Source organism: Eleutherodactylus coqui, chromosome 1 (assembly GCF_035609145.1).
Source record: "Eleutherodactylus coqui strain aEleCoq1 chromosome 1, aEleCoq1.hap1, whole genome shotgun sequence".
Taxonomy (NCBI): Eukaryota; Metazoa; Chordata; class Amphibia; order Anura; family Eleutherodactylidae; genus Eleutherodactylus; species Eleutherodactylus coqui.
In genome coordinates this window covers 387,327,556-387,399,644 of record NC_089837.1, presented here as the reverse complement: position 1 = coordinate 387,399,644, position 72,089 = coordinate 387,327,556, and the positions used below count along the sequence as shown (strand labels likewise).

The following is a 72,089-nucleotide window of genomic DNA, read 5'->3' as shown; positions in this document are numbered from 1 at the left end:
TGTCATAAAAAGGAAAAGCTAATGGGTCCCAACTCCATTATTCAATTCTATGCGCAAAAGAATTAGCGTCCAAATTTTACATACGGAATGTAATTTTCTCACTTTCCGGTGTCATAGAAAGGTGAAATTTGGCACGAGCATTGATTATGTCATAAATAGGAAAAGCTAATGGGTCCCAACTCGATTATTCAATTCTATGCACAAAAGAATTAGCGTCCAAATTTTACATAGGGAATGCATTTTTCTCACTTTCCGGTGTCATTGAAACGTGAAATTTGGCACGAGCATTGATTATGTCATAAATAGGAAAAACTAATGGATCCCAACTCCATTATTCAATTCTATGCGCAAAAGAATTAGCGTCCAAATTTTACATACGGAATGTAATTTTCTCACTTTCCGGTGTCATAGAAACGTGAAATTTGGCACGAGCATTGATTACGTCTTAAATGGGAAAAGCTAATGGTCCCAACTCGATTATTTAATTCTATGCGCAAAAGAATTAGTGTATAAATTTTAAGCACATAATCTAAATCTCTTACTTCCCAATGTCCTAGAAACATGAAATTTGCCATAAGCATTGAATATGTCATAAATAGGAAAAGTTAATGGGTCCCAACTCGATTATTCAATTCTAGCGCAAAAGAACCAGCGTCCAAATTTTACGTATGATATCTAATTCTGTCACTTCCTGATGTCATTTTATATAAAGGAAACGTCGCATGGTTACCTCCCCATGGTGTTTCCTGGGTAACGCAGAGAACTATTTAAAATGGTGAACATATGTTTTTCCGGTATCTCTAAAGTAACCACGACTTCATAAGATTTTCCGTGTGAGCACCAGATAAACACCAGTGCCAAATTAGCTCGGGCGAAGCCGGGTATATCAGCTAGTATATATATAAAGACGAAAGCGCTCACTGACTCACTGACTGACTGACTGATTCACTGACTGACTCGCCACTAATTCTCTCACTTCCCGATATCATTTTATATAAAGGAAATGTCGCATGGTTACCTCAACGTGGGGTTTCCTGGGTAACACAAAGAACAATGCAAAATGGTGAACATATTTTTTTCCTCGGTATCTCTAAAGTAACCACGACTTCATAAGATTTTCCGTGTGAACACCAGATAAACACCAGTACCAAATTAACCAGGGTATATCAGCTAGTACCGTATATACTCGAGTATTAGCCGACCCGAGAATAAGCCGAGTCAATAAGTTTTACCACAAAAAACTGGTAAATCTTATTGACTCAAGTATAAGCCTAGCTAAACTCGAGTATATACTAGGTAAAGAAAAAATGCAATACTCACCTCCCAGCCGGCGTCTGTGTCCCCGGCGCGATGGTCTCCCCGGCGGTGCGGCAAGCTGCTGGCGCTTGATCCAATCACAGCGGTTACCTACACAGCGCTGACGGCAGGGAAATTCAAAGCTGAGCAGGGAGATGACAGTGAGGAGAATTCTCAAGCAGCCTGCCGTACCGCCGTGGAGACCATTGCGCCGGGGACACATACGCAGGCTGGGAGGTGAGTATTGCGGGTTTTTTTTTTTTACCTCACTCGAGTATAAGCCGAGGGGGGCTTTTTCAGCATAAAAAAATGCGCTGAAAAACTAGGCTTATATTCGAGTATATATGATATATCATGTCTACAAACCCCTTTGTCATGTTAACAAATACAACAATGGTTTTTATTTCCACCTTCAATGTGACCCATTTGTACAGTTCATTGAAAAACAAAAACAAATCTTTTAGGGTGCAAAAATTAAAAATAAAGTAATATGGTTACATAAATCTGCACACCCTATAACTAATACTCTGCTGATGTTCCATTTGATTTTATGGCAGCATTTAATGTTTTTGGGTAGGTGTCTATCAGCATGGCGCATCTTGACTTTGCAATCTTTGCTAATTCTTCTTTACAAAACACTCCAAATATGTCAGATTGTGAGGGCATCTTGTGTGCAGCGTCCTCTACAGGTCAATCCACAGATCTTCACTGGAATTCAGGTCTAGGCTCTAGATGGGCCATTCCAAAAAGGTACATACAGAATGTATATAGAAAATTTATGCAAACATGTATACAATCATTACGGGGTGTTAGTAACAGTTAAACATATTTAAAGAACTGGTTTCTTTATAGAGTTTTGGTAAAGTCCATATCCAAATCTTGAGTGAAAGCATAACTAGCTATGCAACCTTGCATGGATTAGTCTTGGTTAGAACAAGAAATATATTTGCTTTAAAATTTTTAACTTCTTACATTTTAAGTCAATAGTAAACAGCAAGATAACTTTAAAGGAAAGAATACAGGGATAGGGAAGGAAGAGGAGGGTAAGGGAATGTCGGGGGTCAGCAATTGGGAATCAGTTCGAATATATTTGTATCCAAGGGTTCCATTTGCTTCGATATTTCTCGTAGCCTCCGTTTCTTAGGGCATACAATTTCTCATAAGTGTTGTGGTCAGATATTGTCTGTATTAGTTCTAGAATGGAAGGGGTATTGATAGACCTCCATTTCCTTGCGATCAATAATTTGGCAGAAAGGAGGATGTGGCCTATCAGATTTTTCATAGTGTGAGGGATGTATTTATTATTGTCTATTAATAAAATAGCTAGGTCTGGAGACTTGGGGACAGACTTTTTTGTAATTTTACTCAAGATAGAGAAGACCTCGTCCCAGAAAGGCAGAAGTTCTGGACAGCTCCAGAATATGTGGCAAATACTGCCTGTATGGCCACACTGTCTCTAGCATCCGTTGTCTGAGTCAGCGAAAGCTCTGGCCAGAGCTACTGGAGTGAAGTACCACCTGGTCAGGACCTTAATGTGTACCTCAAGAATGTTGGAAGTGATGGTTGCTTTATTGGCCCAAGTAAGGGCCGCAAGCCATTTATCAGGGGTGAATTTCCTCCCTAAGTCTTTCTCCCAGTTGAGAACGTGTGCACATTTTGTCTCCTTCATGTCACCCGAGAGCATGTCATAGCAGGTTCTCACGAGGGATCTAGACGTCGGGGAAGGATTGTTTAATACACTCAGAAGGTTGACCGGCATCTTCACCCTTTCGATTTTAGCGGAAAGGAGAAAAGAGCGAATTTGAAGATATCTAAAAACCTTCTCAGAGGGTAAGTCAAATTTCTCCTTTAGCGTTTGAAACGGGAGAATATTATCGTTCAGTAGCAGGCTATTTAAGGTAGTAATACCCTTTCTTATCCATCCATCTAAGTGGATGTTGGGGATAAAAAATTCCAGGGTGGAAATTGGTATGTGGTCAATTGTTTTAGTCATATGATGGTTGGTACTCTGGGCCAACTAGGACCATGAATCCAGAGCTGTTTGCATGAGGGGGGGAAATAGAATGGGGTTTGTGTATAGGAGGTGTTGTTGGGGAGAGGGAGGACAGTAGGGAAGCCAGAAGAAGAGAGCGGGTGGGTCTACCATCATTAAGCTGGGCCTCAATCTGGAGCCAACTTGGTCCAGGCCCAGACTTCAACCAGTGTCTAGATTGGTTGATGTTAGACGCCTGTAGATATGACCATACATTTGGTACTCCCAGGCCTCCCTGTTTTCTATTGAGGAAGAGTATAGAAGCTGCGACCTTTGGCCTCTTACCTCCCCATAGGAAGTTCGAGAGTTGCTTTTGAAATTTGGAGACTTCCAGTCTGGGGATTGGGAGGGAGATTGTGCGAAAAAAGTAGAGGATTTTGGGGAGGATCAACATTTTATAAAGGTTGACTCTGCCCAGCCACGATGGTTCTCTCTTTGTGAGGACCTCCAGCTCAGTCTGTAGGGTAGATAGTAAAGGGGACAGGTTTGACGATAGAGTGTTGGACAATGGAGAGCAAATTTTTACTCCTAAGTAGGGAATGTTGTTTTCCCCCCATTAGAATGGGAATTCCTTTTGAATGCTAAATTTTAGGGAGTTATCTATGTTTATGGTGAGGATTTGGGATTTGGCAATGTTTAATTTGTAGTAGGAGATTTTGCTGAATTCTTGAATTATGTTGTATACTTCTCTTAAGGATGAAGTGGGGTCCGTGAGGAGGAGCAGGACATCGTCCGCAAAGAGACTTATCTTATGTTGCCTGGATCCGGCTGGGATTCCCCTGACATTTGTATTGTCTGATCGCCTCCGCCAGAGGCTCCATGACGAGCGTAAATAGTAACGGGGATAGGGGACACCCCTGACCGGTGCCATTGGTGATTTGGAAGGCTCTAGAAAAGACTCCTTCGAATAGCACTCTGGCTGATGGGAAACCATATAGCGCCCGGATGGCCTCGAGGATGTTTCCCCAGAAGCCAAATCTCTCCAGGGTGGCGAAGGCGAACCCCCAGTGAAGCCTATCAAAGGCTTTTTCAGCATCTAAAGCCAGTAGAATGGCTGGGGTGTGGCTCGCCTCCGCCATAGCTACGAGATTCAATACTCTCCTGGTGTCATCCGATGCCTGCCTTTCTCTAGTAAATCCTGCCTGATCACTATGAACTATTTGTGGAAGGATTTTTAGCAGGCGCAGGCGAGTTCGGGGCCTTTCCCTGCTTGGGGATCGTGACTATAGTGGCACACAGCATTTCCCTCGGGAGAGCTCCCGTGGATGCCGCTTTATTAAATGTTTCAGCCAAACAAGGTGCCAGGTCTGGGGCGAAGTCTTTGTAGTATTCATTTGAAAAGCCATCCGGACCTGGGGCCTTGTGTGCCTTCAGTGTTTTAATTGTCTCCAGAACCTCCAGACAAGAGACAGGGGAATTTAGTGATTTCAACTGCTCCTCCGTAATCTTAGGGAGGCTAACCCTTTCCAGAAAATTGTTGATTTGTTGGGGATCTGGTTGAGGGGTGGAGTCGTCTCTGTTTAAATTATATAGGTTGGAGTAGAAGAGACTGAATTCGTCTGCTATGGCTTGGGGGTGAATTATTTTCTCTTTCGATCCGTCCTGTTTGATCAAGAATGGGATCTTAGAGGGCGCTTGGCGTTGTTTTATTATTCTAGCCATTAGTCTGGAGGGTTTGTTGTAAGCTGTGTAGTAGTTCATTTTTGAGAAGTTTAGAGTTTTGACATAGTCCTCAATTAATACCTGGCGAAGTTTATGACGAAGGGACATAAGTTCCCTGTGAAGCTCAATTGAAGAGGCGGCCTGCATATCCTGCTCCACTTTCGTGATTTGCGCAAGAATATTGCTAGTTTGAAGCAATTTCTTTTTCTTGTGGAGGGAGCTGATCTTGATCAGTATCCCTCTTATGTATGCCTTGTGCGTACACCATATGGAGAAGATATCCACGTCTGGATTCATATTGAGCAAAAAAAATTCAGCTAGGAATTCCTTAATCATTTTCTTATATTCTGGGATTCTCAAGAGAGAAATATTATTTCTCCAATTGCCCTGGTTTTGGGGAGATTTAGATGTGTCTAACGTGAGAAAGATAGGCGAGTGGTCCGACCACGTTGTTTTACCTATGTCTGCTTGCCTGACTCCCGGTAGGGTCCACTTATCAACCAAGAAGAGGTCGATCCTAGAAAAGCATCTGTGGAGAGGGGAGTAGTGGGTGTACTCTCTGGATGATGAGTTAAGGCACCTATATACATCAAATAAGGACTGCCCATGGAGCCATGGTGTGAGCATGGGGGATAGTCTGTTAACTGAGCTGGAGGAGTCAAGATTTCTGTTGGGGACAATGTTAAAGTGGCCACAAACTATAAGTTTGCCTTTTTGAATTCTACGTATCTTCTTTAAGATTCTATTTAGGAATTAAAGAAATTTGTAAAGAATTTGGAGCATAAAGGTTGACTAGTGTTAGTAAAGTGTTATTAAAGCTTCCCACCAAAATTATGAACCTGCCAGCAGGATCAATAATTTGGTCAATAATTGTTAAGTCAATGGTGTCTTTCATAGCAATTATAACCCCCGCTCTCTTCTTCTCGGCACAGGACAAGAAAATTTTGGGGAATTTTTTGTGAGAGAACAGCGGATGCGCTGCGCGAGCAAAGTGTGACTCCTGAAGGCATAGGATGTCAACCCTCTCATGGAGCGCATCTTTCCAAGTTGCTGACCTTTTGAAGGGGGAGTTTAGCCCTTTGGCATTAAGGGAACATATTCTCAACGACATTTTGCAGGAGGATAATATAGCATAAACTTATGAAACCCTAGGATTCTGCTGACTTTTAGTGAGGTGGAGGGGGAGAACGTTAACGTGAACATTCGAAACAGGATTGTCTGGCCTTGAACGCCAGACAAAAAAGCCAAAAATTGGGTTTTTCCTGGTATAAATGGTGTTGTGCCAGAAAGTCCTTGGGAACAGCTGTTCATGTAGAGCTGTTCTCGCAGGCATAGTATCCTGCGGAGGATTGGGGGGTACAAAGAGTTCACCTGACAGGTAAGAAAATTCAACCTCCAAATTTATGGAGAGTACTGTGGATCAGCGGGGTGTATTAGCTTGCCGATTTTCCCCGGACAACTCCCGGGAGCGAGGGGGAGGTGATTTGCTCTGAGGGTCGTCAGAGATCTGGAGGCCCCAGGCTAGAAGAGACTTCTCTCCCTCTTCTGGCTTGTTAAAAATATGCGTGGTGCCTTCCTTGTGCAGAATAAGCTTGGTGGGGAAGCCCCACCTATAGAGGATCTTCTCTCTTCTGAGGGTTGTGGTTATGCGGGAGAATGTTTTCCTCGCTTGTATAGTTGCGGCGGACAAGTCCACAAATAATTTGATGTTTGAAAATTGAGGAGGCAAGTCGATCATTTTTCGCGATGCGAACATAAGAGCCTCTTTGACATGAAAAAAGTGGATCCGTGCTGTAACATCGCGTGGGATATTTTCATGTAAAAATTTCAGTTTCTACAGACGATGGGCTCTATCAATAATAAGCTCTTGAGCTGGAGTGGAGGGGAGGAGCTTTTTCATTAATTGTGTTAGGAAGTCCTTTAAGTCTGCTGTACTGATCTTCTCTGAAATGCCTCTGAACTTCACATTGTTACGCCTATTGCGGTCCTCCAGATCCGCCATCTTGACTTTGATCTGATCCACCTCCTCCTCTAGGGCGTAATGTGCGTCAATAAGCGTATTGTGCGATTTGGTCAGTTCGCCCATTTTATTCTCTACATGTGAGGTTCTTTCCTCTATTTCAGATATGTTAGTGTTGAATGTGGATGAGAAAGCATGTAGGTCCTCTCTCATGGTACTTCTTAGGGCCATCATCATTTCTTTTATGAAAGCCTCTGACGCGGGCTGGTCTGAGGTTGGGACCATGTCTAACAGTTCTGCAGTGTTGGCAGGGGGTAAAGCGGTGTTTGTTGCCTCCTCCAGCCTAGGATGCCTCTTTTCAGGGCTTGCAGAAGGAGAACGATAGTCTCCAGGGACCAACACGTGGCTGGGCGCCATCTTAGCTAGGGGAGAGGTGCTGTGTGTGATGGCTGCTGAAGATTCACTCACCTCTCCTAGATCAAGAGGGCGGCATGCGTCTCTCCGGGCTGTGACAGGTCTCTCCGATGCTGTTTTCTGTCCCAGAGCAGGATCATCAGCGGCGCTGTCAGAGCCGTCTGTGGAGGAGAGGCAAGCTGCTGCTGGAGTTCTCCTGCCGCTCCGAGCCGAGAAGAAGTCAGCTACCGGCAACGGTGAGGCTTTTGCGGTCCTGCGCCTTGTCATATCGGGACGCCGGGATGTTAGAGAGTTCGGGTGAGTCACCGATGAGCAGAGGGGACTCGCCGATGCTTTGATCGTTGCTATGGAGGCTGAATATAGAGCGGAGCTCAGGGAATGGCGACCGTCTCTGTCTTCAGTCAGGCCACACCCCCTCGTGAAGCCATGCTTTTGATGATTTGGAGGTATGCTTTGGGTCATTGTCATGCTGAAAGGTGAAATTCCTCTTCATCTTCAGCTTTGTAGCAGAGGCCTGAAGGTTTTGTGCCAAAATGGACTGATATTTGGAGCTGTTCATTTTTCCCTCCACCTTGACTAAAGCCCAAGTTCCAACAGCAGAAAAACAGCCCCAAAGTATAATGCCGCCTCCACCATGCTTGACTGTGGGTATGGTGTTCTTTTATTGATGCGCAGTGTTGGCTTTGCAACAAACATATATTTTGGAATTACGGCCAAAAAGTTCTCCCTTGGTCTCATCAGACCATAACACATTCTCACACATACTTTTGGCAGACTTGATGTAGGTTTTGGCAAAACCTAACCGGTCTTGGATATTTTTCTTTGTTAGAAATGGCTTCCGTCTTGCCCCGCTACCCCACAGTCCAGACATATGAAAAATACGGAAGATGGTTGTCACATGCACTATACAACCAGTACTTGCCAGAAACTCCTGCAGCTCCTTTAATGTTGCTGTAGACCTCTTGGCTGCCTCCTGGACCAATTTTCTTCTGTTTTTTTTTATCAACGTCCAGTTCTTGGTAATGTCACTTTTGTGCCAAATTGATACCTTTTAACAATAAGGTCAAGGTGCAGGCAATCAGCTGCCAGGGTGCCTTAACAATGTCACTAAATGTGTCCTCATCTGGCATATGAGCAGCAGTTCACTGGACGCCTGCATCAGATGACTTAGCCATATATAACATTGATAGAGTGTAACCAGCAACCATTTTGCAAATGAGCACAGAATAAAGAAGCTGCATCATGTTTATATGTCTATGTAAAATGTGGTCTCTTTTTATGGAGAGATATTCTGCTGAGGAAATATTCCTACTACTGTCAATGTATATAGCAGCAAAGCAGACAAACAAACTGACTTTGGCAAGGAGAACATTGCAGTCCTCTGTTTGTGGCCTCTGATATTCAAAGTCATGAGTACAGCCACTATAAATTATTTGCAGGCCTTACACAGTTACCAGTGGGGTGAGGGGAATTAAAGTACGCTGTGCAAAACAGGGACAATTCACAAAAATGCAGGCTATAATCTAGCCTTCTGTAGCCCAGTTAGTAGTTGGTTGTTTTTGGTGAATATAAACCAAACAAATTCCAAACAGGGCAACAGCAAATACATATAGTGTATGTCAGTGGCCTCAGACATCATTCAAGGTCGCAAGTCCGGCCTCTACAAATTATTTGCAGGCTTCACGCAGCTACCTGTGGTTTTCTGAAAAGCTAAATAAACCTACACTATAAAGTAAACAAAAAAAGTCAATTAAAAAAAATAAAATAAGGAAACATGAAGAAAGCAGGGGGTAGGGAACGTGTAGGTCAGTGCGTGCAGTCAGACCTCCACAGGCAATGTGTTCTCATGGGGATTTAGAAACGTAGGTGCTAGCTCCCAGTGCTCACTGTAAAATAGTGTCCACTCAGGAGGGAGAGGAGGTGGAAGAGGATGAGGTACTAACATGGAAAGCCAGGGAAGAGTCATCATAGGTGCTTGCAGGGGAAAGAGGAAGAGGCAGACGTTATGGGCAGCACCCTGGCAAGACAGCGAGTGGGGTGTCGCAGAAAAACCAAAGGGCCATACTGCCACCATCAGGCCCACAGCTAGTTCTGTTCGCAAGACTTGTGCAGCCTGGGCACTCTTTGACCTCAAGTGTTGACAGAAGAGTGTTCATCTGTAAGATCGGCAGTAAGCATTTAAATGCAGTAGCCTCTGAGTACACATTGCTCAATGAGCGCTATGTACTAAAAAGTGAAAGCGGAAGTATAACTTCCACTATGCGAGCCGTCAGTCACGTGACCGCCGGGATCCCCTGGCACAGCAGTGCTACAGGGTTGCAGCAGACCCTTATACGCTCTGCCAGTGACTATTGTCACTACAGGAGGATGTTTTCCCCTGTAACTGGGGCTCCTATGGATACCATAGCTACAGTGGAAATGTGCCAAATAAGAAAAAAACATGTGACTGTCCCTCAGAGGTCTTATATGACATCATGGGGGGCATAGATAGTAAAAAAATAATTACATACATAAGAAAAAAATAAATAAAATAAAACAAGAATAAAACAACTATATATACATAGGAAAGAAAATAACCTAAAGCCACCGCCAACCAAAACTGTCACTGTATGCACCCTGTAATTCAAAACTATACATATTATATATCAAACGTCCGAAACAAAATGAAGAACCCATTCTCATACTTTATTTTAGCATAAATATACTTATTTAAAAAAAAAAAAAACAACTATAAATGTTAAAAAAATCATTTTTTTTAGCTTTTTACCCCCAATTAAACAAAAAAAAAACTGAAAAAAAAAAAGTCAGTGAAAAAGATATTAAAAAAATAGCCCTATATGTCACTGAAAAAATAAACGCAGCAAAAATAATTGTGGCAGCTGAAGGAAAAAAATAGGGCAGTAAAACTAGCACATGGGTAAAATCCCTAAAAAGCCAAAATGACAAATCTCTAGCAGTGAAGAAGGACCTCAAAATGCAGCAGTATCAGTACAGACTGTTAAGAAGCTTTAGCAGAGCAATTTGCCATGGCTGTGGGGATGCATCCGCAATTGATCTGAGCTCTGGGGCTCATGGCGAACGAGCAGGAAGCCACCACAGCAGCACCACTACTGGTTTCATGGGCAGTCTAATAGAAGTGTGGCATAGTTTTTTCAGCCCATCACAGTCTGCAACAACAGCACGGGGTAGGACTCACAGGCAGCACTTATCTATGATGGTCCAAGAGTATGTCAGCTCCAGTGTGTGGATGTACTCAGACATGGTGTTGGCCCCTTTGACTTCTAGGTGTCTAAGCTGGAAGAGTGGCCAGAGCTTGCTCAGCATGCTTTAGAGGTGCTTCCCTGTCCCACTGCTAGTGTGCTATCAGAAAGGGAGTTCAGCACAGTTGGGGGTGTGATAACTGACAGACACATCTGCCGGTCCACAGTCAATGTGGGGTTAAGAGAAGTAGGGGGGCCCCCAAGATAAATTTTTGTACCCAGGCCCATGAGCCTTTAGCTACACCCCTGATGTGGATCATATCTAACAGTTATAACCTGTGTTGGAGATGCCTCCACAGTAACAGTCTTAGGACCTTTCTACATGGGTGAAATGTTTCACATTTTGCGCCACAAGTCACAGTAAATGCAGCTTCAAAATCTACATGGCTTTGTGCGGATTTTAATGCAGTATTAAAATGGCTTAATTCGGCATTAAAATCCACCGTTAGCCCTGTGCATCTTGATGTGGAATTCTGCAGCGGCAAATTCATCTGCTTTCCCAGTGGAAATAATCCACCCATGTGGAAGGGCCCTTACAGGGGTATTTGCATACACCAAACTTCTAAGCTTTATGATATAATAGAAAGGACTGTTAAATGGTTCAGCACAATGACTGACCCATTGCTAAATTACGTAGGAGGCAAAAGTGAGTTCCCAAACGATGGTTACCTATTTTGAATATGTAAGCATCTTTTCACCTATATAGTAGTTACCAGTGAATTGGTTGTGGGGTGCTTAACATGGTTAAAGATTCTCTTTCAGATTTATTCTTTGTATAATCAGAAATGACATACATATTGACAATGTGCCCAGTCCGTGATGTATAGGGATTTGAGGGGGGTGGTCCGGTTTCAGCAAATAAATATTATTCTTTGCATAATGGAAAGTTATACAATTTCCAGGTATACTTTCTGTACCATGTTCTCGTGGTTTTCAGGATCTCTGTTTGCTGTAATTCAGTTGGAGTCTTAATTTTTTTTCTTACCAGACTATAAATTATTGCCTGCTCCTGTGATGGACACACATATGCTTGGATTGTCAGAAGACATAACTTTGATACACATACAATTACTGTAATCAGTCCCGCTCCTGTGTGATCATTACATTGTAAGGCCGAATGCACATGGCCGGGCTAGATTCCGCTTCGCCGGCCGGTGACCCCCCGTGTACCTATCTGGATTGGTCTTTTGTGTGCGGCGGATGTGCCGGCACATGTGCAGTGCAGAGAATGCCATGCTGCTGCGCCGGCGATGATGCGGATTTGCTGTGATTTCGAAATTGACATTTCGGAATAGCCGCGGATTGGAAAGCTTCCATTGACTGCAATGGAAGCCATCCGTGCGAGTACCGCTTGAAAATAGAACATACTGCGATTCTACCTCTGCAAGCAAAAATCGTAAGTGATTTCCACTCGTGTGCGTGGAAGAATCATTTTACATTGCATGCTATAGATGGACATTGCTGCGAAATCTATAACCAGACGCCCGCCATGGATTTAGCAGCAAAAATTCGCACAAGTGCATTGGGCCTAAGTAAAGGTGAAGGTTCCGATTAGGAAACTGTGAGAAATTAATAATGTCTCATACAAATTTCTTTGTGTTAGCAATTTCTCATCCTTCTTAAATATAATTAAGATTCAGAGTGTGAGAATAAAAATCTGAATTCACACACCTTGATTTTTAGAAAGACAAATTAAGGTCGGTTTCACATTGGCATTGGAACCTCAGTCAAGAAGCCCCATTACAGATCTGGCTCAAAAGCTGGGCAGCTGGGCGGAAAGTCGACGGACCCCATTATAGTCAATGTGGGCCATCCGGCATTATTTGGTTCTGTCCACAGACGGAGCATCTTGGCTGCGGGGATTCCCCTTTCCTGCTTTCCAAACAGAGCAGGAAAGGGGATTCCCCAGCATAGATGTGAATTCACCCTAAAATGGAAACTTTGACCACACATCTATTTTGATTCTATACTTAGTTTTCAAAATGTTGACCTAGTTTATGCACTGTGTCAGGAAACGGCGGTGGTCGCAGGAAACCAATGCAGAAACTCCACACAGAGCTCATTTGCGGGTCAGAACTCAGGACCCTAGTGCTGTGAAACAAGAGCGCTAGTGCTAGCCACTTTAATCTCTTCAGGGCTATTGTAGATGGGCACATGCACAAATACTCTCACTGCTATGGAGCGTATTTGGCTCAAAAGTCTTCTTTTTTAACATTCAAACTTCGCGCTACTGTGCACGGAAATAAAGAACATCTGAAAGATAGGTTTTACCCTATATTTTCTCGCATGTACAAAAAGTAGGCCTATTTTTTCTCACGCGTAGTAATATTACGCGAGAATCAAACTGCTGAAAATGAAACCATTGAAACCAATGGTTTAGCTTCATCACAATCCGAAAACACAGCCGTCTGTTTAAGCCCTCGGGATGGCACACAATATTTGGATTTTTAATGTCCCCTTTTTGCAACCAATAATTTTTTGTTATTTCAGCATCAATTCAGCAATATGGGGATTAATTTCTATTTGACATGTCGTAGTTTCAACATGTACCATTTTGGGTACATATTAGAGATGAGCAAGTATACTCGCTAAGGCACATTACTCGAGCGAGTAGTGCCTTAGCCAATTACCTCCCCACTCATCTCTAAAGATTCCGGGGCCGGCGGGGGGCGGGGAGTGGCGGGGGAGAGCCGGGAGGAACGGAGGGGAGATCTCTCTCTGCCTCTCTCCCCCCGCTCCCCGCTGCAACTCACCTGTCACCCGCGCCAGCCCCCAAATCTTTAGAGATGAGTGGGGAGATACTTGGCTAAGGCACTACTCGCTCGAGTAATGTGCCTTAGCGAGTATACTCGCTCATCTCTAGTACATATTTAACTTGTATATATTTAATTTTGGGGACAAGCAAAAAAAAATTCCATTCTTTTATAATTTCACTGACTTTCAATAGGTGTATCTTTTAATAGTACATTTATTGTGATGGCTATATAAGGATACTAAATTTTACAATACTTAAAGTGATCCTTCAGTCTCTAGACCAACAATGATGGTCGCACCGGCTCTCTGACTACCTGATGCCACTGTGCATTAGTATACATCAGTGGTCTAAAACACTACATGCTGCTCTGACTAGTCAGTGCTGGTCACATGGGCAACACTGGTCGATCAACGAAGTCTGCAGTGATTCAGACTAATGATACATACTAATGCAGAGTGTGCAGCAGGTAGTCAGAGATGTGGTGCGGCGAACTTTATTTGTTCAGGACTGAAGGGTCGCTTTCATTTTTTTAAAACTTAAAACTTTTTTTTATGACCTAAAATTTTCATTACACATATTTTTAAAATGACAATCGCCTGCTATAAGTATGTATGCAAGTAAATTGTTCCTGTGCCCATAAATAGGTAAAGGCACCTGTTAGGACTGATATGCCCAAGGACACTTTTACATTTCCCTGGTCCTAGGTTGTCTCCATAGTGACTCCAGCCCTGACAATGTCACTGGAGCAGGCAATCATGGCTACAAGTCTTGATCACAAAATTAACTGTCAAGATCTTAGATTTGTCTCATCCGCAGTTACAGTGGGAGTGCGGCTGTGTGATATAGCTGTCCTAGGGCACAGAGGCAGTGCCTGTGCAAGTGCTTCATCTAGTAGTATATCAAGGTGATTCAACCATCTGAGGCCCTCAACATATTATTATGTGGGGGTACAGGAGAGGATTTTTGTTGTTGTTGTTGGCCATTTAGTCGTTCACGACCCTCAGCCACCCTAAAGGCTCCCTCCCTCCATGTTTTTCGGTTTTGCACTGCTTCTTTCAGTTGTGTGATAACCATGCCAGCATCAGCTTTGACAGAATCAGCCATCGTGTCATTTGGCGGTTGGGTCTTCTTTTGCCACTGATCTGTCCAAGCATTATAGATTTTTTGTAGCAACTCTGCTTACATTACATGGCCAAAATCTGTGAGTCTGAGTCTGGTCATCTTGCTCTCCAGGGATATATCGGGTCTTATACGATTCAGGACTTCTCTGTTTCTTACTCTCACTGTAAAGGATTTTTATATTTCCCAATCACTAATACAATGATTAGTGTTTGGTAATAATCAACACCAAGTCCAGTGAATGCAGATTAAAGATGCTTCAATGCTTTTTTTTTAAATCTTGATCTCTTCACTGTTACAAATCTGAAACTTGTCATCTTTGTATAAAGCTGTTTTACAGTTCTTTCCTGTTGTCACTTCCTCAGACTCTTTCCTCATCATTAAAGGTTATTTTCCCAGTGATATTATGAGAGCTGTAGAATCTCCTCCGCCCCAGTTGAGACACTAACATTTTCATTTGCAGAGGATGATGTTGTTCGTTCTCTTGTGCCTTGCTCTGACTGAACTTGTACAGACTCAGCCAAAAAGATTTAAAAGTAGGTAAAGTATTATTGATTTTTGGGGGGAAATTTAGAATTTTTTAAATCTATGCTCTAGATATAATAGAAATTACTGAACATAATTAAAATTTAGTTGTAATTTTAAAAATGCTGTAATTGACCACTTGGGTTATTTGTATACCAGCTGTATTCTTTATGTTATTTAACTCTCTAGCTCATACACTGCTCTTGTAGGAAAGTGGTAGAATGTAATTGAAGGGGCACAGCAATCAGCCAAAGGATTTTGCTTCTTTTTTCTAGCAATCAGTAAAAGTCTCAGCAGCTGAACACCAATCAAAACTTCAGACATATCTCTAAAACAACTGGTGCACTTAAAATAGTTAGTTTTAAAGTCGCCTCCAAATACTCAAACATGTATTTTTCTCTAGAGCTAGTGATGGTACAGCTGTGACAACAATATATCTTGTTACAAGCAAGGGTACAGAGAGCTGAGGAAATGGGAAGTTTTCCAATAAGGTTTTAGCAACACAGGGGTTGTGGACAATGATGTTTTGCTTGAATAAAAAAATATTTTTAAAAAGTCACAACCAACTTCCAGTGTGAGGATCCTGCCAAGCAACTCCCTATCTCCATTTTCTGGACCACAATCTGTACTGAAAGACAGATGGGAGCTGTATAATATTTGCGCAAAAGGGGCGTCTCATCAAGACAACCTCCTCTTAAACAGTAGCACTCCCAATGTTCAAATGACCATTAGGGTCTTATACCCCTGAAAATCAATTGCTAGCACCAGGGGCAGTCATATCTGACCATTAATTTTCCTGCAGTGGTCAACCATGTAATGCATGAACCACATCTGCATCTTACAGAATGCTTTCCATTCTCTCTGACTTAATCATGTCCCCCACATGATGTCCATATCGCTATTAGAGCTTTATCACAGGTGTTTTCCTTGTGAGACATCATAGTGAAACCTCAGATCTCGGGACTTTGATAGCGATTACTTTATTATTTCCTTTGAAATTTTTTCACCAATTCATACAATGTAAAATTGGGTTTGAGGGCAGTTGGTCCAAGATTTTTTGTTCTTTTTATAATTTTGTCCAAGAAAAAAAAATCGTCCAGGTGGACATTTAGTTCAAGATTTTCTTGTCCTTTGATAAGTTTGTCCAAGGAAAAACCCGTCTGAGCAGACAATTAGTCCAATCTCAATTTGTCCTACATATCACTAGGTCAAACTTAGATTTGATCTACTTAGTATTGGAAATGCAAAAGTGATTCTGAGCCATCAGCGGTGGGGACATTGGGGAGGGATCTACTTATGTGTTTCAACTCCCCTCACTGTTCCGATTGGAGAGGGAAGATGAAACTTTTTTTACACTTTCCACAAGATCGCTATTATCAGTGATAATAGCGATCTTGTGCCTGGGGATTGCAAACCGCAGCCCCAGGTGTCTTCTCCCTGCTACTGTGCAGCAAAAAGCAGTTGGACGAAATCTGCATTGGATGACAAAATTTGGATGCAATGTCTTGCTGGACGAGGAAAGCAATTGGACGAAATGTGGATCAGGCGAAAGGAATTGGACGAAATGTCCTGAAACCTAAAACTGTAATTGTATGCTCATTTATGCAACAGATATTTTCATATGGTGATATTAAAATGATTCTATATATTTACCTAAGTAAAGTTTGACTAACAGAGCAAAGAGAGTTTTATTTAATCAATTGCTTGAAAACTAATTTGATCCAGAGTGTAGGTTTATTTACTTATTTCCTCGTACTTCTGTTATACTCTCACAGTTTGGAAGGATAAGTTAAGCTGTTTTCATATCTGTGCTGGAATCTCCATTTGGAGGTGCTGTCGTAGATCCGGCACAAAATACCGAAAGAAAAATTCCTGCATGCAGGACTTCTTCATCCAGTAAAATGCCAGACAGCTGAGTGGAAACTGAAAAGATCCTGTTATAGTCAATAGTGTGCGTTGGGTGCTGTTCGGTTTCATCATAAGACAGCTTCGTTCGCCCAGGGGATTCCCCTTTTCTGTTCCCATAACATAGCAGGAAAGCGGAACCCCAGATGCAGGAATGAAAGCAATCTTATGTGCATAGACAGCAATGTATTTTCCTCTCCTTACATGTTGTCTATAAGAAGCAAAATAAACCTACAAATCTTTTCTGGGTGCTGCAGTTCTGTTCTTTTGGGATTAGACTGGTGATGCAATATTTATAAGATTTCATTGGTTTGTTAGATAGGAGTATAAAGCTTAGGATTACTTTAATTGTACAGCATATACAGTAGCTTTTGACGGTAGTTACAACAGATTAACCCTTCCCGCAGCCGGTGAACGCACTACCTGTCTGGGTCATCTTTTTTTTGTACTGCGGATGTGTGAACCATGAAGTGTGGTGAAGGAATTTATCAGCTCTGGTGAAACTACGCAGTACTGGCATAGTTGAAGCCTTTTATATAGAGACTAGCAGATGCAGAGGAACGTTTCTGTCTCAGACTCGATTTGTCTATCACTTTGGATCTACTACTGCAGGGACAAATATGAAGCTGTACAAAATAGTGAGTTGATATCGGTCTGAGACATTAGTGACCTGGGGCAATAGTTCTTATTTAAAAAGTGGTATAAAGTGCAAGGAATTCTGTAATTTTTTTCTTGCCATGGTGAACTGGCCAGGTCCAGGTCTTGTTTGTCCCTAGGATATGCAATCAATTTTCTTTATTGCTCCCTGAAGTTGAGTGGTAATTTCATGTTTTTGTGTGTAAGAATAACACTTAGAAGAATAGAAGAGTACAATGGATTGTGAAGCTGGTACTTTCCTTCCTACTCACATACAACATAGGCTGAGCCAGAGGGCGAGGAAAGTAACCATCTGCTGCTATTATATGGTTAATATTCTCCCACTTAAGGTCCATTTACACTGAGGGATAATCGCTCAAAAATCGCTAAAAAGCGATCGTTTGAGCAACAATCGTTGCATCTAAACCCGCTGCCATCGTGCACTTTTCGTGCGCTGCTAGCTGATTCAGGCCAACCTTAAAATCGTCCTGTGGTCTTATCAGGAGTTCTCCAAGGGTAGTGCTGATAGCATTGTTACCCGTTCGGAGAACAAAAGAGTTGAGTGGAGATAATAGCCCTCTGGCTATTAACTGCATTCAGCTAAATTCTGCACTTGCATGCTAATAAGCTATTAAGTAGCTGAGTAACTTTGAGCATTCAGCGCTCTGTGAAAATGGGCCTTTATTTAGTTTTACAGATGGTACAAATTTTACCTTGATTGTGATAGCAATTAGATAGAAAGTTATCTTATCTTAACCCATTAAAAAGCTATTGTTCTCTTATTTTAACACAGCAAAACCCATTGTAAAGTAATCCAAAGTGTAAATAAACCACCCTGATAGCATGGCACACTGATGTCACAATGCTAAACAAAAAAATAAAAAGTTTGGTACCGTGTTAAGGTCCTTTTTGACCCAACGATTCTCGCTCAAAAATCGCTCAAAGTCATCTATTGAGCGAGAATCGTTGGGTCTAAATGCATAGACCTCGTGCAGTTTTCGTTAGCAAGTCATTCATCGTTCTCTTTCAGCAAGCTGAGGGCTCAGTCACACGTGCACATCGGCGCCCGTGTTACTGCATGTAGCAGACGGCCGTACCTGAAGACGGACGTCTCTCTGCAGCGCCGAAGGAAAGAACATGTGACCGGCTTCATTGCCGGTCATGTGTTCTTTCATCAGCGCTGCAGAGAGAAGCCGTTTTCAGGTACGGCTGTCTTCTAACTGTCAGTCACACCGGCGCATCGGCGCCGATGTACGGGTGCCGATGCGCCCGTGTGACTGAGCCCTGAAAGAAAACGATGAGACTTATCAGTGCCGCAGGCTGAGTTCTCAGCGGGATACCGCTGATACTGTTGTTTCAGCTGGTATCCCACTCGGAGAACACAGCCGGAGTATGAAAGAGACAGCGGTCCAGCTGTGTTCTGCATACCTCGCTCGAAGCGTTCAGCTGTATACCAGCTGTGCACTCCGTGAACACAGCAGGAGTATGCAAAAGACAGTTCTCCAGATGTCTTCTGTATACCCCGCTCAGAGCGCTCAGCTGATTCCAGCTGAGCGTTCCGAGAAGAAAGCAGCTGTACAGTGATACCTTTGCTTGCAACCCTGAGTAGGTTCAAAAGCTCACTATAACATCATGTCTTTTTGTTAGCCATTAAAAGGGGTCATATCTACAAGATTACTTGGTTTCTCTTCCTGAGAACAATCATATAATGCTAAAGAAAAACACATCTGTATCTATAGAAGAAAAGTATCTATAAAAAGCACAAAAAGGTTATCTTTTTACATGTGCCTCCTAGTGTATTTTCAGTAGGAGAGAGGAGACTGTAGCAATATTTTAAATGGATTGAACATGGTTAGAGAAACAAGGCTGCTTTTCCCCCCAAACATTGCCGCCACACCTGTTGCCAGGTTGTGTCCGGTGTAACAGCTCAGCCCCATTTACTTAAACAAAGCTGAACCACCCTACAGTCTGTGAAGTATTCATATATAAAGTGGAAAAGAATATAAATATACTAGCACTCATGGATAAGGTTAGACAGATCAAGGGTGAAGTGCAATAGTTCACCTACTTCACGGGGGTGGTGGTTAGAAATTACTACTTTCCCCCTTTTCCATGTTTGCTTATCACTCAAAGTTACCAGACCTCCAGTGACTTTGTAAATACACCCTGCTTTCCACGGAGAGCCTAGATATTTACACTATGTGCGACATGGTTTAGAGGGCAATAACCACATTTGCCTCCTTTGTCATTATTTCTTATATCTCACAGTATGATTATTCTGAAATACAAAAATTAATGTGAAATATCAGATCATCTGAATTTGTACAATCTGTGTGAATTTGTGATTCTGTATAGTGGCTCACCTGTACTCACTCCATACACAGCTATATTAAACTACTAACGATGACCTGTCCGTCTGTGCGTGAGTGGGTTTGTGAGAGACTTATATGCCCTGCCCCTGATAACATGACAATGATGTCATCAAAGGCCCTTCATCCCCAGTGAGGGAGTTACATCCGCTGCCCCTGATCACATGACAGTCACATCATCACAGGTCCTGGATGCACACGGCTGCTGTCCAGCTTGATCTTTGTTAGTATTCCATAGCAGCTGAGGGCACAGGGGTTTTTAGTCTGCCTGTAATCTGCACAAGGATGCAAGACCGTTGATGATGTCATCATTATGTGATCAGGTGCGGAGCATGTAAGCTATTCACTTGGGATGAGCATCACCATCATGTGATCATGGGCGGAGCATGACAGTGACATCATCACAGATCTTTCTGATCCCTGTTGAATGGGATGAACAATGTATGTAGTAGTGCTGTCTTTGTGATGTGCATGTTGCACAGCTGTGTGGTGCACACTGGTATACGGTATAATTTCCTAATAATTACTAGTATTGCCTTTATAAGACACTGGATTCTCCCACAGAAGCATAACATATCATATGACATATGATGGAGCATGCCATAATTAGGCCAAGCCTAACAGTGAGTTTCAATAACATATGTCATATGTGGAAGTCGGATTCCTTAGCTAAATTTGTACATTTTATTCTATAATCAGAAGCTGACATGTTAAAGGGAATTTCTCATTAAGACAACACTTCTATCAACACATATGAATAGCTCAACCCCACTCCCCCATTAGCCTGAGAGTTGAGCGTATTGTCACCAGCAAATCAGCCATAGTAACATCACTCACATGGCTTCTGCATTCAAATAACCTTTGGTGACATGTCATAATGTTGGAATAAGTTCGTATACTATAATTTATTTCAACATTTTTAGTCACTCAAACGTCATTTTATTGGGGTGAAAAACCCCTTTGACGTTTGCTTTATGTGATTTAAATACATGCTTGTATACCTGAAAATTGTTATTTTGCTTGAACTATTTTATTTTTTTCATAATTTTATTTATTTTTTTTTGTCTATATTTATATAATTCATACTTACAATACTTTGATATAGTGTTCCCATATTTTTTAAGGAGGTCCAGAAAACGCAACTTTGACATGGCAGAATGATACATTGATAATAATTCAAACTTTAGATATTCAGCATGAAATGAATTGGCAAAAAGACTGCTTTCTACTAGTTTTGCAATGGAAAAGCCAAGAAGAAATGGAATGGCAGGTCAGTAGTAATTTTCATATTCTTTATTGCAAAAAAAATGCTAAAAAGAAAGTATTGCACACACTTCTACAGTTATAAACTTGTTTTCTACGTTCAGCTTTGCAGTAGAGGCTACTTACTTGATAAAACAGCCTAGGCAATTGGACTGCTCACTATCCCAGTGGTAGAATAGATTTTTTTATGCATTGCCATTATTAAGAAGAAAAAATCACATTAATAAAAAGTTAACTTCTTTGTACCCCAAGATGGTGTCTAACAAATCTACAACTCTACAAAAGAAGGGCTTCATATAGCTACATAGATAAAATAAAAAATAATGACTGATGGAATGCAGTGAGGAAAAAACAAAATAATTTACGTAGTCTTTAAAGGAGCAACCTGATTAAATAACGTTATCGACTATCCACAGTATAGGGGATAACTATTTGATTGAGGGAGGTCCAACCACTGGGACCCTCATAGATCACAAAAATGGGGATCCAGAAGGTCCCTGAATGACTGGAGTGGCAGTCAAGCAAATGTACTGCCACATCATTCATTTCAATTGGCCTGGCAAAGAGAGCAAGTGCTTGAATTTAGCTATCTCCAGGAGTCTCACTGAAATAAATGGAGCAGTGGTGCACATTTGTGGACACTGCCCAATTTATTGTCGATCATTGGAACCCACGTTCTTGTGATTATTCTGAGTCCCAGCAGTCAGACCCCACTGATTAGATGGTTATTCCCTAACTTATGGATAGCGGATACCTTTATTTTGTGGGACAACTCCTTTAAAGTCAAAATTGGTTCCACCCTTAGGCTAATTTCATATGGGAGAGCGTGATATTGGGCCGTGAAACTCGGCCCGATATCTCACTCAGGAATGTACGATTTCCCCATGGATGCAAAGTGTTTTTGTATCAAAAACGCCTTGCATTACTTCAGGGAAGTAGCGATCGGCAACTGTTTCCCATCTTACTTGCGTGCATCTTGCAGACTGTGCAATGTTTTTCCTGGCCTCATTGGAAACAATGGGCAAGGCGTTCCGAGGGAACACCCAAAGATGGGACATGCCACAATTTTTTTCCCATCACCATGATGTGATTTGGGTAAAAATCACTCATAAATATGATCCCATTCAAAAGAATGGGGTATACGAGTGCGTCTCGCAACACACAAGTACCGCGTGATTTTCTTGGCCATGTGAAAGTGGCCTTAAGGGGTTAACACACATTCCTATTTATTTGTTAAATATTTCCTGTAGTAAATTTGCTTGTATTACTCCGCTGCACAGCCTGCGCTCCCTATTGAACTGAATATTGTATAATACTTCCTTAATAGAGATGAGCGAGCACCAAAATGCTCGGGTGCTCTTTACTCGGGACGAACTTTTCGCGATGCTCGAGGGTTCGTTTCGAATAACGAACCCCATTGAAGTCAATGGGCGACCCGAGCATTTTTGTATTTCGCCGATGCTCGCTAAGGTTTTCATGTGTGAAAATCTGGGCAATTCAAGAAAGTGATGGGAACGACACAGCAACGGATAGGGCAGGCGAGGGGCTACATGTTGGGCTGCATCTCAAGTTCACAGGTCCCACTATTAAGCCACAATACCGGCAAGAGTGGGGCCCCCCCCCTCCCAACAACTTTTACTTCTGAAAAGCCCTCATTAGCATGGCATACCTTAGCTAAGCACCACACTACCTCCAACAAAGCACAATCACTGCCTGCATGACACTCCGCTGCCACTTCTCCTGGGTTACATGCTGCCCAACTCCCCCCCCCGCACGACAGTGTCCACAGCGTACACCAAATTGTCCCTGCCCAGCCTTCAGCTGCCCTCATGCCACGCCACCCTCATGTCTATTTATAAGTGCGTCTGCCACAGGAAAAGCAGGCACACACTGCAGAGGGTTGGCATGGCTAGGCAGCGACCCCCCCCATAAAAGGGGCGGGCCGATAGTCCACAATGCTGTACAGAAGCAATCAGAAATCCAATCCTGTGCCACCTCCATCTGGAGCTGCACACGTGCGCATAGCAATGGGGAACCTATGTGCCACACACTATTCATTCTGTCAAGGTGTCTGCACGCCCCAGTCAGACCGCGTTTTTTTATAAATAGTCACAGGCAAGTACAACTCCGCAATGGGAATTCCGTGTGCACCCACAGCATGGGTGGCTCCCTGGAACCCACCGGCGGTACATAAAAATATCCCATTGCATTGCCCAACACAGCTGAGGTAGTAATGTCGTGCTTAATGCAGGTGGGCTTCGGCCCACACTGCATGCCCCAGTCAGACTGGGGTTCTTTAGAAGTGGACACAGATGCATTTACAACTCCCTGTGGACCGACAGCATGGGTGGGTGCCAGGAAGCCACCGGCGGTACATAAAAATATCCCATTGCAGTGCCCATCACAGTTGAGGTAGTAATGTCATGTTTAATGCAGGTGGGCTTCGGCCCACACTGCATGCCCCAGTCAGACTGGGGTTCTTTAGAAGTGGACTGGACACAGATGCATTTACAACTCCCTGTGGACCCACAGCATGGGTGGGTGCCAGGAAGCCACCGGCGGTACATAAATATATCCCATTGCATTGCCCAACACAGCTGAGGTAGTAATGTCGTGCTTAATGCAGGTGGGCTTCGGCCCACACTGCATGCCCCAGTCAGACTGGGGTTCTTTAGAAGTGGACAGATGTAGGTTAAACTCCGTGTACACCTACAGCATGGGTGGCTCCCTGGAACCCACCGGTGGTACATAAATATATCCCATTGCAGTGCCCTACTCAGCAGAGCTAACGTCAGATACAATACAGGTGGGCTTTGGCCCACACTGCATGCCCCAGTCAGACTGGTAATATGTACCTTAACAGTAACCTCGTTGGTGGTAATGTGGTGGTGACTGCGGACCTAGTAGCGCGGTTTTATGTAGTTGGTTTTCGGAATGTGGCCATGATTAAGTGGGCCGTGGCGGGGGTATGGTGGTGGTGCTCTCTTGTAGTGTCGTTAAAGGTGAAATTCTTGGACTGCCACCAGACGGACCAATGCAAAGGTATTTGCCAAGAATGTTTTCATTGTTGGAGGAGGAGGGGGATGTTTTGGAGGCACTATGTGTCCTCTCCACGTGCCCGTGGTTATATGCACCTTAACAGTAACAGCGTTGGTGGGAAATGGCCTCGCCGCCATCATGTCTTTGTAAAGCCTCTGTTTCCACACCCCAGTGACATACCATTAGCTGCGGTATAGGTAGAGCCCCGAATTATTAACATTTCAGCGGTAGTATTAGGGACAGGCCCCACTAACATATCACTAGCAGCAGTATAGGGGGAGCGCAGTCTTAGTTCCATTTCAGTAATAGTAGCACTCAAGACAGGCCCCAGTAACAATTCCGAAGCAGCAGTATAGGAGGAGCGCAGTCTTAGTTCCATTTCAGTAATAGTAGCACTCAAGACAAGCCCCAGTAACAATTCCCATTGCAGCAGTTTAGGGAGACAACAGTCTCTTTCACATTTCAGTAGCTGCAGTATAGACAATGCCCCAGTTACATTTATGTAGCAAAAGTGTAGGCCAACCCCACACACCTTTCTGTACCATGAGTGCAGGCGAAGAACATAGAAATTACAATGATTACACTGTAGGTGAGGGCCCAAAAAAATTGGTGTAGCAACAGTACTAATGTACCTCATAAAAAATTGGCCATGCCCAACCAAGATGGCAGGTGAAACCCATTAATCGCTTTGGTTAATGTGGCTTAAGTGGTAACTAGGCCTGGAGGCAGCCCAGTTTAACGAAAAATTGGTTCAAGTTAAAGTTTCATAGCTTGTAAGAGCATTGAAACGTATAAAAATTGTTTGGAAAAATTATATGAGTGAGCCTTGTGGCCCAAAGAAAAATTGCCCGTTCAGCGTGATTACGTGAGGTTTCAGGAGGAGGAGCAGGAGGAGGAGGAGGAATATTATACACAGATTGATGAAGCAGAAATGTCACCGTTTTGGATGGTGATACAGAACGATGCTTCCATCCGCGGGTGCAGCCTACGTATTGCTTAAGTATCGCTGCTGTCCGCTGGTGGAGAAGAGAAGTCTGGGGAAATCCAGGCTTTGTTCATCTTGATGAGGGTAAGCCTGTCGGCACTGTCGGTTGACAGGCGGGTACGCTTATCTGTGATGATTCCCCCAGCCGCACTAAACACCCTCTCTGACAAGACGCTAGCCGCAGGACAAGCAAGCACCTCCAGGGCATACAGCGCGAGTTCAGGCCACGTGTCCAGCTTCGACACCCAGTAGTTGTAGGGGGCAGAGGCGTCACGGAGGACGGTCGTGCGATCGGCTACGTACTCCCTCACCATCCTTTTACAGTGCTCCCGCCGACTCAGCCTTGACTGGGGAGCGGTGACACAGTCTTGGTGGGGTGCCATAAAGCTGTCCAGGGCCTTAAAGAGTGTTGCACTGCCTGTGCTGTACATGCTGCTCGATCTCCGCACCTCCCCTGCTACCTGGCCCTCGGAACTGCGCCTTCTGCCACTAGCGCTGTCGGAGGGGAATTTTACCATCAGCTTGTCCGCCAGGGTCCTGTGGTATAGCAACACTCTCGAACCCCTTTCCTCTTCGGGAATGAGAGTGGAAAGGTTCTCCTTATACCGTGGGTCGAGCAGTGTGTACACCCAGTAATCCGTAGTGGCCAGAATGCGTGCAACACAAGGGTCACGAGAAAGACATCCTAACATGAAGTCAGCCATGTGTGCCAGGGTACCTGTACGCAACACATGGCTGTCTTCACTAGGAAGATCACTTTCAGGATCCTCCTCCTCCTCCGGCTCCTCCTCCTCAGGCCATACACGCTGAAAGGATGACAGGCAAGCAGCATGGGTACCGTCAGCAGTGGGCCAAGCTGTCTCTTTCCCCTCCTCCTCATCCTCCTCATGCTCCTCCTCCTTCTCCTCAACGCGCTGAGATATAGACAGGAGGGTGCTCTGACTATCCAGCGACATACTGTCTTCCCCCGCCTCCGTTTCCGAGAGCAAAGCATTTGCCTTTATGCTTTGCAGGGAACTTCTCAAGAGGCATAGCAGAGGAATGGTGACGCTAATGATTGCAGCATCGCCGCTCACCACCTGGGTAGACTCCTCAAACTTTCCAAGGACCTGGCAGATGTCTGCCAACCAGGCCCACTCTTCTGAAAATAATTGAGGAGGCTGACTCTCACTGCGCCGCCCATGTTGGAGTTGGTATTCCACTATAGCTCTACGCTGCTCATAGAGCCTGGCCAACATGTGGAGCGTAGAGTTCCACCGTGTGGGCACGTCGCACAGCAGTCAGTGCACTGGCAGATTAAACCGATGTTGCAGTGTCCGCAGGGTGGCAGCGTCCGTGTGGGACTTGCGGAAATGTGCGCAGAGCCGGCGCACCTTTACGAGCAGGTCTGACAAGCGTGGGTAGCTTTTCAGAAAGCGCTGAACCACCAAATTAAAGACGTAGGCCAGGCATGGCACGTGCGTGAGGCTGCCGAGCTGCAGAGCCGCCACCAGGTTACGGCCGTTGTCACACACGACCATGCCCGGTTGGAGGCTCAGCGGCGCAAGCCAACGGTCGGTCTGCTCTGTTAGACCCCGCAGCAGTTCGTGGGCCGTGTGCCTCTTCTCTCCTAAGCTGAGTAGTTTCAGCACGGCCTGCTGACGCTTGCCCACCGCTGTGCTACCACACCGCGCGACACCGACTGCTGGCGACGTCCTGCTGCTGCTGACACATCTAGATTGCGAGACAGAGGTTGAGGAGGAGGAGGAGGAGGGTGCTTTAGTGGAGGAAGCATACACCGCCGAACATACCACCACCGAGCTGGGGCCCGCAATTCTGGGGGTGGGTAGGACGTGAGCGGTCCCAGGTTCTGACTCTGTCCCAGCCTCCACTAAATTCACCCAATGTGCCGTCAGGGAGATGTAGTGGCCCTGCCCGCCTGTGCTTGTCCACGTGTCCGTTGTTAAGTGGACCTTGCCACTAACCACATTGGTGAGGGCGCGTACAATGTTGCGGGAGACGTGGTCGTGCAGGGCTGGGATGGCACATCGGGAAAAGTAGTGGCGACTGGGAACTGAGTAGCGCGGGGCCGCCGCCGCCATCATACTTTTGAAGGACTCCGTTTCCACAACCCTATACGGCAGCATCTCAAGGCTGATAAATTTCGCTATGTGCACGGTTAACGCTTGAGCGTGCTGGTGCGTGGCGGCGTACTTGCGCTTCTGCTCAAAGACTTGCGCTAGCGACGGCTGGACGGTGCGGTGCGAGACATTGCTGGATGGGGCCGAGGACACCGGAGGTGAGGGTGTGGGTGCAGGCTAGGAGATGGTAGTGCCTGTGTCCTCAGAGGGGGGTTGGATCTCAGTGGCAGGTTGGGGCACAGGGGGAGAGGCAGCGGTGCAAACCGGAGGCGGTGAACGGCCTTCGTCCCACCTTGTGGGGTGCTTGGCCATCATATGTCTGTGCATGCTGGTGGTGGTGAGGCTGTTGGTGGTGGCTCCCCGGCTGATATTGGCGCGACAAAGGTTGCACACCACTGTTCGTTGGTCGTTAGGCGTCTCTGTGAAAAACTGCCAGACCTTAGAGCACCTTGGCCTCTGCAGTGTGGCATGGCGCGAGGGTGCGCTTTGGGAAACAGTTCGTGGATTATTCGGTCTGGCCCTGCCTCTACCCCTGGACACCGCACTGCCTCTTGCAACCTGCCCTGCTGCTGCCCTTGCCTCCCCCTCTGAAGACCTGTCCTGAGTAGGCGTTGCACACCAGGTGGGGTCAGTCACCTCATCGTCCTGCTGCTCTTCCTCCGAATCCTCTGTGCGCTCCTCCCTCGCACTTACTGCCCTTACTACTACCTCACTGCAAGACAACTGTGTCTCATCGTCATCGTCCTCCTCACCCACTGAAAGGTCTTGAGACAGTTGCCGGAAGTCCCCAGCCTCATCCCCCGGACCCCGGGAACTTTCCAATGGTTGGGCATCAGTGACGATAAACTCCTCTGGTGGGAGAGGAACCACTGCTGCCCAATCTGAGCAGGGGCCCGAGAACAGTTCCTGGGAGTCTTCCCGCTCCTGAGCATGTGTCATTGTAGTGGAGTGAGGAGGCTGGGAGGAAGGAGGAGCAGCAGCCAGAGGATTCGGATTTGCAGCACTGGACGGCGCAGAACTGTGGGTGGATGATAGCTTGCTCGAAGCACTTTCTGCCATCCACGACAGGACCTGCTCACACTGCTCATTTTCTAATAAAGGTCTCCCGCATGGACCCATTAATTGGGCGATGAATGTGGGGACGCCAGAAACGTGCCTCTCTCCTAATCGCGCAGCAGTCGGCTGCGATACACCTTGATCAGGAGCTCGGCCTGTGCCCACACCCTCACTTGGGCCTACGCGTCCTCGGCCACGTCCACGTCCTCTAGGCCTACCCCTACCCCTCAGCATGCTGTATTACCAGTGATTTCCCAGGCAGGAAATAAATTGGCGCAAGCCTGCAGGCCAAATAGAATGTTTCCCTTTTTTTTTAAAGGGAAGGCCCACTGACTATATTCAATCAGATAAGATTAGAACTGTGTTCCGCAGAACTGCAGTGTTATATGAAGTGCAGCAGAGCGGTGATTTTTCCCAGGCAGGAAATAAATTGGCGCAAGCCTGCAGGCCAAATAGAATGTTTCCCTTTTTTTTTTAAAGGGAAGGCCCACTGACTATATTCAATCAGATAAGATTAGAAATGTGTTCCACAGAACTGCAGTGTTATATGAAGTGCAGCAGAGTGGTGATTTTTCCCAGGCAGGAAATAAATTGGCGCAAGCCTGCTGTTAAACGTAGCTGGCTGCGTATGATTTCTTTACGTTCTCCACCCACCACACACGTACCCAGAACGCTGAGGACTGTCAGAGGCAGGCCAAATAGAATGTTTCCCTTTTTTTTTAAAGGGAAGGCCCACTGACTATATTCAATCAGATAAGAACTGTGTTCCACAGAACTGCAGTGTTATATGAAGTGCAGCAGAGCGGTGATTTTTCCCAGGCAGGAAATAAATTGGCACAAGCCTGCAGGCCAAATAGAATGTTTCCCTTTTTTTTTTAAAGGGAAGGCCCACTGACTATATTCAATCAGATAAGATTAGAACTGTGTTCCACAGAACTGCAGTGTTATATGAAGTGCAGCAGAGCGGTGATTTTTCCCAGGCAGGAAATAAATTGGCGCAAGCCTGCAGGCCAAATAGAATGTTTCCCTTTTTTTTTAAAGGGAAGGCCCACTGACTATATTCAATCAGATAAGAACTATGTTCCACAGAACTGCAGTGTTATATGAAGTGCAGCAGAGCGGTGATTTTTCCCAGGCAGGAAATAAATTGGCGCAAGCCTGCAGGCCAAATAGAATGTTTCCCTTTTTTTTTTAAAGGGAAGGCCCACTGACTATATTCAATCAGATAAGAACTGTGTTCCGCAGAACTGCAGTGTTATATGAAGTCCAGCAGAGCGGTGATTTTTCCCAGGCAGGAAATAAATTGGCGCAAGCCTGCTGTTAAGCGTAGCTGGCTGCGTATGATTTCTTTACGTTCTCCACCCACCACACACGTACCCAGAACGCTGAGGACTGTCAGAGGCAGGCCAAATAGAATGTTTCCCTTTTTTTTTTTAAAGGGAAGGCCCACTGACTATATTCAATCAGATAAGAACTGTGTTCCACAGAACTGCAGTGTTATATGAAGTGCAGCAGAGCGGTGATTTTTCCCAGGCAGGAAATAAATTGGCGCAAGCCTGCAGGCCAAATAGAATGTTTCCCTTTTTTTTTTAAAGGGAAGGCCCACTGACTATATTCAATCAGATAAGAACTGTGTTCCACAGAACTGCAGTGTTATATGAAGTGCAGCAGAGCGGTGATTTTTCCCAGGCAGGAAATAAATTGGCGCAAGCATGCTGTTAAACGTAGCTGGCTGCGTATGATTTCTTTACGTTCTCCACCCACCACACACGTACCCAGAACGCTGAGGACTGTCAGAGGCAGGCCAAATAGAATGTTTCCCTTTTTTTAAAGAAAAGGCCCACTGACTATATTCAATCAATAATATATGGCTTCTGGCCCTGCCTACACAATTCTGTCCCTGTAGTATTACTGCAGGGCGCAATGCTCTGCACAGCCGATTTTGAAAAAAAAAATATATGCAACACTGCTAACAGCAGCCTGCACAGTACTGCACACGGTTAAATGTGGCCCTAAGAAGGACCGTTGGGGTTCTTGAAGCCTACACTCACTCCTAACACTCTCCCTGCCTAACCACCACTTCTGTCCCTGTAGTATTACTGCAGGGCGCAATGCTCTGCACAGCCGATTTTGAAAAAAAATAAATTGTGCAACACTGCTAACAGCAGGCTCCACAGTACTGCACACGGATAGATGTGGCCCTAAGAAGGACCGTTGGGGTTCTTGAAGCCTACACTCACTCCTAACACTCTCCCTACAGCAGCTCCAACACAACAGCACTTTCCCTCAGCTAACTCACAAGGCATCTGAGGCGAGCCGCGGGAGAACTTTTATACTCGGGTGACATCTGATCTCCCCAGCCACTCACAGCAGGGGGGTGGTATAGGGCTTGAACGTCACAGGGGGAAGTTGTAATGCCTTCCCTGTCTTTCAATTGGCCAGAAAAGCGCGCTAACGTCTCAGAGAGGAAAGTGAAAGTAACCTGAACACCGCATGGTGCTCGTTAAGAGTAACGAGCATCCCGAACACCCTAATATTCGCCCTAGCATCAAGCTCGGACGAGTACGTTCGCTCATCTCTATTCCTTAAAGGGGTTGTCCCGCGGCAGCAAGTGGGTCTATACACTTCTGTATGGCCATATTAATGCACTTTGTAATGTACATTGTGCATTATTTATGAGCCATACAGAAGTTATAAGAAGTTTTTCACTTACCTGCTCCGTTGCTAGCGTCCTCGTTTCCATGGAGCCCGCCTAATTTTCAGCATCTAATGGCCAAATTAGACGCGCTTGCGCAGTCCGGGTCTTCTTCTTTTCTCAATGGGGCCGCTCGTGCAGGATGCCGGCTCCGTGTAGCTCCGCCCCGTCACGTGCCGATTCCAGCCAATCAGGAGGCTGGAATCGGCAATGGACCGCACAGAAGCCCTGCGGTCCACCGAGGGTGAAGATCCCGACGGCCATCTTCAGCAGGTAAGTAAGAAGTCTCCGGAGCACGGGGATTCAGGTAAGCGCTGTCCGGTGTTCTTTTTTAACCCCTGCATCGGGGTTGTCTCGCGCCGAACGGGGGGGGGGGGTTGAAAAAAAAAAAAACCTGTTTCGGCGTGGGACAACCCCTTTAACACATAGGGAAACATTTACTGAAATTAACTTTTTGCACGAAGGTCTTAGTGCAGTGCCCATCAGAGTAAGATGCTACAAGTTTCTAAAAGTGTGCAATCCTGTTTGCACTATGATTTACACCAGTTTCACCACCCCTTTTACTAATCCTTGTCTATTTTTCACAAAAATGGCAAGGGCAGCAAAAGTCAAACTTTTTAATGACTTTTTTACTCCAGAATTGTGGTGCAAGTACTTTTTCAAATACACCCATGGTCTTTTTCTCTGGCATTTTTCTAGCTTACAAAAACATTAGAAAATTCATACACCTTTTTACAATCATTTTGTGGCATTTTTTAGTGACATGTAAGTGTATCTCTGCCATTCTTTCATATAGAAAACCACCAGAAAAAAATGCCACACCCAGAGTATACTGAGTTTTAGAAAAAGTGTCAATGATTCCCTGTGGACCTACGGCTTACATGATGAAAAACAGCAAAATCGGAAACACAAAAAAACTACTTCATTGAAAAAACAAAACAAAACTGTGTGATATCAAGTTTATCTCCTTCCTTTGTTGGTGTTTCTTGTGTGCTTTCCCTTGTATGTCAGTTTAAGTAGGCACATATTCAACCAAATCATTAAAGGGGTTGTCCCGCGGCAGCAAGTGGGTCTATACACTTCTGTATGGCCATATTAATGCACTTTGTAATGTACATTGTGCATTAATTATGAGCCATACAGAAGTTATCAAAAGTTTTTCACTTACCTGCTCCGTTGCTGGCGTCCTCGTCTCCATGGTTGCCGTCTAATTTTCGCCGTCTAATGGCCAAATTAGACGCGCTTGCGCAGTCCGGGTCTTCTGCTCTTCTCAATGGGGCTCGGTGTAGCTCCCTGTAGCTCCGCCCCATCACGTGCCGATTCCAGCCAATCAGGAGGCTGGAATCGGCAATGGACCGCACAGAAGAGCTGCGGTCCACGGAGGTAGAAGATCCCGGCGGCCATCTTCACCGGGTAAGTAAGAAGTCACCGGAGCGCGGGGATTAAGGTAAGCGCTGTCCGGTGTTCTTTTTTAACCCCTGCATCGGGGGTTGTCTCGCGCCGAACGGGGGGGGGGGGGGGGGGGTTGAAAAAAAAAAAAACCCGTTTCGGCGCGGGACAACCCCTTTAAGAAGAATAAAACACACAAGATTTAAATAACTATTCGGGTGCAGAAAGTTTTCTGTGATGCAGATAAATAAAGCAGGATGCAGTGTATACAGTAGGAAGATGGGCTCTGGAAAACAGACTGCTGCTCTAACGTGGAATTATGATGCTGTAACACATGAAGAAGTTTGATTATTAGGGTGGAGAGGTATTGTAAGATCTTGCAGCCATACAAGGCTTACAATAAACATATTCATAGATATATTCTTAGTTCTGTATACAATGCATTTTCTTTTTCAAACTCTGTTACGTTTATTTTATCTTTTTATCTCAAAAGTGGCATCTCTGTGGTTTTCCTTATTGTCAGCATTTCCTTGGTAATCTGATTCTAGATCTTACATCAGCAACTGTTAACACTTTCCAGAAGCTGGCTGATCTTATTAAACATGGAAAGACCAGTGGTAACATCACCACTATTTCCTGTGCTCTGTGGCGTGGCACTGGGCACTGTACAATACATAATGGAAAAGGTTTATAAACAGTACTGATGCCCATAATGCTCAATTAGATGACAGCTATCATTTCAAGTCAACACTGTAGCAGCAACAGCAAACAAACATGAAGGAGAAATAAAATTCCCTGTTGTATCTCCTTATTTTTGAGAGAGCTAACATGAATGATTGTCACTAAAATATAGAAAAAAACCCACAGAAAACCCCTTGTCATATGCCTTTTTTGGTTATATTTTTGTGAACAAACTATGAATTTTTCTATAGTACCTAAAACCAAGAGCCACACTGGTGGATCACATGAATATTCATTGTGAAGAATTATATCATTTATCCTTATTACATAAAGATGCTTTACAAATGCCTTTTTAGGCAATATTTAGCCAAAAAATGTTGAGACAATATAGTGTATCACATGTGTTGTCATTGCAAGTGATTGGCATCCCTTTTTGCCACTCAGTTAATTCCATCCTATATGTTTTTTAGATCATGATTAGCTAGTACTTACTCCATTCAGGACCCCCTATATTAGCTAAGGCTATAAGCATCTTTCAATTTAGTGGACTGGTACTGAGGAGGCTCAGTGTGGACATCCCCTATTCTAGAATTTAAATAATAGAAAGGAGTCCCCTCCTTAGCATACCGGTTTTGCTTTGGACACTGATGGAAGCCAAGGTGCCCAATTTAAACTTTAGGTGATATAGATAACAGTCCCCTTTAGATTAGAAAATCAGTAAAATGCTCCATTAAAGCTTACCTTTTTGGTAAACTTTTACAATTGCTCTCACTTAGTGCCGCACAGTGTCAAATTGGGGCAGCAATGATATAACGTATCATATGGTGAGTGTTATAATAGACAGAGGAGATTGGTACCATGTAGAGATGAGCGAGCATACTCGCTAGAGCGAGCATTGCCCTTAGTGAGTATCTGCCCGCTCGAGAGAAAAGGTTTGGGTGCCGGCGCAGGGGAGCTGTGAGTTGCGGAAGTCAGCAGGAGGGAGCGGGGGGGGGGGGGGGGGGGGGGGGGAGAGGGAAAGAGAGATCTCCCCTCCGTTCCTACCCGCTCTCCCCCACAGCTCCCTGCTCGCCGCCGGCACCCGAACCCTTTCTCTCGAGAGGCCAGGTACTTGCTAAGGGCAATGCTCGCTCGAGCAATTGCCCTTAGAGAGTATGCTCGCTCATCACTAGTTCCATGTGAATGGAAGTCCCGTAACTAGTAAGAGCCAGTAAGAAACTTTTTTCAGAGGATTCATATCTTGGCATGTCAACTCTTTTGAGAATGCAGATAAGCAACTTGGGCTCATGGAGGTAGCTAAGTGTATCTGTCCTGTTCCATTCTTGGTATGAAGATGTATTTCAGGATTAGCCTGGACATCATCAATACACTTTACAATTAAACAATTCTCTAGAGATAATTCTCTCTACTCACTGCATAATATATATGACATGTTTAAGGATAATTAACTAATGTGCTTTAAGGGTTAAAGGTAAACTTCAACTTTAAGAACATAAACACATCAATGTGTATTTTACATATGGGATTCACAGTCATTATTGTGTCAAGTGACGAGCAGACCAGTTTTGCTCCTTTTGTACACATCAATCTTAATATGTTGTTGGTTCACTCCTTCTTAGAGAAATATAATTTCAAAAGAGCCCAAAGCTGACTCATCAAAATTGGACTGGTATTTTTTCAATCCAAACCTGGATTCGGAGAAGTGTTTCCATATTCGGTTGCAGTTTCGAGTAAGTGAAACATGTTACAGCCAAAAAAGTGAAAGTGAGTGGAGTAACAATATCTTCATGAAGAATTACAGTCTAGTAGGTATGAGTCTTGCCATTTCAGTCTATAGCACATTGTGTGTTGTTTTTCCCAGTATGTAGTCATACTTATTTGTTCTTTCTTCTTTATTAGATTCATGCGATGGGCAGAAACTCACAGAGTTTGCAGTGCAGACCTTCATCGTTCAATTTTCAGCAATTTCCATACTAATCATATTTTTTATAGTATTTCTCAGGTGTTATATGGAAAGGTATGTGAATTATTAAGCATTAGTAGTACAGAGATATATTAGTTTATAGCCAGCTTGCTAGTGTAGAATGCAGGTGGGATGGTGTGTAATAATCAGAATATTAATTACAGTTCTTCCCTCCATAGGAGGGTTTAGTACTTAAATGTTGCATAACATTCTATGATGCAGTCATAGAAGACATTTAAGGCTAATGTTAAAGAACATATGGGCCTAATGTCCAGTCTAGCACAGTCTTACACACTAGACTAATCGTCCAACAGGACATTTTTTGTCGATCCCCAATCTCAGCACCGCTTACTCCAGAATGTGAGGTTATGGTCTCTAGTTGGAATGGCCTCACTGCTCATGTGGGAACACCTCGCAGTCTCACTGATAACAATGCGGGCTTAGCATAGCTCTAAATTCACAAATAAGGAAGATGGAACAATAGTATTGTTCCATCTTCCTTATTTGTGAATTACAATACCTCTATTGCCATCTATTGGGTGGAAGCATTTCTTCAAATCAATGCATGACCCTTAAACAGGTCTGTAGAGCAATGATTGGGAATTGAAAACCAAGCCAGACTCCATACACAGACAGCTGTGTCGGGTTTTTTTGCTCCTCATCAGTGTGCAGTAGGATCCTGGCTTGGCTAGTGAGAGGCCTGTGACATGTGTCGGGAGGGGTAACATCACTCCTTAAGGAGAACACCAAGAAGGTGAGTGGGGAGACTTATAACGCAATTCATGCTCCTGGGTAATATGCAAATAAGGAAGATGTAACAATACCTCTGCAGCACCACCTATTGGATGGCAAAATTCTTTCAAATCAATGCTTGACCCTTTATACAGGTCTGTAGAGCCTCTCACAGGCCTCTCACAATGAATGGCTGTGATTGGTTCATCCAGCACTGGCTTTGTTTGGCTGAGCTATGGCATTTGAGAACTAATCACAGCCAGTGCTTCCAGGAGGCAGGGTTTTTCAAACTCCAGGCCAGGAAGTGCTGAGGAAAAAGCAAGTCGGCTGGGAACCTGAGGAGACGTTCGGCAGAGACGGAACGTGCCTCTTAGGTGATGTTTTTTTTCATGCAGCTAGGGCTTATTTTCGGGGTAGGGCTTATATTTCAAGTCCACCCGAAAATCCTGGCAAAAGAGCGCTACAAAGTCATGTGACTTTGTAGCAACACAAAATCGCGATATCGCCATGAGAAAACGCAGCGATATCGCACAGAACACAGATGCGATATTGCTGAGATTTTCTCACGGCGATATTGCTGTCGCTCATGTGAAAGAGGCTTAATCTTCCTAAATTTATTGCTCCCTGCTTTTATCTATGAAAGCAGTAGAACAGTTAAAACAAACCATTTCCCCCAAGTATATACTTACAAACAAAGCTCTGCTGTCAATGAATGAGCAGTGAACCTGCTGTATAAAGGGTGGAATGAATTCGCTTTGTAGAAACATACTATAAATGTAAAATGAAAATTGGGCAAAAAGGGTCTTGCATGAGGTCCCTAGATTTGCAATATACATACCGATATTTGATATTGTTATAGGGGTAAGTTTTCTTAAGCTCCTTAATGAGCGTATATATGCAGTCTTGATTAATTACCTTATATAGCACTGCATTGTGCACTCCGTGAGATCAGTCAAGTTGCACTTTTTCACAACACTGTAAAGACAGGAAGTCACAGTTTCATTAAAGATTGTACCCATGTCTGGGATAGATAAGGTATTTTTCACAATGTCTGATTTATCTTTATCTGTGGGTGTTCTCTTCACAGAATGAAGAAGTGTATATTTCCAATAGTACCGGATCCAAAGAATTCATTTAATAACTTGTATGACAGTCACAATGGATACTTTCAGGTATGGATACTTTCAGTAACATTTATTGAATATATTAATAACAAGTTCTGCACGTATGTCTCCTTTTTAAAGGGAATTTATAATCATACTAGCTGATATACCCGTCTTCGCCCGAGTTAATTTGGTACTGGTGTTTATCTGGTGTTCACAAGGAAAATCTTATGAAGTCGTGGTTACTTTAGAGATACTGAGGAAAAAAATATGTTCACCATTTTGCATGGTTCTTTGCGTTACCCAGGAAACACCACGTGGAGGTAACCATACGACGTTTCCTTTATATAAAATGACATCAGGAAGTGAGAGAATTAGATTACGTACGTAAAATTTGGACGCTAATTCTTTTGCGTTTATAATTGAATAATCGAGTTGGGACCCATTAGCTTTTCCTATTTATGACATAATCAATGCTCGTGCCAAATTTTATGTTTCTATGACATAGGGAAGTGAGAGAATTAGATTACGTATGTAAAATTTGGACGCTAGTTCTTTTGCGCTACAATTGAATAATTGAGTTGGGACCCATTAACTTTTCCTATTTTCGTCATACTCTATGCTTTTGCCAAATTTCATGTTTCTACGACATCGGGAAGTTGGAGAATTAGTGGCGAGTCAGTCAGCGAGTCAGTCAGTGAGTCAGTGAGTCAGTGAATCAGTGAGGGCTTTCATCTTTATATATATAGATATCTACTGTACTAGTGACATGATATTTATAAGTATTAGCTGAACATTAGTCACTTTATAGTGACACGTGTGATGGCCTATTACCAGACAAACCATTAAACAAGGGCATCATTTTAGACCTTGCTGTTCCACACTAAGTTTAATTATTTGTTGAATAAAGGTCCTTTTACACGGGATAACTATAGGGTGCTTAAGCACCTGACATCTGTACCAGTTATAATTGCTCCTGGGCTTTCACATAGTAGCGATGATCGCTCAGTGAGTGAAGACAGAGAGGTCTGGAGATCGCTTCCTCCCGCCTCCATTCACATTAATCAGGCTGCTGTTCATAGATGATTGCTCAGTGAAAGGAGGCGGCGCATGCAGAAGATCGCTTTGCCGCCCACTCTCATTAACAGTAAACAGACAGTTGTTTACCCGGGCCGATCATCATTTGGTTTCTTTGCCTGTAGAAACAGAAAACCGCATTATCCTTCATCGTTCTGTCACTTTAAACTGAACGATTATCATTGAGATTCCCGTAATCCTAAGGGCTCTTTTACACTGAACGATTATTAGTCTGATTCTAGCTGGATCACGGGAATCCAGTGTAAATGCTGCCAGCGACTGAACAATAAACTGTAATTCATTTGTCCTTCAATTTCCTCAGGCATAAAAATCTAATAATAATCGGCCTGTATAGCAGGCAGTCATTTATCTATGAATGATGGCCTGTTTACTGTGAATGAGGATGATCCCCAGCCCGCTCCTCCTCCATTCACTGAGCAATCACCACTCCTGTGTGAATAGACAAGAGCGATCATTGCTTCGATGACTGTTGGGCGCATGAGCACCCCAACCGCTTCATGAACCCTGTTGATGCCTTTTCGTAAATGAGCATTCCTTTTCCAGTACAACACAGTAGGTGTAGTGGCCCAGAGTTAGGGGTTCCTCCAGCACTTGGTGCAGTGTTATCTGTATTAACGCAAACAGGGCATGAAAAAGTTAATGTCTAGTGCTTGGAAATTGTTTCAATGTAGTCTAGTTATGTGTATTGTCTGTCCTAACTTATGTATGCATGTCTTGTAAGATGTCAAGTGTTAGTTGAGGAGTTAGAGAGAGAGTGTGAGGGAATTGAAGACAGGAGTTAATAGAGGAAAAGTGAAGTAGAGAGAATGGACATGCAGGAGAGAAAGGCCGCTCTTGCCGGGGCTGAGCCTGGATGATGTCTCTCCTCATGGGAAGTTCGTCCACTCCAGGAATAGGAATGTAAGAAACACAGAGAAGGAGTTAGTGTGAGAATGCAGTGCCGCCCCGCTTCCCTGCTGAACTGCAGCTTAAAGGGGTTGTCCCGCGCCGAAACGGGTTTTTTTTTTTTCAACCCCCCCCCCGTTCGGCGCGAGACAACCCCGATGCAGGGACGTACAGAAAGCTTACCGGAGCGCTTACCTTAATCCCCGCGCTCCGGTGACTTCTATACTTACCTGTGAAGATGGCCGCCGGAATCCTCTTCCTCCGTGGACCGCAGCTCTTCTGTGCGGTCCATTGCCGATTCCAGCCTCCTGATTGGCTGGAATCGGCACGTGACGGGGCGGAGCTACACGGAGCCGGCATCCTGCACGAAAGGCTCCATAGAAGAAAGCAGAAGACCCGGACTGCGCAAGCGCGGCTAATTTGGCCATCGGAGGGCGAAAATTAGTCGGCACCATGGAGACGAGGACGCCAGCAACGGAGCAGGTAAGTAAAAAACTTTTTATAACTTCTGTATGGCTCATAATTAATGCACAATGTATATTACAAAGTGCATTAATATGGCCATACAGAAGTGTATAGACCCACTTGCTGCCGCGGGACAACCCCTTTAAGGAAACCAGTAAGAAAGCTGATCGTCATTAGCAACAGGAAGGAATCTGTATGAAAGAAATGTGATGTTTAGGAGAGTTTGCCTCGAGAGAAGCGTCCATCAGATAACTGCGATTGAGGATGTGTGTACCTTGGGAGAAGAACTGTACTTCAATCTGAATGAATCAAGAAATGTGAATTCTAGAAGGTTTATTCTGAAGCATTGAATGCCGTACTTTGCCAAGCTCAAGTGAACTGTTTGTAATTGCAAATAACTATGTTAACCGTGAGTAAAAAGAAATCGGGTGCCCACGGTTTTGAAAAGCATTTTGTTGTGGACTGATCTTTATTGGGTGGGTGATTCGTTACATATTCAGGGGCACTGTCGTCACGATGACAAATAAGGAATTAAGTTAGATCCCCTTAGTCTCCCCTGGCACATGGCTGGGCTAGGCTATCCTTTGGCAATCTTGGAAAGAGTGAGACGGTAGAGCCACCGTAAACTGTCTGCCAAAATATATCCCGACATCCCCTCGGCTGAAGGCCTGGTTCCCGGTCGCTGTATAGGACATATCATTAATAATAAAATAAAAATATATATTATTAATAGTAACATTAATATTTATCTATAGAAAACCTAAATATTCCTCCAAGTTAGCAGAGGGCACTTCTTGTTGCAGATCACAGTCTAGATAAGTTCAAAATGAACTATAGTGAACAAGTTAAGAGGGCCAGTCTAAGATTGGTTGATGGCTTGTGCTTTACTGTCAATGCCCTCTTTCCCCTCATATTTTACCATATAAATAAAATTGATGTAAGGCACCCAAATAACACAACGAGTAGATATTTAAATACCTATTAAGCCAGTCATATAACTAGGGAATGCAATTATATCCTGTACATCTGCTTTTTTGTATCTTTAGATACAATGTGTGGTATCTTAGGTGCCAGCTCCAGGAGTCCATGCCATGGAGCACTCTTCTGCAGTGACAGGTGATGTTTCCTGCTCAACCATATTGGTTGTGTGCCACTAAGGTCTGCCCTAATAGAAAATCCATGTGCATGCATCCTGTACAACAGCACATGGATTCCTTAGAAGTTCAAATTATGTACCTATAGGCCCTGTGTGCCACCATATCAGTCATAGAAACTTTGATGAAATCTATTCTGAAGAATTGCAGTTTGGTTTCATGGTGAGTTGCAGTATTATTTATCCATGCAGCACAAATTCTAAATATGGCAGTGTGCTTGATGTCTTACTGTAGTTTTAAACATGTATGTGCAAATTGTCTTTCATACTTACCCAGTCTCCCCCCTCCTGCAGTGTCCCCAGTGAAGTCAGCACGCACACGCTGACTCGATGGTAGACACTACAGGTATGGGGTACCGGGTATGAAAAGAGACTCCCTGAACTCCACATCGCCTAAACGCTTAACAGTTTATGGTGCTTATAGTTCATGACAGGGTCCCTTTAAAATAATTTTGCATTAACCACTCTCCAGCTATTATGCAAGCACAGACATATCACAGATAAAGGGATGTGAGGTTATAGTTGTACTAGGAAACAAGATACAGTTCGCTTAAAAAATCTATCTTTAGGGCAAGCTTAGATGAGACAAGTCTGTGCTGACACAAAAAATGGCGTCTGTATTCTGTTGATGTTGCTTGCAGGGCAACATTAGTTCATCTAAATCCCTGCAGCTCTGTGGGGTTATAATCCACTATCACATGTAAGAAGACCAAAAACATAATTGTAATACAATGCAACAGATAATTAATGATTGTAGAATATTATATTTACAGTGCCTTATTTCATATAACTATAATAGTATTGTGAATTTCTTTTAAAAAGTCGAATGAAACAAAGCAGAAAGAAAGTTGCGTTATACTGGGTTCACACGGAGCGGAAATCCCACGGAAATCTTGTGAAATGTCCCCAGTGGGACCGCACAGAAATTCTGCGAGATTTTCGCAGCTTGAAGTCCCGTGGGTTTTCAAGTGGCATATTCTGCTGTGGCCAGCTCTTCTCCATAGAGAGGAGAGAGGGTTGTAGCGGAAACTGCGATAAAATTGACATGCCACAGCTTTGAATTCCACACGGCAAGTCAATTTCAGTGCGGCTTGGCTGCAAGTCAATTGTAGGTGCGCTGCAGATTGGACAGCTTCCATTGACTTCAATGGAAGCCGGTTGAGTGGGATCCGCACTGAAATGGAGCATGTTGCAATTTTTTTTCTGGACCAAAAGGTCCGCAAATCAAATCCGCATGCTTATTTCATTTGCGGACGCCCATGTATCCCTATGGGCGGCTTGATTTGCGGATTCTGCAAATCAGATCCGCCTGTGGACATTGAGCCTTACAATGAGAACCTTTTATAGCAGAGTTTCCTTTTAGTAACCAAAATTACTTTTTAATTCAGTGAAATGGCGATGCTGATCTTCTTTGGTGTTTTTATCATACAGGATTAGTTACTAATTTGCAGTGACGCAAGTATAGCTGGATCTAACAGACTTCTCCTGCCCCATTATTTTGGTGGCTCAGTCACACGACTATGAGTGCAGATAGCAAGGGAGGAAATGTGAGACTTAGGCTTTGCTGACATTGGCATTTTAACTTCTGTTGTTTTGCTCTATTGTAGGAGCAAAACAATGAAAGTAATGATGGTATCCTATGCCTCATGTGTCAGATACCAATGACCAACACACCCTACTGACTATTTTAGTGTTCGGCATAGTACTGGAAAAAAGGTGCTGCATGTTGCAGTACATTTTCTGGTAAATTTAGTGGCATTTGCAATGGAGACTCCAGATGAGACCTTGGACATAAATGTGAGTAATACCTTAGAGGTTGAAGGGGAAATGAGATGAATATCAATAAAATTTGCTTATGCTTATAATAATATTCAGTTTCACATATGCAAAAGATGGATGCTTATCTATGTAAGTTTCTGTTTAGCCATATTTAGGACAAAAATTAGGTGCTAACATTTCTATGAACTCTCATTTTGCTTTATCTGCCCCCTTACTGTGGTTTCATTAAAGTTCTTTTTGACTTTGGTAAATTGAAGATATATGTAGACATTTGCAGAAGAGATCCCTTATCTCAATACCTTAAATTCAGCATGATAGCTGTCATATGGGCAATTATTCTTTTATTTGTTCCTTCTTGCTTTGTTTTCCACAAATTCCTTGTGTCCATATTTCTCAAGAGAAAAACCTTAAAGGCAATACATATTTTTCTCCATAAATAACATACCTTTCCTTCAATGATGCTCTAGGAGACTGCTTACTTCACCTATCCTTTGTCTTGCTCTTCTGTATGCATGTCCTAAATTTTTACAAAGAGTATATGTAGACATGTAGGCACTGCCTACTGTTAGCACATTCTGTGATTCTATGTACCTCAAATATGTGTGTACTAATATCTGTAAAATAAATCAGAACGGTAGTGTTGGAAGGGACCTCCAGGGTCATCGGGTCCAACCCCCTGCTCAGTGCAGAATTCACTAAATCACCCCAGATAGATATTTGTCCAGCCTTTGCTGAACACTTCCACTGAAGTATGAAATTTAAGTCTAAGGCCTCATAGCAACAGGTGGATTGGATTCCGCATGAGGGAACCCACAGTGGAGTCTGACACTGCCCACGGCTGAGGACACTGCGGGTCTTCTACTTATCTGTCTTGGTTTTCATTTTCTTGATTGTGGATGTGTGCGGAAGCACCAGCCGACGTGCCGCTGCACATGCGCAGTGGAGTTTTTCCTTTTTAAACTACTTTCCTGAGAAATCTGTACCCCGTCCGCAATTCAATTGCGGACGGGCCGTGGATCAGATGGCTTCCATTAACTTCAATGGAGGCCGTCCATGCGGGCTCCGCACTGAATTGGAGCATGCTGTGATTTTTTTCCAAACCAAATCGTCCTCAAATCAAATTCACATGCTTTATTTCACTTGTTGATGCCCATGTTTCCCTATGGGCAGCTTGATTTGCAGATCTTCCACACGGGTGCCCCTTCGCGGATTCTGCAAACCAAACCCGGCTGTAGACATTGGGCCTAAATGTAAAGTCTCTATTCTAAATGGGATCTAGAATGGAATCAAGATGTATGTGGAAAATATTAAAGTTCTATAAAAAAAAACATCCATAAACAAGAGCAGTTTCTAAAGTTGGCCATAGACATAAAATAATTATCCGCCTAAAGATTTTTTAATGACGCTTAAAATTTCCAAATTTCCAAATTTCCAATGCTACATCCACTTTAACTTTAACAAATTGTACATGTTAGTCCTATGGAACAAAGGAAGGCTTCCAGATACCTCTCTAATCTAAAGAAACACAACAGGGCCAAATAGGATAACCCAAGCTGTCCAAGATGTCTAGCTTATACAAGTACAAAAAGAGAAGACAAATGAGAATGACAGTTATACAGATAACAATTACAAGATATTGCTTGAATTATGTTATATAATTAACCATTACATTTACCCAATCAAGGTTGCTTGAAATGCAGACCATAGCTAGACAGTAGAAGTAATACACAGTAGATGCTTATACAAGAAAAGCTTAGGATACCATAAAGTACCTGGATAAACATAATGCCCAACTGGGCCATAAGAATGTTAACATAATTACAAAGAATAGATGAAATTACAGGAAAGGGCAAAAAGAAGAAAAAAACGGAAAGGTTGAGGGGGGAGGGGGGAATTGGGACCCTCTCAACCAGAGCCTCAGGATATATGGGAGGTAGCGTAATGTTAAAGGGGTTGTCCAAGTTAAGGGAAAGCCCTAATACTGGGTCCCCCATTTATTCTTCACCCTCAGCTCTGGTCTCTGCTGTCTGTTTACAGACAGATGAGATGTCCTGTAAGCCCATTGTAGCAGCCAATAACGGCGCTCAGTTATGATTGCTGAGCACTGTCATTGGCTGTTGCAGCTTGTTTGCTCAGCATGTAGTGTGATGTCAAAAGGTGACTGTAGCTGGCAACAGAGGATGAATGGGGAATGGGGATAGGCGAGTAACTGCTCATTTGTTATTTTATACCATTGGGGACCTAGTGTCGGGGGTGTCCTTAGCTATGACAACCCCTTTAAGTGGGGGTCATAAACTTACAAAAAAATGGGTAAGTGTGGGTGAGCATAAAGAATCCACGGGAGCCAAATCTTCTTAAACTTTGCATTGGAATCAAGAAAGATTCTAGTGAGCCTCTTGCTAACACAAAAATGACCAAGAAACTTAATTGCGTGAAAAAAACCCAAGCCTTCTTTCCATTTGTCTGTTTAGCAGCTAAATAGTCAAATGTTACTATTTCAAATTGCAGTTGGGTAAGGGAAGGGGATTTAATATGAAGTAGAACCACTTTACGATTCTTACATATAATTAGTGTAGCTCCTCTTGATCAGCTGGCCAAAAAATTGACCCGATCAGATGGAGAAGTCCAACCTGATTTTTGGCGAAAATTGCATAAAAATCAAATTTCCCAAAATGCCTGCTACAGAGTTCTGCCAGTCCAGGATGCCTTGGTGATGTCACCAAATGTATCCTCAATCTTTATATGGTCAGCAGTTTCATTGAACGCCTGCATAACATGACCTTGCCGTATATAACATTGGCTCAGTGTAACCAGCAGCCATCTAACAGCTGAGCACAAGACAGAAAAGCTGCATCATGTTTATATGCCTGTATAAACCATGGTCTATTTTTAGGGACAGATATTGTACAGAGGGTATATTGTTGCTTCTTTGAAAGCTTGTATACTTCGGTTATATTTGAGGAAACAGGTAAAAATGCTGCATCATGTTTCTATGCTTATTTAAGATGTGTTCTGCGTTTAGGAATAGATATTCTATAGAGAATATATTGCTGCTGGGTGTCAAAGCTTGTATACCAGCAGAGAACTTAAACAGGGTTCTATTAAAGCTGCATCACATTTATATGTCTATTTAAAACATGGTCTGTAAATTGGGAGAGGGTATATTTCTGCTGCTGTCACCGTATATTGCAGCAAAGCTGATAGACAAAATAGGCGTTGCTGTGGTGAATACTGCAGTTCTCTCTTTGTGGCTTAAGACATCGTTCAAAGTCGCCACTTCAGCCACAACAAATTATTTGCAGACCTTACGCAGTTTGCAGTGGGGTCTGTAGAATTCAATCCGCCAAACAGGGAGAATTGACAAATTTAAAAGCTATACTGTGTGGCCTTCTGTTCTCACATATGGTGCCACCCAGGGATTGTGTCTTATTTAGCTGGTGATATTTTTTTCAGGCTAGACTATTAACCCCTTAGTGACCAAGCCTGTTTGCGCCTTTTGGAAATCTGACATGTGTCACTTTAACATAGAATAACTCCGTAAAGGTTTTGCATATCCAAGTGTTTCTGACAGTGTTTTTTCACCACATGTTGTTCTTCATTTAGGTGGTAAAAATAGATGGATAGAATTTAGGTATATTTATTAAAGCGCCAAAATTGGAAAAATGTTGAAAATTTTTTTCCACGTTATCAATTGCAATATCTCAAATATGTGCAAACATACTGTACAAATTTTTGATAAAATATATATTTCCATCTGTTTACTTTATTGTGAACACACACTTAAAAAAGCGTTAGATTTTTTTAACCATTTAGGAGACGTACAAATTTAACATTACTTTTCCGCATTTTGAGGAACACTTTGTTTTCCTTCACCAAGCCAAGATTGCAAAGGCTCATAGGTGTCAGAATGATAGATACCCCCACAAATGACCCCATTTTAAAAATAACACATATTAATGTATTCACTGAGGGTTTCGCGAGTATTTTGACCCCACAGTTTCTTTTCAGGAGTTAATGCAATTTAGAGGACAAAAAATTAAAATGTCATATTTTTGCAAACATGTCATTTTAAAGCAGTTTTTTTTCCTATAATGCACATGAAAATGAGAATTTGCACCCCAACATGGATATACTTGTTTGTCCTGTGTTTAGAAATATAGCTGTTGTGGCCCTAATATTATGTCCGTATGCACAACGGGGACCAAAACAAAGAAAGCAGCCGGTGGCATTCAGAACAGACATTTTGCTTGAAGGACTTTCAGGCCCCATTGCCCACTTGTGGAGCCCTTGAGTGGCTAAAACGATTGAGACCCCCGACAAGTGACCCAATTTTGAAAACTAGACCCCTTAACGTATTAATCTAGGGGTGAATTGTATATTTTGACCCCACAGTTTTTGAATGAATCTAAGCAAAGCAGAAGGAAAAAATTACAATTTCCGTTTTTTGTAACAATTGTGTCATTTTAAAAACAGGTTTTTTTGTACAACACACAAATGAATGAAGACTTTCACCCCAAATTGGATCCCCCTGTTTGTCCTGTGTTCAGAAACATACCCATTGTGGCCCTAATCTTATGTCCATAGGCACAATGGGGCCCAAACCGAAAGGAGCATTAAACTTCAACTTTTTAAAACGTTTACGTGATCGCCATTTTCTATCTCACATGACCGGAGACCGCTCCCCGCAACCCTTGGTCACTGCTCCAAGCTCTCAGCCACTATTAGTAGCCAGGAAAAAGGAGATTTTAAATTTCTTGGGCTTCCCCAGCTTCTGCACTAACGTCCGCCATTTTGCTGACGGGCACATGCGTCGAAGTTGGGGAAATGTCCGCGGATAAAGATCTCGTTAGAGAATATTGCTGGAGGTTTTAGGCAAGTAATTTCACCTCCCCTGATGGATTGCATCAGTGACAGGAGGTGAAATGTTAACTTTTTCTTACTTTTACATGATCGCCATTATCCATTGGATAGCAGCAATCATGTGACCAGGGACCACGTACCACAACCCTCCGTGAAATCTCCAGGCCCTCGGCTTTATTGGTAGCCAGGAGCAGGGAAATTTTGAATAACCCTGGCGATCTGCGGCTTTTGCGCATGTGTCTGCCATTTTGGCAACGGGTGTGTGCGCCCAGGGTAAGGTTCATGAATAAATCCGGGGGCCTTAGGTACATAATTTCATCTCCTCTCATGAATATGATCCTTTTTACCTTTTTTTTTACACTTTTTTTTAACTTTATCCAATGGATAACGGCAATTATGTGACCGGGAACCACATACACCGCTTCCCCTGTGATATCTCTCTGCTCTCGGCTACATATGCAAGCTGGGAGCAATGGGATTTTAAATTTCCTGGGCCACAAGCCCTTCTGTGCACATCACAGAGGATGGAGGTGAGTACTTTCAACCCCCCTCATGGATACGATCCATGAGGGGAGCTGAATCTTAACTTTATTTAATTTTTTTTACCCTTTTATGCGATCGGCATTATCCATGGGATAACGGTGATCGCATGACCAATGGTTGCTCACTGCAGCCCCCCATGACAGCTCTAGGTTGCCAGCTACCTCCAGCAGCTGACAGCATGGAGCTGTCATGTCCACAGCCCCCACGGCTTTAATCCTTTGAGCGAGCGTGTTTTTACGGCCCTGAGGATTAAAGTCTAGCGAGGATGTAAAAATCCAATAGGGTGGTCACTAAGGGGTTAAGCAGTTTCAGCAGAGCATATCCCCATGGCTGCGGGTATGCATCTGCAATGGATAGCAGCTCTGCAGCTCATAGCAGATAAGCAGTAAGCTATTGCAGTAGTGCCACCACAGGCAGAAGGAAAAAGTCTAACAGACGTGAGGCAGACTTTTTCTCCCCTTCGCAGCCTGCAGCAACAGCACAGGGTAGGAGCCACAGTCAAAGGCAGCACTTATTAATGATGGTCCAAAAGTGTATCAACTCCTGCGTGGATATACGTTGGCCCCTTTGACTTCTAGGTGTCTAGGCTGGATGAGTGGCTGGAGCTTGCACAACATGCTTTAGAGGTGCTTTCCTGCTCTGATGCCAGTGTGCTATCAGAAAGGGTGTTCAGCACAGCAGGGGGTATGATAACTGACAAATGCATCAGCCTGTCCACAGACAATATTTATAAAAATAAACCAGGCATAGAATTTACCTAACGTCTGCGCCCCATGGCAAATTTCACTGATTAGGTAGGACGCTGGCAATTTTTGATCACATAGATTTACTAGCTGATATACCCGTCTTCGCCCGAGTTAATTTGGTACTGGTGTTTATCTGGTGTTCACACGGAAAATCTTATGAAGTCGTGGTTACTTTAGAGATACTGAGGAAAAACATATGTTTACCATTTTGCATAGTTCTCTGCGTTACCCAGGAAACACCACGTGGAGGTAACCATGCGACGTTTCCTTCATATAAAATGACATCAGGAAGTGAGAGAATCAGATTACGTACATAAAATTTGGACACTAATTCTTTTGCGCTTAGAATTGAATAATCGAGTTGGGACCTATTAACTTTTCATATTTATGACACAATCAATGCTTGTGCTAAATTTCATGTTTCTATGACATTGGGAAGTGAGAGATTTGGATTATGTACGTAAAATTTGGACGCTAATTCTTTTGCGCATATAATTGAATAATGGAGTTGGGACCCATTAGCTTTCACTATTTATGACATAATCAATGCTCGTGCCAAATTTCCCGTTTCTATGACACCGGAAAGTGAGAAAATTACATTCCGTACGTAAAATTTGGACGCTAATTCTTTTGCGCATAGAATTGAATAATCGTGTTGGGACCCATTAGCTTTTACTATTTATGACATAATCAATGCTCGTGCCAAATTTCCCGTTTCTATGACACCGGAAAGTGAAAAAAATTACATTCCGCACGTACAATTTGGACGCTAATTCTTTTGTGCATAGAATTGAATAATCGAGTTGGGACCCATTCGCTTTTCCTATTTATGACATAATCAATGCTCGTGCCAAATTTACCGTTTCTATGACACCGGAAAGTGGGAAAATTACATTCCGCACGTAAAATGTGGATGCTAAATCTTTTGCGCATAGAATTGAATAATGGAGTTGGGACCCATTAGCTTTTACTATTTATGACATAATCAATGCTCGTGCCAAATTTCCTGTTTCTATGACACTGGAAAGTGAAGAAATTACATTCCGCACGTAAAATTTCGACGCCAATTCTTTTGTGCTAGAATTGAATAATCAAGTTCGGACCTATTAACTTTTCCTATTTATGACATAATCAATGCTCGTGCCAAATTTCATGTTTCTATGACACCAGAAAGTGAGAAAATTAGATTCCGTACGTAAAATTTGGACGCTTATTCTTTTGCGCATAGAATTGAATAATCGAGTTGGGACCCATTAGCTTTTCCTATTTATGACATAATCAATGCTCGTGCCAAATTTCCCGTTTCTATGACACCGGAAAGTGAGAAAATTACATTCCGCACGTACAATTTGGACGCTAATTCTTTTGTGCATAGAATTGAATAATCGAGTTGGGACCCATTAGCTTTTCCTATTTATGACATAATCAATGCTCGTGCCAAATTTCATGTTTCTATGACACCAGAAAGTGAGAAAATTAGATTCCGTACGTAAAATTTGGACGCTTATTCTTTTGCGCATAGAATTGAATAATCGAGTTGGGACCCATTAGCTTTTCGTATTTATGACATAATCAATGCTCGTGCCAAATTTCCCGTTTCTATGACACCGGAAAGTGAGAAAATTACATTCCGCACGTAAAATTTCGACGCCAATTCTTTTGCGCTAGAATTGAATAATCGAGTTGGGACCCATTCGCTTTTCCTATTTATGACATAATCAATGCTCGTGCCAAATTTCACGTTTCTATGACACCGGAAAGTGAGAAAATTACATTCCGCACATAAAATTTGGACGCTAATTCTTTTGTGCATAGAATTGAATAATCGAGTTGGGACCCATTAGCTTTTCCTTTTTATGACATAATCAATGCTCCTGCCAAATTTCACATTTCTATGACATTGGGAAGTGAGAGATTTAGATTATGTACGTAAAATTTGGACGCCAATTCTTTTGCGCATAGAATTGAATAATCGAGTTGGGACCCATTAACTTTTCCTATTTATGACATAATCAATGCTCGTGCCAAATTTCACGTTTCTTTGACATTGGGAAGTGAGTGATTTAGATTATGTACATTAAATTTCGACGCCAATTCTTTTGCGCTAGAATTGAATAATCGAGTTGGGACCCAATTTCTTTTCCTATTTTGGAGATAATCTATGCTTGCGCCAAATTTCATGTTTCTACGACATCAGGAAGTTGAAGAACATTTGGCGAGTCAGTCAGTGAGTCAGTTAGTGAGTCAGTGAGTCAGTGAGGGCTTTCAGCTTTATATATATATAGATATCAAAGACCAGACTATTCTCTGAAGGTGCTTATGGTGATGGAACTGCTGCTGCTCTCCTACTCGTGCTTCTGCATTGTTTCTTCCTCAAACAAAAATTTACTAAAGCACAAGAAACAGCTGTAGATCTACAGCTTTTCTATGGAGAAGGCCTGTGCTTGAGTGTTCTGTTCACTTAGTAGTATTTATTAGAGATGAGCGAACGTACTCGTCCGAGCTTGATACTCGTTCGAGTATTAGCATGTTCGAGATGCTCGTTACTCGTAACGAGTACCACGCGATGTTCGGGTTACTTTCACTTTCATCTCTGAGACGTTAGCGCGCTTTTCTGGCCAATTGAAAGACAGGGAAGGCATTACAACTTCCCCCTGCGACGTTCAAGCCCTATACCACCCCCCTGCAGTGAGTGGCTGGCGAGATCAGGTGTCACCGGAGTATAAAAATCGGACCCTCCCGCGGCTCGCCACAGATGCGTTCTCACTTAGCTGAGGGAAAGTGCTGCTGCTGGTGCTGCTGCTATAGGGAGAGTGTTAGGAGTTATTACAGGCTTCAAGAACCCCAACGGTCCTTCTTAGGGCCACATCTAACCGTGTGCAGTACTGTGGAGGCTGCTTTTTGCAGTGTTGCACATTTTTTTTTTTTTTGGTATATCGGCCGTGCAGAGCATTGCGCCCTGCAGTAATACTCCAGGGACAGAAGTGGTGGTTAGGCAGGGACAGAAGACATATTAATTATTGATTGAATATAGGCAGTGGGCCTTTTCTAAAAAATATTTGGCAAAAAATCTATTTGGCCTGCCTGTCACTGTGCTCAGTGTTCTGGGTCTGTGTGTGCTGGGTGTAGTAGTTCTACAACAAAATCATACGCAGCCAGCTAAGTGTTACAGCAGGCTTGCGCCAAATTATTTCCTGGCTCTGTCTGGGCTCTGAAATCACCGCTGTGTAGCAGTTAACAGTGCAACACTCTGCAGTTCTGTCACATACCCTAGGGACAGAAGTGTGGAGGCAGGGACAGAAGACATATTATTGATTGAATATAGGCAGTGGGCCTTTTCTAAAAAATATTGGGTAAAAAATCTATTTGGCCTGCCTGTCACTGTGCTCAGTGTTCTGGGTCTCTGCTGGGTTTAGTAGTTCTACAACAAAATCATACGCAGCCAGCTAAGTGTTACAGCAGGCTTGCGCCAAATTATTTCCTGGCTCTGTCTGGGCTCTGAAATCACCGCTGTGTAGCAGTTAACAGTGCAACACTCTGCAGTTCTGTGACATACCCTAGGGACAGAAGTGGTGGTTAGGCAGGGACAGAAGACATATTAATTATTGATTGAATATAGGCAGTGGGCCTTTTCTAAAAAATATTGGGCAAAAAATCTATTTGGCCTGCCTGTCACTGTGCTCAGTGTTCTGAATCTGTGTGTGCTGGGTGTAGTAGTTCTACAAAATCATACGCAGCCAGCTAAGTGTTACAGCAGGCTTGCGCCAAATTATTTCCTGGCGATCCGTAAGCGAAGTCAGCCTCCAATCGCAGGCCAATAAGTGGCACATTTAATTACAGCGTACTGTTTCTGCATTACTGGTAATACAGCATGCGGAGGGGTAGGGGTAGGCCTAGAGGACGTGGACGCGGGCGAGGACGCGGAGGCCCAAGTCAGGGTGTGGGCACAGGCCGAGCTCCTGATCCAGGTGTATCGCAGCTGACGGCTGCGGGATTAGGAGAGAGGCACGTTTCTGGCGTCCCCACATTCATCGCACAATTAATGGGTCCACGCGGTAGACCTTTATTAGAAAATGAGCAGTGTGAGCAGGTCCTGTCGTGGATGGCAGAAAGGGCTTCCAGTAATCTATCGTCCACCCACAGTTCTGCGCCGTCCACTGCTGCAACTCAGAATCCTCTGGCTGCTGCTCCTCCTTCCTCCCAGCCTCCTCACTCCATGAAAATGAGACATTCTGAGGAGCGGGCAGACTCCCAGGAACTGTTCTCGGGCCCCTGCTCAGATTGGGCAGCAGTGGTTCCTCTCCCACCAGAGGAGTTTATCGTGACTGATGCCCAACCATTGGAAAGTTCCCGGGGTCCGGGGGATGAGGCTGGGGACTTCCGGCAACTGTCTCAAGACCTTTCAGTGGGTGAGGAGGACGATGACGATGAGACACAGTTGTCTATCAGTGAGGTAGTAGTAAGGGCAGTAAGTCCGAGGGAGGAGCGCACAGAGGATTCGGAGGAAGAGCAGCAGGACAATGAGGTGACTGACCCCACCTGGTTTGCTACGCCTACTGAGGACAGGTCTTCAGAGGGGGAGGCAAGGGCAGCAGCAGGGCAGGTTGCAAGAGGCAGTGCAGTGGCCAGGGGTAGAGGCAGGGCCAGACCGAATAATCCACCAACTGTTTCCCAAAGCGCCCCCTCGCGCCATGCCACCCTGCAGAGGCCGAGGTGCTCAAAGGTCTGGCAGTTTTTCACTAAGAGTGCAGACGACCGACGAACAGTAGTGTGCAACCTTTGTCGCGCCAAGATCAGCCGGGGAGCCACCACCACCAGCCTCACCACCACCAGCATGCGCAGGCATATGATGGCCAAGCACCCCACGAGGTGGGACAAAGGCCGTTCACCGCCTCTGGTTTGCACCGCTGCCTCTTCCCCTGTGCCCCAACCTGCCACTGAGATCCAACCCCGCTCTGAGGACACAGGCACTACCGTCTCCTGGCCTGCACCCACACCCTCACCTCCGCTGTCCTCGGCCCCATCCAGCAATGTCTGTTAGCGTAGCGTCCAGCCGTCGCTAGCGCAAGTGTTTGAGCGCAAGCGCAAGTACGCTGCCACGCACCCGCACGCTCAAGCGTTAAACGTGCACGTAGCCAAATTTATCAGCCTGGAGATGCTGCCGTATAGGGTTGTGGAAACGGAGTCCTTCAAAAGTATGATGGCGGCGGCGGCCCCGCGCTACTCAGTTCCCAGTCGCCACTATTCTTCCCGATGTGCCGTCCCAGCCCTGCACGACCACGTCTCCCGCAACATTGTACGCGCCCTCACCAATGCGGTTACTGCCAAGGTCCACTTAACAACAGACACGTGGACAAGCACAGGCGGGCAGGGCCACTATATCTCCCTGACGGCACATTGGGTGAATTTAGTGGAGGCTGGGACAGAGTCAGAGCCTGGGACTGCTCACGTCCTACCCACCCCCAGAATTGCGGGCCCCAGCTCGGTGCTGGTATCTGCGGCGGTGTATGCTTCCTCCACTAAACCACCCTCCTCCTCCTCCTCCAACGCAACCTCTGTCTCGCAATCAAGATGTGTCAGCAGCAGCACGTCGGCAGCAGTCGGTGTCGCGCGGCGTGGCAGCACAGTGGTGGGCAAGCGTCAGCAGGCTGTGCTGAAACTACTCAGCTTAGGAGATAAGAGGCACACGGGCCACGAACTGCTGCAGGGTCTGACAGAGCAGACCGACCGCTGGCTTGCGCCGCTGAGCCTCTAACCGGGCATGGTCGTGTGTGACAACGGCCGTAACCTGGTGGCGGCTCTGCAGCTCGGCAGCCTCACGCACGTGCCATGCCTGGCCCACGTCTTTAATTTGGTGGTTCAGCGCTTTCTGAAAAGCTACCCACGCTTGTCAGACCTGCTCGGAAAGGTGCGCCGGCTCTGCGCACATTTCCGCAAGTCCCACACGGACGCTGCCACCCTGCGCACCCTGCAACATCGGTTTAATCTGCCAGTGCACAGACTGCTGTGCGACGTGCCCACACGGTGGAACTCTACGCTCCACATGTTGGCCAGGCTCTATGAGCAGCGTAGAGCTATAGTGGAATACCAACTCCAACATGGGCGGCGCAGTGGGAGTCAGCCTTCTCAATTCTTTTCAGAAGAGTGGGCCTGGTTGGCAGACATCTGCCAGGTCCTTGGAAAGTTTGAGGAGTCTACCCAGGTGGTGAGCGGCGATGCTGCAATCATTAGCGTCACCATTCCTCTGCTATGCCTCTTGAGAAGTTCCCTGCAAAGCATAAAGGCAAACGCTTTGCGCTCGGAAACAGAGCCAGGGGAAGACAGTATGTCGCTGGATAGTCAGAGCACCCTCCTGTCTATATCTCAGCGCGGTGAGGAGGAGGAGGAGGAGGAAGATGAGGAGGGGGAAGAGACAGCTTGGCCCACTGCTGAGGGTACACATGCTGCTTGCCTGTCATCCTTTCAGCGTGTATGGCCTGAGGAGGAGGAGGAGGAGGAGGAGGATCCTGAAAGTGATCTTCCTAGTGAGGACAGCCATGTGTTGCGTACAGGTACCCTGGCACACATGGCTGACTTCATGTTAGGATGCCTTTCTCGTGACCCTCGAGTTACACGCATTCTGGCCACTACGGATTACTGGATGTACACACTGCTTGACCCACGGTATAAGGAGAACCTTTCCACTCTCATACCCGAAGAGGAAAGGGGTTCGAGAGTGTTGCTATACCACAGGACCCTGGCGGACAAACTGATGGTGAAATTCCCATACGACAGCGCTAGTGGCCGAAGGCACAGTTCCGAGGGCCAGGTAGCAGGGGAGGCGCGGAGATCAGGCAGCATGTACAGCACAGGCAGGGCAACACTCTTTAAGGCCCTTGACAGCTTTATGGCTTCCCAGCAAGACTGTGTCACCGCTCCCCAGTCACGGCTGAGTCGGCGGGAGCACTGTAAAAGGATGGTCAGGGAGTACGTAGCCGATCGCACGACCGTCCTCTGTGACGCCTCTGCCCCCTACAACTACTGGGTGTCGAAGCTGGACACGTGGCCTGAACTCGCGCTGTATGCCCTGGAGGTGCTTGCTTGTCCTGCGGCTAGGGTCTTGTCAGAGAGGGTGTTTAGTGCGGCTGGGGGAATCATCACAGATAAGCGTACCCGGCTGTCAACCGACAGTGCCGACAGGCTAACACTCATCAAGATGAACAAAGCCTGGATTTCCCCAGACTTCTCTTCTCCACCAGCGGACAGCAGCGAAACCTAAGCAATATGTAGGCTGCACCCGTGGATGGAAGCATCGTTCTCTATCCCCATCCAAAACGGGGACCTTTTTGCTTCATCTATCTGTGCATAATATTCCTCCTCCTCCGCCTGCTCCTCCTCCTGAAACCTCACATAATCACGCCGAACGGGCAATTTTTCTTAGGCCCACAAGGCTCAGTCATATAATTTTTCTAAACAACGCAATTTGAAGGGGGGCTTTGATTGGGGACCTTCTGGAGGGCAAATGTATAGTGTAAGGTGGTTAGGGGAATCACTTCACTGTTTGCTCACATTATTTGTTATACTTTTATTACACTATTATTTGCAAGAATTTACTTGAATATTTTTGTATTTTTGATTTCTAAGGAATGGGAAAAGACATCAGCCAATGACGCTCATCACGAAGTAATAGAGTGTGTCATGGAGGAGCAGAATTATGAGCTTGAATCAACATATGTGAAGGAAAGTGAGGTTGTGATGCCAGTAAGCCAACCTCTCATTGAGGAACAAAAAGATTGTGTGACACCTGGATCTTTACAGAAGGAAGCTTCTAATGTTTGGTTTGGGAATATGAACATTACAGCAAATGAAAGCATGTATGTAATGTTGTAAGAATCTGAACATTTGGTATAGATACCATATACCACTTACTTTTGAAGCAGTGTTAAAGGAGTTACCCGCTCTAAACAGCAATTTGCTATATAGGCTACTAGGGGATGTTGAGCCAAAAGGATGTGGATACATGACTCAACTTTTGAGGTCCACAAATATCTAGTAATTTCAATTGGCACACTGTAGTTCTCAGAAAAATAGTGTCAACATTGATACCCCAGCCATGAGCTGTTCGAAAGTGTATGAAATCAGAACTACAAGTCAACCTACTTTGAACATTTCACAATCATCAGCACTACATCAAAGAGCTTCAGAAGTAGGAATGTTATAGTACATTAATTGAATAATATATTTTTAAGGGGGTTCCCCAGCTCTTAAAAATTGATGAGCTATCCACCGGATAGATAATCAAGAGCTGATCTGTGGTGGCCTACTGCCTTTGAGCCATGTCATTTAGCTGTTTGCCAGACCAAATACATTGTGCAGTGACCCTGCTTGGTATTGTAGGCATAGCTCATTGAAGTGAATGGGAGCTGTGCCTGCAATATCAAGCCACTGCTTCCTGCTTACCCATCTGCTTCCTGCTTGAGATAGGGTGACAACTGGTCTGGCAAACAGCTGATTGACTGGTTTCTCAGTCAGCACGAATGCAACCCAAACAGTAAGCTGGACGGAAACGAAAGGGAAGTAGGCACATGCATACACGACTGGGCACTAACAACAAGCAAACTGGAGGCGTATGCATTCACCACAAAGACAACAGATGTCAAAATTCCTACCAAAGTACTACGACACTCAGACAGATGAAAATATCTAAAAAGTTAGTACGTATAAGGTATTGGTTTGTATTTTAGCCAGAATGCGTAAGCTCACAAGCCCACGTCAAGGGTCCTCATTGTCTTGTGAGTCCCTACACTAACAAGACAACTAAAACCACAAAAGGGAGCCCTTCCTACAAGAGGGGTGATCGTCCCAATAGGGACGGCCCCACACTGGAATCTAAGGGCCTGCCTTGTCCTAAATGGTAATCGGCAGGAACACTAGATAAGAAAAACAATGACAACAGGCGTCTGCTCACCCACATACACGGGGGAATACAATATAGAACATAAAACTAACCAGGTGTCTGCATACCTATGCATACAGCCACAGAACAAGACACTGTTCATGCCTAACGTCTAAACATCTACAGACACTGAACATCTCACTATTGAAAAGAACAAACAGACACAAGGGAAGTACCCACTAGTAAGAGGAGCTGGTATTTATGTGCACAAGACCAATGGTGTTTAGCTGGCTGGAGAACCCCACACCATCAGCCAGCCAAATCAACCACACCTGTAGCAGTGTGTTCCTGGAAACCCACAGAACCACAAGTCCCAGCAGCAGAACATGACAAGTGTCCATACAAGTGATGACAAGTGTCCAACATGTGACATGTCCATAGTCGCACAATTACTATGGTCGCCATGTGGCCGTCAGGAGAGTCAAAATTGTGGAGGCATGCTTGACTTTCGAAAACCAATGTTGTTTGTGCAGTAGTTTGCCAAAATCAGAAGTGCCTGGATGTTAATGGTGACCATTTTGAGCACCTTATGTGATTTCAGAAATCAAACAGGACTTACAGCAATCCTTTGATGCCTATTTAAAGGGGTTGTCTCGTGGCAAGCATCAAAATTTTACCTTACCCCATTCCCCCTGTCACCCCCCTGGCATAAAATAGCAAATTAAAGCGGTTTTTAAACCGCTTGCTACTCACCGATCCGACGAAATAAGGAGTTTAAAAAATCTTCTCCCTAAGATGGCCGCCGGTCCTTTCCCAGGGATGCACTGCGGTTTTCTCCCATGGTGCACAGCGGGTCTTCTCCCATGGTGCACCATGGGCTCTGTGCGTTCCATTGCCGATTCCAGCCTCCTGATTGGCTGGAATCGGCACACGTGACGGGGCGGAGCTACGATGACGACGCGGTGACCAGCTCTCCGGCACGAGCGGCCCCATTCACCAGGCAGAAGACCGCACAGCGCAAGCGCGTCTAAAAAAGCAAGAAGCCAGCGAAATTAGACGGAGCCATGGAGACGTGGACGCTAGCAACGGAGCAGGTAAGTGAATAACTTCTGTATGGCTGATATTTAATGCACGATGTACATTACAAAGTGCATTAATATGGCCATACAGAAGTGTATAACCCCACTTGCTTTTGCGAGACAACCCCTTTAAGTCTGCTAATTAAGCTTTTCTGCAAATATTCTTGAACATGAAGCATGCATAAATTGTTTTGGGACATTCTGTGTGTCTTCGTGTATATGTATATATATATATATATATATATATATATATATATATATATTGTAGCAAGGGAGGTACTCTCGGGATCGCTGAGCTCTCGTACCAGAAATGGCGCACCACACGGGTAAACACGGCTCAGGAACAGTGTATCTCTTTATCTGGCTCGTGCCAGCATTTATTTTACAGCACAGCAAATCATATCACATCACATCATGTCCATAAGCACCCCAACTTGGGTGAGAGTCCAGGGGCGTCCCCTGTTGGACTCTTGCTTTTTCAGGCCACCAGCCTGCAACACCTTCCTATGCTGCGCTGGTCCTCTCTCAGGTGTTGAGGTTAGTGGCGTCACCCTGTCAACCTCTGGCCTTCTTGATCTGCACCAGACCCTGGGCTAGCAGCCCTCCCAGCTCCACTGAACTGTCTCTCTCCCCCTTGTCTTTGGCAGGAATCGGCTTTTATCTGGTTCCTGCTCCACCCCTTGGTTAACCTTCGCACCAGGAGTCCTGTCTCTGGCCCTCTACAGGCCCCCCTGTGCACTGAACCGCTACACCCCCCTCCCCCTTTGATATAGGCCGTAGGCCGTATCACCTTTTCTTCTTGGCCCTCCGGGGTCAAAGCTCCAGGCTCGGGGATCTCTTTCTAGTTTTCCTTGTCTGACAAGTTTTCTCTTCTTGTCTTTACTCGGCTCATCCCAACCTTGCCAATCTCTGTCAGACCGTGCTCTCACAGCTTGCAAGTTGACTTCCAAGTGCAACTTCGTATCTTCTGTGGCTTGTAACTTATCGTCAGGTTTCTCTACCTGAGCCTTCAATTCTTCTACTTGCTGTTCCAAGGCTTTAGTAGACTTTTCTAGTTCATATATCGTCTTTTCACCATCATCCTTGGAGCTAACCAAGTCCTTCATTTCCATGTGGAACGGCTTGGGGTCTCTTGCCCTAACTGGCACTTTCTGAAGCTCAACTTCCATGTGGAATATTTCACATTGTACATCACTCATCTGTTCAACTGTTGCAGGTGCCATTTCTTCAGTCTGCCCTTCAGTAGCGGCATGTGCACTTATTTCCATCTGTGGGCCTTCTACCCCAGAGACACTTCCATTCATTTGCACAACTTCCTTATCCAGGACAGGAGTAATTTCTGAGGCCTTTTCCCCAGTCTCTGCTACCTTCGTGGCCTTCTCTGCTTCAGCAGTTTCACCTTCTGCCTTCTCTTTGGTGACTTGAACTTCAGAGGATTGCTCACCTCCCATCTGTAGCTCAGCTCTCACTTTCTCAATACCTTTCACAATTTTTATCTCTTTTTTTAGAATTCAACAGGGTCTTCTTTTTTTCCACTTGTCTGAACTGGGCCCTAGACCTCTCTAGTCTCTGAACCTTCTTTTCAGCAATATGACCCTTTGACTCCCAGAGCTTCACCTTTGCACTTAACTTCTTAGCGGACCTTTGCAATACCACTTTTTCTTCTGACACCACCTTCAGGGTGCGCGTCAAGGTTAGCGCTTCAGTCCCTTTCATATAGACCTTTTCTTTAGCACGTTCACATTCAGTGACATATCTTGCAGACCTTATTTTCTCCTCTGTAAACTGCTGTTCACATATTTGCTGCTTCTTTCTTAGTTCGGACACAAGCTGCTTTTGGAGACCAAGCTTCACAGAAGCACCTTCTATCTCTTGCTGAAGATGTACTTTAACCTTCTAAAGATTATCACAGGCAGCTATCTTCTCTTCATACTGCTGCCTTGTAGCTTTTAACTCCTCTTGTATCTCTCTTTTCTGCTCTTCCGCAGAATCCAAGCACACAGCACTCTTCTCCAGTCTATATTTTAGGTCAGACACCTCAGCCTGAAGTGTTGCAATCTGCTTTGACAGGTTTCTCTTAGCTTCTGCATCTTCCTCTAACTGCTTGAGGAACACATCTCTCTTATCTTGCATTATCTTCAGGTGTGCACTAAGAACAAGCCTCTGCTGCATCTCTTCTTGCACCAGCCTCTGAGGCTCTTCACTCTGAGCTTCCAGCTTCACCTGCAGCCTGCTCACCTGCTCAGACAACGCTGTCTGCACACTGTCACTTTCAGCGACTTTTACTTGTAGCTCTTGGAGCTGCATTTCCACTGTATTTTTCTTGCACTCATATGCACACTTGTCTTCCAACAACCCCTTCACCTTTTGGGTCAGCTCAAGACACTCACTTTTCCATGTTTCTTTCACTTTTTCAATTTGCTTCAACTGCTTGGACAGTTTCCCCACAACTAGAGCATGACTCTATTCCAGCTCCTGGGTTTCGGTTCCATGTACTTCAGCTTTCTCATCCAAGCTCATCTGTAGCTGGGACACCAGTCTCACATGCAGCGCTTCCTGGTTTTCCTTGTCACCCAGTAAGTCTTTGAAGATCTCTGCTTGCTTCTCTGCCTGACTGCAAGCAGCTTTCTCTACTTTCAGCTCTTCCTTCAGCTGACTTATTTGGCACTCCAAGTCACTATTTGTCTTTGCCAACTGCATTTTCAACTCTGCAATCTGATTCTACAAACCTGTAGTTTGATTACGTGCATCTGTAGAAGGTCTTTCTAACTCGCAACAAGTCATCTCCAACTCTTGGGTTTTCATTTGCAGTTTCTTACAGTCCTATTCATACTGCACAGATTGTGCCTCCAGACATACTCTGCGATCAGCCTCATCTCTGGTTACATCTCTGAGGTCTTGTATCTCTTCATGGGCTGTTGAAAGATATCCCTCAAACTTTACTTTCTCACTTCTCATTTCTTCTAAGTTCTGTTCACACTGAACATTCTTCTGTTCCAGCAACACCCGGTGATCAGCTTCATTCTTAGCCAATCTCTCAAGACGCTCATTCTCCTTTAAGAGAGCTGCATACTCTGCTTTTTGCTGCTCCTCTTGGCCTCTTGGCCTCTTCTCCAAGCAGACACAAGATAATCCTTTCTTTCTGTAGCTAAACTTCATACTGTCTATTAGCAGTTTGCGCGGCTTCCACAAGAAACTTTGTATAAGCTTGCATTAGTGCAAATCCCTCCTGGATTTTACCCAAGCGTTCTCTGTTGCCCTGCAAGGCAACTGCAGCTTCAGCCTCCTGGCCCTTTGAACACTGCACACCGCACAAACGGCCTCCTGGCCCTTTAAACGTAGCTTCGGCCTCCTGGCCCTTTGAATACTGCACACCGCACAGCTGCACACTTGGCCTCCTGACCCTTTAAATGCTGCATACAGCAGGTATCGCACCCTCGGCCTCCTGGCCCTTTGTGCGCCACTCTGGATCTTGCCAGCGCATCCTCCACCATATGTAGCAAGGGGGGTACTCTTGCCTCGGGATCGCTGACCTCTCATACCAGAAATGGCGCACCACATGGGTAAACACGGCTCAGGAACAGCATATCTCTTTGTCTGGCTCCTGCCAGCGTTTATTTTACAGCACAGCAAATCATATCACATCACATCATTTCCATAAGCACCCCAACTTGGGTGGGAGTCCAGGGGCATCCCCTATTGGACTCTTGCCTTTTCAGGCCACCAGCCTGCAACACCTACCTGTGCTGCGCTAGTCCTCTCTCAGGTGTTGAGGTTAGTGGCGTCACCCTGTCAACCTCTGGCCTTCTTGGTCTGCACCAGACCCTGTTTTAGCAGCTCTCCCAGCTCCACTGAGCTGTCTCTCTCCCTCTTGTTTTTGGCAGGAACCGGCTTTTATCTGGTTCCTGCTCCACCCCTTGGTTAACCCTTGCACCAGGAGTCCTGTCTCTGGCCTTCTACAGGCCCCCCTGTGCACTGCACCGCTACAATATATATATATATATATATATATATATATATATATATATATATATATATATATATATATACGTATATACCGTGTTTCCCCCCAAAAGTTTTGCCTCAAAAGAGGCACAGTGTCTTATTTTCAGGGGGTGTCTTATACTCACCCAGCCACCGGCATCTGTATCCCTCGCGCTGGTCCCCACGCTGCTGCAGGCTGCAGTCCTCACCACTGACAGGATTCTCTTCTCCTGGTAATGCGGCTTTGAATACCCTGCCTCCAGTAAGCGCTGAGATTGGTTCATCGAGCGCCATCTCTGATTGGCTTGCGCGCGGGGACAAGAGCGAGGGACACAGACGCCGGCGGCTAGGTGAGTATAAGCAATAAGTTAAAAAAAGAAATACTCACCTAGCCAGCGGCATCTGTGTCCCTCGCGTTAGTCTATGGTGCTGTGGCAGGCTGCAGTCCTCAGTGCTGACAGGATTCTCTTCTGGTGACCGAGCTTTGAATACCCCAGTAATGCCTCATGTAAGCGCTGTGATTGGATTGAGCGGCAGCCAATCAAAGCTGGTGCTCGATGAACCAATAACAGCCATTCGGTCATGTCATTCACTGAGTGGCTGTGAATGATCGAGCACCAGCTTTGATTGGCTGGAGCTCTATCTAACCACAGCGCTCTCTTACTGGAGGCGGGTATTCAAAGCCTCATCCCCAGAAGAGAATCCCTTTCAGCGCTGAAGACTGCAGCCTGCCACAGCGCCGGAGACTAACGCGAGGGACACAGACGGCAGTGGCTAGATGAGTATTGCTTTCTTTTTTTTAACCTAGTGTAGCTAGGGCTTATTTTCGTGGGATGGCTTAAATTTCAAGCCGCCCCCGAAAATAGGGGTAGGGCTTATTATTGGGGTAGCACTTATTTTCCAGGAAACATGGCATTTACATTTTACCTTCATACTGTAACTCCAACTGAAACTACAATGCAAGGCAAATGAATATAGCAGTCTAATAATGGGAACTTCTTAGCAATAAGCAGTAGGACATTTTGCAAGATGTCTGAACATATTCATAATTACTACATACATCCTACATATACTGTTATCTTACTATAGTTACCAGGTTACTAAGTCTGTTATGCCTTAAATTCATATACCAAATATATATTCTTGAAATGATTGGTTTGCAATCTTATTGACCAAGGCATGGGTGGACACCCCATGGTGAACATTAAATAAAGCAAGCTCCAGGGACCACTCTCAGGAGAGAGCTATTGTGACATACCTGCCTGTGTGTGTTTCTCATCTCTTTGGTGGCTGGCCATACCGTGTTCCCTGGTGGGATCTCCAGTTTGGGAGGTCAACCTAAATTTGCGGCTGCACAAGTGAAGTAAAGAGGTTTTCTGCAGAAATTAATGGAAAATCATATCTTCTCTCCCATGCTAATATACTTCTTCAATTTTAGTTCTGCCTTTTCCGTTCTGAGCAAGGCCATATCTCCTCTTTTGGTAGTGATGTAAAATCTTGTGCTGTTTATTCAACATGTGATTTGCTTGCCAGCTGTCTCCTCCAATATACATGTTGTTGAAGCTGATTTTTCTTTTATTTCTCTTTTTATAAAAAAGACAAACAGGAGAGTAGAATGAATATGATAAGAAAAGTGCTTAAGGGACCTTTCACACAGGACGGAATAGGCTCAACGGGTAGGGTAAGATGGTGATACCCCAGTGGGGCGCTACCTGCGGAGTCAGGTAGGGAAAGATGTTGTTATGTCATGATGCCAGTCCGTATACGGGTAGGGACCCATTCTGAACAAGATAATAAATATAAAAAGTGGAGAAATAAATATAATGGGGTAAGAGTCCTTGCCTCTGGAGCGTGTAGTGTGGTACCTCAGTGCAGATGTTGTAGATGATGTAGATGATGGGAAGGTACTCCAGGAAGCAGGATTTAGCTGGTAAAACACATTAACACACTTTATTGGCAGGGAGGGAGAGATTTCTTTATTTGGCAGCAGTTACAAAACTTGAATTACATTTACTTGAGGTGAAGCGTTCGAGAAGCGGGCCCTCAGCCAGGGAGACAGCGGGGTAGATTGAGGCGTTGTCATGGGACTCTACCATCTCCTTACCTGGGGGTAACACGGGACCCAACCATGTTACTGCTGGGGAGTTTCACAGGGAAAATGTAATCAACAGTTTACCTTAAAGTCCGTTTTGTGACTTCTGATGCCACTGTTCTGTCCTCTGCGGTGAATCCAGAAGTTGGAACAAATAGACCACACACAAGGTCGGTAGAGGTCTTTTACTTGAATAAACTTGAATACAGTCCAAACCTTACAACATCAGGCTAACACAGCTGCAACAGAATATAACAGTGTGACAGGGAGGATACTCAGGATGTCAGAAGAATCCACAGTCCCAGTTATCGGTTGGGTTCTTCTCCCAGCGACTCACTTCTCTTTCTCATTCTCTCTCTCTCTTGCTCTCTACTGATCCATACTCACGATTAGCGTTGCACTCTGCACTGCACGGTGGTTCCTTTCACTCTCTCATTACTCCATACTAGCACTGAGGAGGCCTGGGTGAATTCAGCCCAGGGCAGACATCAGGCCATCCCTCAGCCTCTTCCATCTTGGGGTTCCTCATAAAACAAAGCACACTTTTTCCTTTGGCCGCCTGCACACGAGCGGAAATTCCACGGTGGGATTTCCCACGGAATTTCCGCCGCTGGAGCCCCGCACAGAAATGTCACTCACCCGCCGCCGGCTCCGGTCTGCGCATGTGCCAGCTGCCCAGCAAGCCGGCACATCAAACACCTGGAGCTGGCGGGCGCGGGTGAGTACGCGCTGGTCCCTGCAGACGCTCGGGTCAGGTCCTGCGGCGAGAATCCTCGCCGCCGGATCCGGCCCGCCCGTCTGCAGGCGGCCTTAGGCTTACTCCACTCCAAACTCTATTTAGCAAGAAGACCAGACTAGGCTAGCTCCATAGACCACACTGCATAGCATCCTTGTAAACAGATATATATATATATATATATATATATATATATATATATATATATAACATGGTCACATGACATACAACAAGATACATTTTCCAGACATAACCCAGATGTTAACTCATTCAGTGCTGCAGAGGTGCAATACACATCACAAATGCATACACATAGAAGACACTAACAATACAATTGCACAAGATAAACGCATTCATACTTACAGAGGGGCCCCGTTAACTTTGGGCCACTACAGAGGTAGATGAAGACAACTTGACATTAGAAAAACACTTTGATTAGACTTGAGAGGTGAGGGTTGAATTTACCCTTCTTGTCCTCCTGACTTTACACTCCAGCTTTACTTCTCTGGCTGGGATTTCAAAGAGCTGACTAGTTTCTGGCTTGCTTGTTTGTACTAGCTTCTTGCTGCAATTGTCTCCTGGCCAAACACCTTTCCTCCTCTCTCTCTCTATCTCTCTCCACTGCTAACTCTCCAGAACAACTTGTCCTTTGTTACTCACACTTTTGATGTTCTCTTTCCCACTGCACTGGCTTTCTGCTTGTTCCTCCCCGAACTCTCTCAAGCTTAGGCCTAGCTGTGGACATGGAAGACTGATTTAGCTCTACCCCCTCTGTCCTTTTGTACTGTCACTAACCCAGCCTATCTAAGGGCTTTACCAATCACAGACTCTCCATACCTGGCTAAACACTCCCCTGACTGTTGCTAGGTGACCTGTACTCACCAGGGATGGAGAATATCACCAGAATATGTAATTGTTACCATGCAGGGCGGCGCAGGGTCCCGCGGTCAGTGCGTGCCGCTCTGGCTTCGGCGTCCCGGACATGTTACGTCAGGGCTCTCCCGGCGACGTGGGGCGGTCGGTGTGCGGTGACATGGGCGGATCCGCCCGCACCCCTTCCTCTCTCTTGTATTGTGAGTGGGGGAGTTGGCTCCTCCCACTCTCTGCCCATGGGCGAAGTTTTGCAGTTATAAGGCTGACAGTGACCTGAGCTCACTGCCAGTTATTGGTTCTGTCAGCCACTAGTCAGTCCTGTCTGTAGTTCTGCTCAGTCAGTTCCCTAGCTTGCTTGTCAGTTTCCTTCCCCAGCTTTACCTTTCTCAGTATTTCCTGTTTGGTCATTCAATCTGACTTTTCTGTCGGCACTCTGTCCACCTGGTAGGTAGTTCCTCTTGTAGTTGCCAGGTCCCTAGCCAGGGTAGGGACCGCCGTCCTGTTGTCCGCCTGGGGTTAGTCAGGGCCGAGGCAAGGCAGGGACAGCAGGGGGCGGTAAGCTTAGGGCCCCCCAGTTGGCGCCCGGGGGTCAGAGTGCCGTAACATAATAACTGGCCCTTTAAACTGTTTTTTCCATGGAGACGATCAGCTCCCTCACAAACCAGCTGCAAGCCCTGGTGCTGGTGATCCAGAATTTATCAGCTCGCATGGTGGCCCAGGAGCAGTGGGCGTTGTCGCAGGGGCCGGTCGCCTCAACCAGTCCCGAACCCAAGTGCCCTCTTCCCGAGGTGTTCTCCGAGGAGAGGAACAAGTTTTTTGTTTTGCAAGAGGCGTGTCGCCTGTTTTTTCGGATGCATCCCCGTTCTTCCGGCTCGGAGGCCCAGAGGGTCAGGCTTATAATGTCCCTGCTGTGGGGCTCTGCCCAGACCTGGGCTTTTTCCATTCCCGAGGGTTCCCCCTCCCTGCAGTCGGTGGACTCCTTTTTTCAGGAACTCAGGGGTATCTTCGATGAACCGGACCGAGTGGAGTTGGCGGTTTTGCGGCTGCTGGCGCTGCATCAGGGGTCGCTTTGTGTGGATGATTATTGCTCCAATTTCAGACGCTATGCGGGCGATACTGCATGGAATGATAGCTCCCTGAAAGATGTTTTTCTGCAGGGCCTCTCGGACGCAGTTAAAGAACTGTTAATTTCCCATCCCGTTCCCGGGTCCTTAAAGGAGGCTATGGAGCTAGCGGTGAAAGCAGATAGGAGGCTCAGGGCAGGTAAGTAAGATAGACAGGCCCGTAGAGTCAGGGAGGTCGTTTGTCCTGTTCCCTCCTCTTCCGTACCAGTCTCTGTTCCCGAGCCAATGGAGGTGGACCCGCTGGACCCCAAAGAGCGACGCCGGATTCGTTTATTGCATCATCTTTGCCTCTACTGCGGGAAAGCTGGACATCGGGTGATAACCTGCCCCCTGAAGCCTCAGCGCCCACAGTCTGAACCGGCGGAAGAACTCCAAGTCCTAGGCGATTGCAGGGAGGATCGCCTAGGACTACAGGTACCTCCTAAACTTCTGGTACCTTGTCAGGTTAGATTCCGGAACTTTTCCCGCCCCGGGCAGGCGTTTATTGATGCCGGGGGAGCAGCCGCTAACCTGATAAGCATGCGTTTCGTTAGACTCCTGATGGCTGAATTTGTGGTGCTGAAGACGCCAATTCGTTTTACTAGCCTTGATGCTACCCCTCTTGCTACGGGCTTGGAACGATGGAGGACCCCGGTCTTACAGTTCACAGTGGGGAGTTCCTACTCGGAAGAACTATCATTCCTGGGGATGGAGAAAATGTCGGTAGACATGGTACTAGGAATACATTGGTTGGCGTTGCACAACCCCCAATTCAATTGGACCACCTGGGAACTGACTCATTGGGGACCATCCTGCCAAAGCCATCTTGCCCCCCTTTCTCTCTGCTCAGTAGATACCGCGCTTGTTCCGGAATACTTGTCTGACTTCCGGGATCTGTTTTCCCAAAGCCTGTCAGAGACCCTGCCTCCGCACAGAGAGTGGGATTGTGAGATAGACCTTATTCCAAAGAAGTCCATCCCTAAGGGGAATGTCAAGTGGGATGCCCTCTCGTGGAGTTTTGGGGTGCCAGAATGTGAGTCACTGCCTCCCGAAAATACCCTGGAACCTGGGGTTGTGGTTGCGGCTGTGGACTCTGGTCTCATTCCCCGCCTTCAGAGGGCTCAGCAGGACGCTCCACCAGGGGTTCCCGAGGGCAGATGGTTTGTGCCAGAATCATTAAGCCTCTCAGTTTCTGAACCCTACAAGGTGGGTCAGAAGGTGCATCTGTCTTCCAGGAACCTAAGACTGAAGGTCCCGTCCTTAAGGCGTGCACGGCGCTTTGTAGGGCCTTTTACTATTACGCGTGTAATTAACCCGCTCGCTTACGAACTTGAGTTGCCAGCCACGTGGAAAGTGCATAGGGTTTTCCACAAGTCCTTGTTGAAACCCTTTGTCCCTTCGGTGAGGCCCACCTCCGGTCCCCCTCCTCCCTCCCTGATTCGGGGCGAGGTCGAGTACGAGGTTCAGGAGATTCTGGATTCTCGCTTGCGACGGGGGACCTTGCAATACCTGGTGGCGTGGCAGGGTTTTGGTCCTGAAGACCATTCCTGGGTGGCTGCACGGGAGGTCCACGCTCCTGCGTTGGTACGGCGCTTTCACTGTCCTTTTCTGGATAAGCCTGGTAGGGTTTCCGAGGGTAATGTTACCATGTAGCGCGGCACAGGGTCCTGCGGTCAGCGCGCGCCGCTCCGGCTTCGGTGTCCCAGAGCTGTGACGTCAGGGCTCTCCTGGCGACCTGGGGCGGTTGGTGTGCGGCACCGTGGCTGGGTCCGCCCGTAGGGCGCCGCCCGCACCCCTTCCTCTCTCTTGTATTGTGAGTGGGGGAGTTGGCTCCTCCCACTCTCTGCCCATGGGCAAAGTTTTGCAGTTATAAGGCTGGCAGTGACCTGAGCTCACTGCCAGTTATTGGTTCTGTCAGCCACTAGTCAGTCCTGTCTGTAGTTCTGCTCAGTCAGTTCCCTAGCTTGCTTGTCAGTTTCCTTCCCCAGCTTTGCCTTTCTCAGTATTTCCTGTTTGGTCATTCAATCTGACTTTTCTGTCGGCACTCTGTCCCCCTGGTAGGTAGTTCCCTCTTGTAGTCGCCAGGTCCCTAGCCAGGGTAGGGACCGCCGTCCAGTTGTCCGCCTGGGGTTAGCCAGGGCCGAGGCAAGTAGGCAGGGACAGCGGGGGGCGGTATGCTCAGGGCCCCCCACTTGGCGCCCGGGGGTCAGAGTGCCATAACATAATAACTTGCCCTTTAAACTGTTTTTTCCATGGAGACGATCAGCTCCCTTGCAAACCAGCTGCAAGCCCTGGTGCTGGTGATCAGTAATTCAGTGAGAAATATGAACACATAACATCATAACTTTTTCCACTTTTCATGTATCACATTAAACCTGATTTAACACTGTAATCATCACAGACAGCACTGGAGTACCCAAGTGAAAGGGGTAATTGGGGGATGATGGCGGTTGAAACTTGGGACGCCAATCCACAGAAGTTCGGAGTTAGGGGCAGCTGGATAGTTGTACTCCCACCTGGTTGTGCTACGGACGAAGTTTTGGTTGTTGGGGGTTGTAGTCCCTGCTCCCAGAGGCCAGTGTAGCATGTGGCATAGTTCAGGTGTTCCCTAGTGAGAAGGAGCTTCAAGAGTTGGGGTAAAGATGATATAGGTAAAACTCACTATTATTTGCAGCTCCACAGAAAGTACTGTTACATCCAAAATAATTACCATCCATAAGTATCCAGAGTTTAGTAACTGGAGATACCTCCCTCAGAACAATGCGTTGTACCTAATACTGAAGATACTACTCTCATTATACTGTGTTGTATCTGGCACCTTCTCTCAGATAAGCAGAATGAATCTGTATTTGTCTCTTCTGTTTCCAGTTTATTGCAGTCTTCTTTCTTTCTATCGTTCTCTTGCTTCCCTTATTCTAATCTTTCTTAAGCTTTTCTACGCCTTTCCTTTTTACTTCACTAATAACTGAACTCTGTTTGTCTTTGTCGTCCTTCTGCTTCCTTTCTAGTAAACCACAACTAACTTAAATTTCTCGAAACTGGTTGGGGTTATTTATGGCCTCTAGATCCTCCCCTGAACTTAGAGCTCAGGGGCTAGATAGAAGTCTAGCCTGCACACTAATTGGAACTTGTTGGTTCTCCAGTAATCAAATTCAATATAAAACAAGTACAATTTAAAGAAAAATAACACATTAAAGAAGCTATGTACCTTTGTTATGTAGTGATAACTCCGAGACACTGCAGCTAGGTTAAAGTTGGTGAAGATAACTGGGGAAAAAAGTCTGGTGGGGGTCCACCATTAATGTCAACAGTTGGACTGGGTGTTTTGTTATCAAATTATTGTTTGGTGGTTTCATTATCAAAACCCCTAAATGAATTTAAACTTATTCATGAGACCCTAAAATGAATGTAGATATAGACCTCTAATAGTTTTCACAAGAGAACCCCCCCCCCCCAAAAAAAATCAGACAAGACTCCAAAATGAATTCAGATCCCAGACTCCTAAGTAAATTCAAAAACTGTCTAAAATATAGACTCCAGACGCCTAAAGAAATTCATACTGCTGATCAAACCCTTAAATTAACTATACTGGGGACCAGACTCTGCAATTAATTTAGATACCAGATAAAACAACAAAATATATACAGACCCCAGACAAGGATGCTAAATTAATCCAGACCTCAGGTTAAACCTCCAAATTAATCCAGATCCCACATCAGACACTAAAATGATTTCAAAAACCAGACCTGACCAAAAATCAAGTCAGAGTCCAGATCAGACTGCTCCACTTATTTAGTGCTCATTACTCTTGAGTCCTCTTCACCTTCAAGTGCTGCTGCATTATGTCCTGACTGTGCCTAGGATCTGGACATTGTGTGTGGCGGAGTGAAGAAGAGTGAGGGAAGGTAAGTGCTGGCAGCAGTGGTGGATTAAGTAGACCATGAACCCTGGACTGTTTCCAATATTCTGTCCCCCTCTCACTATTGCTTTGCCATGCTGTGTGTACAGGAAGCATCCCTTTATGTGTTAGCACTTAAAGGTTTTTTTTTCCACAGTATGAAAAAAGTGGTTGAGCAGGGCACAAAATAAACTCACTGGTCAGATATTCCTTGCATTTGTAATGGCTCAGAGTAAGGGGCCCCCACAGCACTTTAATAGCTACCACCTGTGGTGTGTGTATGTGTTTGTCTTTTTGTACTGGTAAGTGTTGTAGACCATATGATGTTATGTGTATTGGCCCAGACAGGTCACAGAAGGATCAATGTCTGATGTCTGCTGTTATTTCAGTCTAGACTGGTTATGTGTCTTGTCTTCCCTAACCTGCTTTAGGTGTGACATGTGTGGAATGAGTCAGGTGCTAGTGGGAGGAGTTAAGAGCGAGTGGTAGTTGGGTTTAGGGAGAGAGAAGAGGTGCGTGCGTGTGAGCTGTTGGAAAGGAGCTGAGCAGTGAAATGCTCCAGTATGTGAGAGGAGATGTGATGGAGAAAGGAAGCCATGTGAGGAGATCTAGAGCTTACCTGTGCCGAGTTCCGGGCTTATTCCTGCAGTAATGGAGTGCATTTTTCCTAGAGAGTGTGGGGAGCAGGCGGTGGCGAGTACAGGGTTCCACCGTTCATCTATCCCAGTAACAAATACACGGGAGAGAGATTGAGTAACTAGATCTGTGGAGTGTGAATTGAGCGGAGAGGAGAAGCATTTGTGGAATGTGCTTAGCAAGTAACGGGAACACCCCAGAAAATGTCCGACAGATAACTTTGACTGTGGATTCACAAAAAGGGGAGTGACTTTTGGATACAAACTTGTAGAAAGGAGAATCAGAAGTACGAGTGTTTGAATACTAATGCCTAAGACTGTGAAAT

At 45.1% G+C, this 72,089-nt stretch overlaps 1 protein-coding gene across 1 annotated transcript; it reads left to right on the top strand.

Moving 5' to 3' along the window:
- The first annotated feature begins 14,965 nt into the window (after positions 1-14,965).
- LOC136612484 (cytokine receptor-like factor 2) lies at positions 14,966-56,357 on the top strand. Its single transcript, XM_066592880.1, has 6 exons — positions 14,966-15,034; positions 21,058-21,203; positions 34,781-34,970; positions 35,061-35,178; positions 36,944-37,028; positions 56,112-56,357. The coding sequence occupies exons 1-6, from the start codon at positions 14,968-14,970 to the stop codon at positions 56,355-56,357; spliced, it is 852 nt and encodes a 283-aa protein (XP_066448977.1). The 5' UTR covers positions 14,966-14,967.
- The last annotated feature ends 15,732 nt before the right edge of the window (positions 56,358-72,089 follow it).

What these genes read in the sequence shown, in the direction of transcription:
- LOC136612484 (XM_066592880.1), top strand. Translation starts at nt 14,968, where the DNA reads ATGTTGTTCGTTCTCTTGTGCCTTGCTCTGACTGAACTTGTACAGACT. An exon ending in AAGAAGAAATGGAATGGCAG is followed by an intron (nt 21,204 to 34,780) that starts GTCAGTAGTAAT and finishes ACTCCTTCTTAG; the next exon opens with AGAAATATAATTTCAAAAGA. An exon ending in GTCACAATGGATACTTTCAG is followed by an intron (nt 37,029 to 56,111) that starts GTATGGATACTT and finishes TTGATTTCTAAG; the next exon opens with GAATGGGAAAAGACATCAGC.